The sequence below is a fragment of the Sus scrofa genome, chromosome 6 (assembly GCF_000003025.6).
Source record: "Sus scrofa isolate TJ Tabasco breed Duroc chromosome 6, Sscrofa11.1, whole genome shotgun sequence".
Classification (NCBI taxonomy): Eukaryota; Metazoa; Chordata; class Mammalia; order Artiodactyla; family Suidae; genus Sus; species Sus scrofa.
Genome location: NC_010448.4, coordinates 40,786,542 through 40,858,630, shown reverse-complemented (window position 1 = coordinate 40,858,630; position 72,089 = coordinate 40,786,542).

The window sequence follows — 72,089 nt, the reverse complement described above, 5'->3', positions numbered from 1 at the left end:
CTAAAAAAAATCATTAAAATCCTTCAAGGTCATGTCTGCGCCTCGTGACATTTACAAGACCAGCAATGACCTTGTGCAACATGTGTGCTCAGTTGCATGGAGCTCCTCCCTTCACCAAAATGACATAGATACTGACCTGCCCACCCCCGTCTCTTTGGAGCAGTATTCCAGAGCTATCTGTCATGTGGTCTCCCGGGCTCTAGTCCTCATTTTGCCCCCAATAAAACAAAACTCTCAATTTTTAGGTGGTGCATATGTTTAAAATTGACGACAGGATTGTTTCCTTGAGGCGTTATAATTTGAGGGTTTCCCAAGGGGCATGATCTGGCAGGTGGACTGCAATCCAGTTCTTTTTTTTTTTTTTTTTTGTCTTTTTGCCATTTCTAGGACCGCTCCCTTGACATGTGGAGGTTCCCAAGCTAGGGGTCCAATCAGAGCTGTAGCCACCAGTCTACGCCAGAGCCACAGCAACATGGGATCCGAGCCACGTCTGCAACCTACACCACAGCTCAGGGCAATGCCAGATCCTTAACCCACTGAGCAAGGCCAGGGATCGAACCCACAACCTCATGGTTCCTAGTTGGATTCGTTAACCACTGCACCACAACAGGAACTTGCAATCCAGTTCTGACGCCAACCACCTGGAGTGGGCAGAGAACCCACAGGTTAAAGGCACCATTCCCCACAAGACCCCCCTCCCTTTGGACACCAGCCACAGGTGGAGGGGCCCCCAGGTCACTCGTATGTCTGACCAACTGGCCACAAGTTCTGGGGAGTCTCATGAGCCCCCTCAGGTTTGATAATTCACTAGAACAACTCCTAAAACTCAGGAAAGCGCTCTATCTAGGATTGCGATTGTGTTATGAACCCAGAGCTTTTGTGCCTTCTCCCTGCGGACTTAGGCACGTCTCCCCCACAGCATATGATGTGTTCGCCAACCAGGAAATCCACTCAGCTGTAATGTGCAGATTTTCTACTGGGATCTCAGTCCATAGACCAAACGGATTGAGTCATGGACCAGGTGACTGAACTCAGTACTTTATTTTTCATTTGTTTTTTGTTTGTTTGTTTTGTCTTTTTGCCATTTCTTGGGCTGCTCCCGTGGCATATGGAGGTTCCCAGGCTAGGGGTCGAATCAGAGCTATAGCCACCAGCCTACGCCACAGCCACAGCAACACAGGATCCGAGCTGCATCTGCAACCTACACCACAGCTCACGGCAACACTGGATCCTTAACCCAGTGAGCAAGGCCAGGAATCGAACCTGCATCCTCCTGAATACTAGTCTGTTTGTTACCACTGAGCCACAATGGGAACTCTGGGTCAGGCTGGCTTAAAGACCGGGTTTGGTCTTTCTGGTGACCAGCCCCCATCCTGGGCCACCTCATTAGCATAAACTCAGAGACACTCATTATGTGGGAAATTCGAAGGATTTATAGCCTCTCTCCCAGGAACCAAGGACAAAGACCAGTCATGTTTCTTATTACATAATAATATCAAACCATAGACCCCCCCGGGGGGTGTTCTTGTCCCTTGGAGATCAGGTCAACCTTAACTTAAATCTCTCCACCCCACTTCAAGGGCTCCCAAAGTCCAAAACACACCCCAGGACTTGAGAGCTTATGGGGGGTGGCGGGTGCTTATGCTCTGGAAGATCCTGCCTCTGGCCCTGGTTCCTGCTCTGGTTTCCCACTGAGTCAAGTTTAAGTTGGGGCCTGACTTTATCCATGGCTTCCACCTCCAGTCCCCTCACCCCAGGCATTTGGTGCATTTCTTCATCTTTGCTGAGGCCCTGGGGTCATGGAGGGAGAGGGGTCATTTCAAGCAGGACCTCACCTTGACCAGCCCATCCTGATCCATCCTCTGCCTTTGCTCTCAGGACCACAACACCCCATTTCCCTCATCTCAGAGCAGCCTCGGCCGTATTTGCTTCTCAGCAGGCCCTTGCGTCTGCCCTTATGGTCATACCGCCAATCAATGTTTTCCCTTTAATTACTAAAGAGCGCTCCCTGCGGGAAGAATCTCATGACCCCCTTCTCCCATATTTCTCAAGACAGTCCCAGCACCACCCTGTGAAAATGCCCCTTTGGGGGCCAGGGATGGGAACAGGTGTATTGCCTGAGCAAGTATGTCACCCATTCAAATGTCCTGCCATTGCACCTGCGTGAGCTGGGATGGGAGAGACGCTGGCTTAGCCTTGGGGGAGCCCCATTGCCACCCTAGACTCCTCGGGCAGCTATTGGAGCAGCTGATGTGGAGGCAGCTCGCAGGCAGCCCTTCTCCAGGGAGAAGCCCTGCGGATGAGGGGAGGCTGCCAGGGAGGCCACATTCGAGTTCAATGCTGGTCTGGGGAGCTGGGCCCGGCGAGCTCTCCCACAGGCTTTCTGGGCACCTTTAATGTCACAGCTCTCCAAGCAGGCCTGGAAAACGCTGACACATCCTCTCTCTTTCGTCTTGCTTTTCTCCCCCAAGGGGGCCCTCACCAGGCACACAGCTCCCCAGGCTCTCCAGGGGGCAGGGCAGGGCAGGACCTCCCCTCCCGGGGCCCAGGCTCCCATCCCAGAGGGCCTCCAGCTTGCTCTCTGGCTCCCAGGGGACACCCCAGAGGAGGGTGACCTCCAGAGACTCAGCCAACCTACATCAGGGAAAAAAAAAAACCACACACAGCCTGACACATTAAAGAATGTACTCCCGAGCGCCAGATTTTTAATTTCGTATTCCTATGTCTGTCATTGCAATAGGTTTTGAGCTGTGGGTCTGGAACGAGTCGCTTGAGCAAAGGTCACTCATTGATAACAGTGGTAACAGGGGCTCCTAATTTGGCACCTGAGGCTCAGAGAGGGCCAGGCCTTCTCCGCAGGCCAGAGCCGGGTGAGGCAAAGGCAGGCTCCAAAGGCCTGGGGGTTTCTGTTTGACCTCCTGGACCAGTCCCCGACGGGGAGAGGCTGCAGCAAGGCTCCTGGTGGAGCTGCCCTCAGCGGCAGGAAGCAACATCCTCTGTCAGTGGCACTGAATCACGGAAGAGGGCTAATTCCTTTCTCAGATGAGTAGCCGCCCAGGCCGGTGCCAAGCCCTCAAGGAACAAGTTCATCCCAGGACAGCTCCCATCTCCTGGGCCATCCAGACCAAGCTTTGCCCACAGAAAACGTGTGCAGGGAGGAAAGACCTTAGCCAGCCAGAGCGAGGAGGATTTTGTATTTCCCAGTAGCCGGCTTTATTGAATGGGATCACTCCTGGCTCTAAGGCAGAGGGAGAGTTTCACTTTTTCTATCTTGCTATCTTTCTTTTTTTTTTTTTTTTTTAATTTTTAGGGCTGAAAGTGCCGCTTATGGAAGTTCCCAGGCTAGGGGTTGAATAGGAACTGCAGCTGCCAGCCTAGGCCACAGCCCCAGCAATGCCAGATCTGAGTCATGTCTGCGACCTACACCACAGCTCACAGCGATGCTGGATCCTTAACCCACTGAGCAAGGCCAGGGATCGAACTCATGTCCTCGTGGATACTCGTCGAGTATGTTACTGCTGAGCCACAATGGGAACTCCCCACATTTTTCTTTCAAAGGTCTTCATTAGACAGGAGAGAAGCAGCTCCCTACAGATCCCCCAACACAATTCCCCTGAACATTAGAGGTGGGGGACCTTGGCACAGAAAACCCTGGCACCCAGAAGGAAAGACACGGACTGTCCTCTAGTGGCCCCCAGGGGGTAGATAGCACGGTCAGCGAAGGCTGGAGGCTCCGGGGCCATTCTCCCCTTCCTCCTGGGTCCCCAGGGGTGAGACTTAGCCTGTGGGTGCTTCTTGAGGAATCCCTGCACCGTCCAAAGGGGATCAAGGGTCTGGAAAAAGTGATGCATGGGAGCTCCCACACGGATATAAGGTTTACACAAGCACGAATGATCTCAGCCACCAGGGAGCCTACAATCCAGTAGAGAAGACAGGGACCCACCTCAGCCCAGCCCATATGCAAACATTAAATAAACCAGCTTTCAATTGTGATACATGCTCTAGAGGCAATCTCCCCCTCTCCAAGTTGAGGGAAAGAGGCTACAACTGGATTTGTGAAAACAGGCAGGAGCCAGGCCACGGAGAATTTTTGAAGGATGCAGTGAGAAGCTTGGATGCTCTTTGATGTGCAGCAGAAAGCCACGGAGGGAGTTTAACCAGGGGCCGGCGGGGTCTCCTTGATGCTTTCAGAAGTGTGTTCTGGCCAAAGTGCAGGAGAGGACTGGTGGGTGTGTGGAGAGCGTGAAAGCCGGTTGTAGTCCCGCTGTGAAGGGTCATGGGGCCAGGAGCAAGGTAGGAGAAGCAAAGTGGGGAGTGGGGGAGGTTCAAGATGTATGATTTTTGCTTTTTAAGGCTGTACCTTCAGTATTGGAGGTTCCCAGGCTAGGGGTCGAATGGAGCTGCGGCTGCCAACCTACGCCACAGCCGCAGCAATGCTCAGATCTGAGTCTCGTCTGTAACCTACGCAGCAGCTCTCGCAACGCCAAATCCTTAACCCACTGAGCAGGGCCAGGGGTCACACTTGCATCCTCATGAACACTATGTCAAGTTCTTAACCCACTGAGCCCCAGTGGGAACTCCTTAAGACATATTTTAAAGGTAGAAGAAGGACGTTTCAGAGTTCCCATCATGGCTCAGTGGTTAACAACTCCAACTAGGAACAATGAGGTTGCGGGTTCGGTTCCTGGCCTTGCTCAGAGGGTTAAGAATCCGGCATTGCCGTGAGCTGGGGTGTAGGTTGCAGACGTGGCTCGGATCCTGTGTTGCTGTGGCTGTGGTGTAGGCCGCAGCTACAGCTCTGATTGGACCCCTAGCCTGGGAACTCCATGTGCCGCAGGTGCGGCCCTAGAAAAGGCAAAAGACAAAGAAAAAAAAAGGACGGATGTTTCACTAATGTCTTAGATGTGGGCGTAAGGGAATAAGGACTTGAGGATTTCTAGTTTAAGCCAATCAATGGTCAGGCGATGGTGATGTCTAGTGAGCTGGAAAGACTTAGGAAGAGGGTGTCCCCTTGGATCACAGACTTTCTGGCTTAAAGCAACACAGTTATTAACTCGCAGTTTCTCTAGGTCAGTCATCGGCGCAAGGAGCTGACTTCTCAGCACGGGGTCTCCTGGCGCTTTAATCAAGAAGAAGCTGAGCTTGTTTTTCATGCTCGCCTGGAGCTCAGGTTCTTTGCAAGCGCTTGTGGGTGCAGGACGAAAGTCCAGAACTGATTGCTGCTCACAGCCAGAGGGCGCTCTCAGCTGCTCTGGGCAGAGCTCAGCTCTCAGGTCTTTGCCCTGTGGCCCCGTCCACCTCCAAGCCAACCACAGAGATCCTGCTCCAAGTGGAATCTCTCTGAACCCCTCTCCTGCCACCCACCAGAGAGATCAATCTGCTTTTATAGGGCTCAGGCGATAAGTTAGTCCCACCTGAAAAATGTCCCTTTCCTAAGGGCCATATTAGGGCCATATTAGCATAACCTAATCATGACTAATCCATTGTTTTCACAATCCCAAGGACTGCACCAGAAGGGTAGGAAATTCTGGGCAGTATCTTTGAATTCTGCCCATCACATGGGCTAGTTGGGGCTGGGTTAAGAATTCAGGTTTGGGGGGCGTTCCCGTCGTGGCACAGTGGTTAAGGAATCTGACTAGGAACCATGAGGTTGCGGGATCGATCCCTGGCCTTGCTCAGTGGGTTAAGGATCTGACGTTGCCGTGAGCTGTGGGTAGGTTGCAGAACGGCTTGGATCCCGCATTGCTGTGGTTCTGGTGTAGGCTGGTGGCTACAGTCCGATTGGACCCCTAGCCTGGGAACCTCCATGTGCCACAGGAGCGGCCCAAGAAATGGCCAAAAGAAAAAAAAAAGAAAAAAAGAATTCAGATTTGGATGCAGTCATTTTGACGTAACTGGGAGCAGCAGAGGTGAGATGTGTGAAGCCAAGTTTGGGGGCATGAGTGGGTCTGGGCTATAAAGCTATGCCTTTGGGAGCCACTGTGACATTCAAACTGTGAGACCACTTTGCTGTAAGCCTGAAGCTAATACAACATCGTAAATCAACTAAACCCCAATAAAAGTATGAAGAAAAAAGAAAGAAAAGATGAAGTCAGTGTTCCTCAGAAACCAACCAACCAACAAAAAACCTGTGAGGCTGATAGGATCCCCCGAGCATGAACGTGGGTAGAGAAGACGTCCAGTGATGGAGTCTTTAGGACCCAGTCCTTCGGGAAAGAGGTTGGGGCAGGGGGCAGGTGTTCTGAACACACAGGGCTAAGAAGGAGGGATGGACTGAGCTGGGCGGAAAATCAGAGGCACAGAAGCTGGGAGAGAGAGTATTTTGTTTTTCTTTTCTTTTTTTGTTGCTGTCGTCTTTTAGGGCCACACTGTCGACGTAAAAGTTCCCAGGCTGGGGGTTGAATCAGAGCTACAGATGCCATCCTACACCACAGCCACAGCACGTGGGATCCGAGCCGCATCTGCGACCTACCCCACAGCTCACAGCAACGCCAGAACCTTAACCCACTGAGCGAGGCCAGGGATGGAACCCGTGTCCTCATGGATACTAGTCAGATGGGTTTCTGCTGCACCCCAATGGGAACTTCCGAGGATGTGTTTTAATGTGGGAGCAGACATCTCCAGCTAAAGCTGCTGAGCCTTCTAGTAAGACCACAAATGAGAAACATCCACTGCATTTGTATTTTTTAATTTTTTTTCTTTCTATAGCCATACCTGTACGGAAGTTCCCAGGCCAGGGGTGGCATTGGAATTGCCGCTGCCAGCCTACACCAAGCCCCAGCAACACCAGATCCTTAACCCACAGAGTGAGGCCAGGGATCAAACCTGCATCCTCATGGACATTACATTGGGTGCTTTACCCACGGATCCACGATGGGAACTCCCATTCATTGCCTTTAGCTACCTCATGGAGGTCACTGGTGACTTGGACAAAATAAATTTCAACAGTGTGGAGGTGGAAACTGGATTAGAGTGGGTTGAAGGGTGAAAGATTTTCTAGGAGGGTAAGAAGTTTCCAAGAGGGAGGCAAATATCAGCAACACAAGGCAAGAGAGGAGTGATGAGGCCATGACCTTGAGACAGTGAGAAGGGGTGGGATCCAGGGCACACGGAAGGGGGGATTGGCCTTTGATGGGAAGAAGGATGCTTCCTCCACAGGGAAAGGGGTCACATCAGACATCAGGGATGTGGAGGTGGCCTTCGTCATTTGGGGGTGGGAAGAAAAATAGGGATCCCTGTGATGTCTTTGCTTGTCCCAGTTGCATGCAAGAGATGCTCATCTGCTGTGCAAGGGGAAGGGAATGAATGGGGAGGGGGAGAGGGAGGGTAGGGGAGGGGAGGGGAAGGGGATGAGAGGGGAGGGGAGGGGAGGGGAGGGGAGGGAGGGGAGGGGAGGGCAGGGGAAGGGAGGGGAGGGAACTAGGGATGTGGGGACTGGGGAAGAAGGTCTCCCCAGGAACAGGCATCTGAAGCAGGCTGATGACCTCTTTGAGGAAGCCTTCCTGACCTCGGCCACGATGGGCCAGATGCTGCAGGAAGGCCTCCCCCAACACCCAGCCCTACACTGCATGGCTGAGCCTCCCACACACGGGGGTAAAGGCAGGTGTCTTTCTCATCTCCTCACATGACTGGGTCCTCCTCGAACATGGAACTGTGGGTCTTTCACCCTGGGCCGAGCAGCAGCTTTGGGCCATGGGAGCTGCTCAGTGTTTTCTGACCTGAACTGAGGAGGACTCGAGGGCAGAGCAGACCCTGAGAGCCATAGTCGGATCTGGAGCTGCTGATAACAAACGTGGCCCCTTGAGGCTTGGCTTTGGCCAGGGTAGGACCCTAGGTGCTGGCTCCTTCCAAGGGAACCCCACGGAGGCTGGACTGGCATCCTAAGTTTTACTTTTTATGTTTGTGTTTTTACTTTTGTTGTGTTGGGGTATAACTGACTTACCATGTTGTATTAGCATCAGGTTTACAGCAAAGTGAGTCGGTTATACATATTCATATATCCATCCTCCTTTTTTTTTTTGCTTTTTTGCTTTTTAGGGGCCACACCCACAGCATATGGAAGTTCCCAGGCTAGGGGTTGAATCGGAGCTGTAGCCGCCAGCCTACGCCACTGCCACAGCCACATGGGATCCAAGCCACATCTGTGACCTACACCACAGTTCACAGCAATGCTGGATCCTGAACCCACGGAGCAAGGCCAGGGGTCAAACTTTCTACTAGTCAGATTCTTAACCCATTGAGCCACAGAGGGAACTCTCATCATTCTAATTTTTAAATCTCCACATCTGTTTAGATCCTGTTTTTTTTTTTTTTTTTTTTTTTTTTTAGGGCCACACCCATGCATATGGAGGTTTCCAGGCTAGTGGTCCAATCGGAGCTACAGCTGCTGGCCTACACCACAGCCACGGCAACGCCAGATCTGAGCCCCATCTGCAATCTACACCACAGCTCTGGGCAATGCAGGATCCTTAACCCACTGAGCGATCCTAACCTGCAACCTCATAGTTATTAGTCGGATTCCTTTCCACTGAGCCCCAACGGGAACTCCTGGATTCCTGCTTGTATACTTAGCCCAGATGAGCAGAAATACCTGGGGCAGGGGGATTATCTAAGATATGAGCTTGTTATTAAGAGTAAATATACCCATGCAAACCCCAGCCTCCTCTAAGGCCCACAAAGTCCCCAGTAGAGCAGCCCCGCACAGCTCTAAATAAAGGGATCAATTTGTTTTGGTCAGAGGAGAGAGCGGGAGAAGGAAGCCTGGGGAGATGCATGGACAGAGGTAACACAGACAGACAGCAAGATAGCAGAGGACCAAGCAGCAGACGAGGGCTCAGACAAGGAGGGGGAGGGCCCCGTTCTCCCCCAGCTCCACCCTCTCGTGCAGCAAAAGCAAGTCACCAAGTCGCCTCTGCCCTCTGACCTTGGCTTACCCGGCCAGAGAGTCAGGGGTAAGACTAGGCACAAGTTCAGGCTCCTCCCGGCTCCATCCGCTTATCAATCTGAGCGGAGGGAGGCAGTGGCACAAGAGCATGAATAAAGAGGGCACTTCTCACAGTGATGGCCCTGCCATGCCCTGCTTACCGGGACCCTGTGCTGAGGAACCAATCAGAGCAATTCAAGCATCAAGTCAGAGGAAACCAAGTCTGACAGGCCTAGAGAATACTTGTATCAGGTATGATGAGAAGTCCAGATACGGCAAGAATCCTGGAGGTGGGGAGTTCTCTTGAGGTGCAGCGGGTTAAGGATCCGGCATTGGCACAGCAGCGGCACCGGGCATTGCTGTGCAGATTCAGTCCCTGGCCCGGGACCGTTCAAATATCTTGGGCACAGCCAAAAAAAAAAAATCCTGGAGTTGGTGCCTTCTGGATACAAACCATCTTGGACTCAAGATGCCCAAAATAGGGAGTTCCCGTTGTGGTTCAGGGGGGATGACCCAGACTAGTATCGTATGAGCATGTGGGTTTGATCCCTGGCCTCACTCAGTGGGTTAAGGATCCAGTGTCACTGTGAGCGGTGGTGTAGGTCGCAGACGCAGCTCGATCTGGTGTGGCTGTGGCTGTGGCTGTGGTGTAGGCCGGTGGCTACAGCTCTGATTCAACCCCCAGTCTGGGAATCTCCATATGCTGCAGGTGCGGCCCTAAAAAGCCAGAAAGTAAATAAATAAAGGAATAAAAAATAAATAAATAAAAGGTAATACATATAGGATGGGAAGGAAACAATCCACAAACTTCCAAATAATAGGACTCCAGTTGCTCCAAAACTTACCCCCAGGGGGCAGTATGTTCAGGCACAAAGTCGCACTCAGAACCTACCCTTTCAACAAGCAACTGCCAAAGTACCTTTGATCCCGGCCTGCCTGTATCGTGGGGGACAAGCACGAGGGGGCTGCCTGAACAATCCTGTGAGTTCCTTGGGGGCCAGCCCCTCCACGAAGGACTGAAGCCAAGGCTGGCAACCTCCATATTTTCTGAAATTCTCCTATGCGACGTCTCTCAAACAGGAGATTTAGACCTAGTCAGAGATGAAAATCTCCCTAGCAGCATGGAGAAATGACAAATGCAGAGGACCATGCGGGACAGTAAGTTCATTCCTGGGATTTTGTCAGTCCCACCCCAACACATCCCCCGGTGCACTGAGCCAGGCTTCCTCTGCCCTGCCCCGGGCACCTCCCCACCCCAACCCTGCCAGTGGGAATGAGACATAAGCTCATGAAGTGAGGGGGGAGAGGGCATGGAGCCCCCCCCCCAGAGGAGCCAGCCTCCCTCTCCCCCTGACTCTTGACGAAGCCTCCCTTTGGCTGCCGATGGACCCCTGGGGCCAGGACAAAGTCTGGCAAAGTGGCAGTGTGCGTGGGGGCTGGGTGTGGATGGGGAGGACACAGAACGCTTTGTAAGCACATCTGGGCTGCTCTGCAAGGAGAAGCTGCTGACAGTCTGTTTGCCAATAAAGAAAGTCGCACAGCCTAATAACAGTCAGATGGCTCTCCAGCCCAGCTCCGTCCTGGCTGGGCTTTGCAGGATGTCCCTAGTCGGATCCAGACAACGCTTCTCCTAGAGATGCAGTGCAGTGGAGTCTTGGGGCTCCTTCCATCCGCCCAAAGCCAAGAAGGCTCTGATCCCTTCTTGAGGGGAGAGAGGTCATTTGGAAACACCACCTCCAAAGTTCTGGCCCATAGGGAGCTCCCTCCAACTGGCTTCTCTCAAGCCAACCCTTGATGAGGACATCGAGGCACGGGGTCGCCTCTCTGATCCCAGAGCCTGCCAGCTCCGTTTCTCGCATTACCTTTCCAAAGGGACTCCTGGGGAGAGGTTTTGTCTTCTCAACAAAAACGTTTGAAGCTTCCTGGAGTCAGGGTGCCCATGCTGTGTTTTCCCCCCTGCCTGGAGGCAGGGCTGAGCACACAAGAAGTATCCAAACATGTGGCTTCCTCTACACCCCAGAGACCTGAGAGTGGGCACAGAAGCCCATAACATAAAGAGGAGAGAGGAAGCCAAGAACCAGGCCACTGACTCACTGGACCAGTTCCAAAAGGGGACTGGTGGGAGAGGGATGGGAGGCCACTCGAAATCCGTGACTCTCAAACTTTAACTCCAGAAACCTTTTAGAAAGTCAAAATCTTCCCTGAAGGCTCAGAGGAGAAGGGGTTGCCCTGGACAGGGGAAGGGGTCTGGGATATCAGTGAGTTCCCTCTTTCCCTCCACGTCTCCGTTCTTTCTCCCAAGAAATGTCCAGGAAAAACACTGGGGATTCTTAACCCTTCTCTGGGCACAATGCAAAACTCCCTCCATTTAGCTCCTTTGCCAGCCTTCTGGAGACCTGCCTTGTAGCAATTCCGGATGAATAGACACCCCTCCTAGGTGTCTCTGAAATTAGGAAATAGGGGCGCATCCTTTATGGTAGAGACATCACTGCACCTCGATTCAGAAATCCCGGACCGCAGTTCTAACCCAAGCTCCTCCTAGCAACGTCAACTTGGACGTGACATTGCCGAAGCTCAAGGCCCTTATTTTAAAGCCAGGGTGCAGCTGCCCACCTTGTGAAGAAGTAGCTCTTGCTGTGATCCCCAGGATAGACAGATGGGGGACAAAACAGGCACTGGTTTGGTGACACTTGACAGGACTGATTTTGTGAATCTGATTATGCCCTGGCAACCCTTTACCTTTGCAGAGACAGAAGGACAGAGGGTCCCTGTTGGATCAAACCTCGAGTAGGGGACCAGGGAGGCCCTGGAGCAGGGGTAGGGAGAGTAGCGCTGGGGTATTATTCTCTGGACACATTTGTGAGGCTGCTGCAAGACATCCTGTACATGCTATTATTAGGAAAGGAACCCAGCCCGGGACACAATCATCACCAACCTCAAACTGCTGTTTACAAATGCAGGGAGTTTGGTGAGACCTAAAATGCTCTTCCCCAAATGCGTTCTCCCCCGCCTCCTTGGTTTTTAAACCCATGTGGATTCCAAGGGAAATTGAATCCATATGTTTCTGGTTCATTTACACTGAACTCATCAAAATGTAATTTTGCAACATCTAGTTGACGTCCAGGATGTCTTTAGAAGCCTCATTTTTATGCCTTTTTATAAGCCCCTCTCCCTTGGAGACAGGAAGTTCTGCTTTGCCAAGAGTGGATGGAATTCCAGGCAAGCAGGAGTTCTGCTGAGAAGACCCAAGGGGCTGAAAGGGCCTCTTATCTCCGTCTTGGGGACCTTTACCCAGGGCTCTGTTTGCATTCTCGGAGGAGGAGCTGCAAGACATACCCAAGAGCAGGCAGCCCAGGATGGAGTGGGGTCTAGGCTAGTCTAGGCACTTCATCTCTGCATCTTCACATCTCCCTGATGTTCAAAGAGACTTAAAAAAAAAAAAACAACAACACAACACACACGCTCATCCCACGTTGATGGTGGGGACTCTGAGGTCGGGGGCGGCGGAGTGGGGTGGGGACGGTGGCAAAGTGACTTGTCCAAGTCAGCAGCATCACGGGCATGAGCAAGCAAGATTTTTAAACAAGTCTTTCTAGGCTGCAGAGTCCAGGGGTGAGGATGTCCACAGGATAATGGAGAGAAATAGATGTGGTCTCTGACCTGGTTCGCTCCAGGGCCCGACAGGATCCCGCGGTATTACATTATCAGTGCGCTCCTGGTTTCGGAGTAGGTTAATGGTCCATTTAAAAGTAAAATTGTGACCAGCTAATAAGGCTTCGGTCACAGGCTGCAGTTTACACACAAATCCGAATGCAGGGAAGGAGACGGGTGCTTCGGGGTCGCGTGGTGGAAGCGGATAAGTGGGGCATTTGGATTCGGGTCCTGAGTCCAGCACGCGGTGGCATCCTCAGATACCTGCTCTAATTAATGAGAACATCTCCTCTGGTTCCCTTCTCAACAATTACACAGGCAGAGAAAAATAACATGTCTTCCAAGGGTTTGCAAAGGTCCCACTTACTTTGCACTGGTCACCTGGAGGCGACTGACTGCCAGCCAGCCAGCCGTCTGCAGAGCCAGGCCTGAATGCAAGATGTGGGCTGGAGCGCCACCCCACACAGAAAGAGGCGGTGTCTCAGCCCCTTTTAGCTGATGTTTGCAGGAAGATGGGGGCCGGCCCCCAGAGGAGGGAGACTGGGAGGGACACAGTCAGACCCAGTTTGGGTCATCTCGGCCCCCAGCCCAGTAAAAGCATAATTAGTAGGTCATGGAATCCGGGCATGCCCTAAGGCCAGATGATCCACAGTACCTGCTTAGGGGATCCGCAGCCTTTGCCAGGAAGGGCCTGTGTGGGTCTGCAGCCCTTTGGCCCCGAGTTTCTCCCAGGCTACCTGACATCCACTCCCGTCCTCCCTGAAAAGTCTAAGACTGGGTCTGGCATGCAGTGGGTTGTTACACGGAATAATGCCCTGAGCCTGCCACAACCGCACTGCTCTGTAAAAAACTCAGCCAACACATGGGCCGTCCCCAGCAACCTTAGCCGGGTGAGAGAAATTTGCCAGTCTTTCCCAGACAAACAGAAAAGTTGCAGTTGACAGTGCCCTTTGATTTTTCCTGCTTTGAACATAGATACGATGCCTGATGCTTTAGCAACCATCCCTCCAGGATGAGCCACCACCACCCACAAGCCAGGGAGGATGGGGTAGAAAAACAGAGGACAATGACATGGTTCAGACACTGAAGCATCTATATCAAAAATAATGGCTACCTAAGAAAAATAAGCCCCCTGTGTCTCTGCACCCATTGCTGAGCTTTGTTCCTTGCAGCCTGAAGCATCCGTAACTATCGGGGACACCGTCTCCATGTTGTAAGGGGTTGTGGGACTGGTTAGTGAAACTAAAGACCCAAGTCAAAGCCCCGGGAAAGGCAACTCCGAAGTCCCATATTGGAGGCAAACAGGGAAGCTGTGAGTCAGCCCGGGAGACTGGTCTGCACAGAGTGAGGAGGCCAGAGCAGCCCCTGCAGGAGCAGTGGACGTGCTGATCCATGTGGTCCAGGCACTGGGAGCAGGGAGGAGGGAGCAAGAATTGGCGCCCAGCCCCAGAGACTCGAGCTGCCTCCTATAGAGGGGCGCCTCGTCACTTCTGCACACATCACAACATGATGCGGGGGACTAGTGACTTCGGAAGTCCAGACACACTCCTGGTGGGAAAGGTGAACTTCACTGATGATGTCCCCTCAGGTTACAGGGTACAGCAAGGAGCATCAGGAAGCAGGGTCCCCAGCCTGGGAGCTGTTCCCTGAGATCTGACCACACCGCAGGGACTGGTGCAGCTTCTCCCTGGGTCCTACCTACCCTGTCAGGTGTGACATCTGATAGAAGCTGGCTGGAGATGACAGGTGTCCAGTGGGCACAGCATCCCCTGAGGTGGGAGGGGGACAGGGCCAAGGCCACATGGACTGTGTGGGAGCAAAACAAGGCAGCCACAGAGATGCCACAGACATGGGAGGGAGTGGGGCCATCCACAGAGGGCAGGTGGCACAATGAGAGAGGACCATTTTCCATCTGGCATGAGCAGCCTTCATTTCTACCCAAAGTCCGGTGACATCTGGGGATATCTGGATAGCGGAAGTCCCTGGGGACTAAAAGTCAGCCCTCAGGAGTTCCCGTCATGGCGCAGTGGTTAACGAATCCGACTAGGAACCATGAGGTTTCAGGTTCAATCCCTGGCCTTGCTCAGTGGGTTAAGGACCGGCGTTGCCGTGAGCTGTGGTATAGTCCGCAGACACGGCTCAGATCCCACGTTGCTGTGGCTCTGGCGTAGGCCAGTGGCTAAAGCTCCAATTCACCCCTAGCCTGGGAACCTCCACATTCTTTGGGAGTGGCCCTAGAAAAGGCAAAAAGACCAAAAAAAAAAAAAAAAAAAAAAAGTCAGCCCTCGGCACAACAGGGGATCTAGACCTATTTGTCATTTGGGTCTGCCCAGGTACCTTGCCACCTTGCCTAAGCCTTATTTTCTCTTCCTTCTCCTTTCCCTAGAGACCTAACATGTCCTGGAGTTGACTGGGGGTGGGGGCCTGCATAGACCAAGAGGGTCCTTGCCTCCACCTCACCAGAACCTCTGGTTCCCTCTGGGCTCTGCCCTGTAAATCTCAGCCCCAATCTAGCAATCAAATAATGGGACACTCCACGCCCTTCCCTCTGATCCCGAAGGTGGTCACTAAATGTGGTCCTCATGAGCTGTGGGGATGCGAAGCGCATCCAGGGCATCTCAGAGCCTCCCCATCCTGCAAAGCTCCCCTGCTGAGCCGCTCACAGCTGGGCCAAGGCAGACAGGCACTCAGAAGATGCACATGGAGCAGCCTCGCATGCTCCTCTACGGGGGCAGCAGCCCCGGAGCACGCTTTTCCCTGGAAGGACCTGCGTCCTAGAGAACTCAGATCACTGGTCCCCTGGGCAACTTGACCCTCGCTACCCTGGAGGCCAAAAGCCCTGGTGCCCCTCTCGCTCCTCCTCCACCCAAGCATATCCTTGACTTAACACCCATGTCCACTGTCTAGATATTTGGTCCATAAAGAGAACCAAAGTAGCTCTATTGTCGATTCTCCAGACACAATGGGCCGGCAAGGTGACTGGCTTTCCTGCCCACAAGAGAGGTAAGAGGAACAGAGCAGAGGCCAACGTTATTTTGAATTATCGACTAATGGATAGGATTTCTACAGCTATTTTTGAATACCTGTACAATTTGATGAAAATCAGACACAAGAGGAACTCAATTTTGTTTTTCATTAATATTCACTTTGCTAACAGGAACAGATGATTTCTGGGAGCTCTCGTGGCCTTTTAATTTGTCTCCCTCGCATGCAGCGGAGAGAGCCTCCATTATGAAACTGATTAGCAAGTGGCGTGAATCGTTTCTTGTAGATTTCTTCATCATGACTTATGCAGGGCAATGTGTTTGGATATTGTGAACCAGAAAGCAGGGGATAGGAGGGATAAGGAGTCGGGGGGAGAAGCTGGGCTTTTGAAAATCCAAAAAAGTACTAAAAAAAAAAAAAAAAAAGCAACAGCAAACCTGTCATGAGAAAACACACTTTTAAGTCTTTAATGTGAGGGCATCGCACAGATGACAAATAGGAATACACATTCTTTTTTCTAATGTTTTTATTAAAGTATTGTTGATTTACAGCATAGCACCAATTTCTGCTGCACAGCACAGTGACCCAGTCACACACAGATATCAATTCTTTTTTTCATATTATCTTCCATCATGTTCTACTCCAAGAGATTGGATAGAGTTCCCTGTGCTGTACTCCAGGACCTCATTATTTATTCATTCTAAATGTAATAGCTTGCATCTACCAACCCCAAACTCCCAGTCCATCCCTCTCCCGCACCCTCCCCCTAGCAACCACAAGTCTGTTCTCTATGTCAATGGATAGGTTCATGAGGGCCACATGTTAGGTTTCACATACAATTGACATCATATGGTATTTGTCTTTCTCTCTCCGAGTTACTTCACTCAGTATGAGAAGCTCTAGTTGCATCCATGTGGCTGCAAATGGCATTATTTTGTCTTTTATTATGGCTGAGTGGTATTCATTGCATATATGTACCACATCTTCTCAATCCATTCATCTGCCAATGTACATTTAGCTTGTTTCCATGTCTTGGCTGTTGTGGATAGTGCTGCTATGAATATTAAGGGTGCATGTATCTTTTGAATTGTAGTTTTGTCCAGATATATGCCCAGGAGGGGCATTGCTGGATCATATGGTATTTCTAGATTTTTTTTTTTTTCTGAGGAACCTGCAGACTGTTTTCTATAGTGGTTGTACCAATTTACATTCCCACCAACAGTGGGAAATACTCATTCTTGAAGGATTGAGAGAGTGGGCAGATCTGACCATAGTATCCAAAACAGGGCAGGTCCTGAGCTGCTTTCTACAGAGGAAAGAAATGGCACTCTCCATGGCCCCTGTTACAGGTATTTATTTAGAGGCTTGAACCCTCCTTGAGATGGAGAGCTCACTACTTTATAGGGTAGCCATGACCTCATCCAATTTATGATCTCCTATTGCCTAATCCTAGATGTATTTGAATTGAAGTCACCTTCCTCACCAAGGGGTCCCAGAGCAGAGTTCTTTGGAAGCAGGAAGCTTTATCTTCCCATGAAGCGCTTGGAGACCAAGTCTGCAATGTGGCAGGGGCTCAGGAAAGGGGAATAGAAGCATCCTAAGAAACTCTCAAGAAACCTTCCCTTGAATTGACCTAACTCACCTTATTCCCAAAGCCCGTTCCTGGACAGCCCATCCTGGAACAGCCAAAGGATCATGTCAGCTAAATAGGGCAGGCACTAAAATGTAAATAAACAAACAAATGAAAAAACCCTCAAGATCTCTGAGGAAACTAATAAAGCCAAGAAGCTAAATGACTTGTCCTAAGATTGCCACAGCTAGTAAGGGGAGGCATGGCAGGGGCTAGAGCCTGGGTTCTCACACTCCACAAGTTTTAAATGGAGATGCTGTCTTTTCCAGGGTGCTGGAGAAGAATGCACTGGCATAAGATTTGGCCACTTGGAGTTCCCGTCTTGGCGCAGAGGAAACGAATCCAACCAGGAACCATGAGATTGTGGGTTTGATCCCTGGCCTCGCTCTGTGGGTGAAGGATCCGGCGTTGCCCTGAGCTGTGGTGTAGGTCACAGACGTGGCTCAAATCTGGCATGGCTATGGCTCTGATGTAGGCCAGCAGCAACGTGGGAACCTCCCTATGCTGCAGGTGCAGCCCTCAAAAGACAAAAGACAAAAAAAAAAAAAAAAATTGGCCACTTAGTGCACTATTACAGCAGAGTCAGAGGGGAACCCAAAGCTTACTCAGTCCTTACTTTAGGGGGGTCTCTGCTCCATTCTCTGCCCAGGGCTTGATGCCAGCTCAATGGGCATCCTTCGAAAATCTGACGCTGCATCAGCCCTGTTGAGGTGTCTCCTCATTCTCCCTTGTCCTAGGAAAAAAAATCAAATGGCATGGCATGGCAGAACAAAGAGTCCCAGATCTCACCAAAATCTTCTCTTAAGCCGTCTTCATTTCTCATTACTCCTGCAAAATCACCTCTGCTGTAAGGATCTCAGTGTCTCCTCCACAGTCCCCCACATTTCCAGGTTCTTTTCATCTTCTTCCCATTGCTATATTGCTGTACATTCCTCTCAGCCACTCTGGTACCAGTCTGGGTTGCTGAAAGAAATTCAATTCATGCTGCTCTAAGCTCAAAGAGACTTTTTTTGTTGTATGGAAATGAAAATATGAAGAGTAGTTGACTTCTATCATGGCTAAATCTAGTCTCAAACAATATCTTTTTTTTTTTTTTTGTCTTTTGTCTTTTGCCTTTTTAGGGCCCCACCCACGGCATAAGGAGGTTCCCAGACTAGGGGTCCAACCATAGCTGTTGCTGCCGGACTACACCACAGCCACAGCAACGTGGGATCCAAGCTGAGTCTGCAACCTACACCACAGCTCATGGCAATGCCGAATTCTTAACCACTGAGCGAGGCCAGGGATGGAACCTGCCACCTCATGGTTCCTAGTCAGATTCGTTTCCACTGCGCCATGATGGGAGGTCCCTCAAACAATGTCTCTCCCCATCTGGCTCCGGGCCCTACTGCCCTGGTTGCATCCTCCAGAAGCTCTTCCCTCCTTAAGGCAAAGGGGACTATGGAGAACATTAGCTGTTTATGTAATAAATGCTGAAGAAAAATAAAGCTCCTCTTTCATAACAGTTCCAGAATAAAAGCTATGATTCGTCGGCTTAAGTCATGTGGCTGTCCTTACACCAATCCCTATGACAGAGAGGCTGAACTGTGCCAACTTTCCAGTGAGTCTCATGTCCATCCCCCAGCCAGAGGAGGACACGCCTCATAGAAATACAAGAATAGTATGTATGGGTGGGATGGTTGACTCTGATGTAACCAGAAGGAAAAAGGAGCGCCAGAAGCCGCAAAAACAGGAGTTGTCTAACACAGCCTTACTCCTTCCCTATGTTAAAACCCTTGCTTCATCACCAGGCAGGACAGAACTTGAGTCCCATTCATCTTACACAAGAATAATACTTTCATTTTTTTTTTTTAATTTTTTTTTTTTTTTGGTCTTTTTGCTTTTTCTAGGGCTGCTCCCGCAGCACATGGAGATTCCCAGGCTAGGGATCTAATCGGAGCTGTAGCCGCCGGCCTACGCCAGAGCCACAGCAATGTGGGATCCAAGCCGCGTCGGCAACCTGCATCACAGCTCACGGTGAGCGGATCCCTACCCACTGAGCGAGGCCAGGGATCGAACCCGACCTCGTGGTTCCTAGTCGGATTCGTTAACCACTGAGCCACGACGGGACCTCCAAGCATAATACTTTTAGGTCCCAGTCTCCTAAGGTCTTTCCCTTTCCTGAGTTTCTAGAAGACCTCTTCTGCCATAGAATGGAAGAATGTCAGTGCAGGAAGGTTCGTTCGAGATACTTTCAGTGTGTAGATATCTGTACAGCATCTTCAGCGATGCCAGTTCCTTTAACCCACTGCACCAGGCCAGGGATCGGGTTGCACCTCCGCAGTGACCTGAGCCACTGCAGTTGGATTCTTAACACACTATGCCACAGTGATAACTCCAATCGAGTCTTTTTAAAGAAATTTTGAGATCAAAGGATCAAAGCCAAATAAAATAGAATATAGACTTTCTGGACTTCCAATCAAGAGATTTTGATAACGTAATTCATCTAGGAATGAGCCAAAGCAGCTCAAGACATCTGTACTTTGGTCTCTGTCTCACCTCTCCAGACTGGATAGAGACTGCTTGAACTGGCAGTGGGTGGGCAGATTAGGAACTAAGGAAATAAGACGATAAGGCGAATACCCTAGTTCTGTTATTTAGTACTATTGTTCTACTCCAGAGAGAAACAAAAGAAAAGAAAACAAAGTAAGATTACTTTTGGAAGATCAATTTTCTCAAACATAAAATGGGGATAAGAAAAATGACTTGGGGAGTTCCCGTCGTGGCGCAGTGGTTAATGGATCTGACTAGGAACCATGAGGTTATGGGATCGATCCCAGCCTCGCTCAGTGGGTTGAGAATCCGGCATGCCATGAGCTGTGGTGTAGGTCGCAGGTGCAGCTCGGATCTGGCGTTGCTATGGCAGTGGTGGAGGCCAGTGGCTACAGCTCTGATTCGAACCCTAGCCTGGGAACCTCCATATGCTGCAGGTACGGCCCTAGAAAAGACAAAAAAAAAAAAAAAAATACTACTTGGGTTCTAGTTCTACTTAATGTGGAATAAACCTATTCCACTCTTGTTTTTCTCACTGACGACAACTAAGACCCTGCACAGAATAGATAAAAAAGTGATCTCAGGGTTTTGAAAAGGCAATGGTAGCAGGCAAATTGGATAAGGAAAAAAATATCAAAATGCCACCCAAGTAGTACCAATACTATTAATAGTATTAATAGTTTTAATATCTTTAATTTCCCTCCCTACTTTGGTTTCTCCAGCCTGAACTCAAAGGCAGTCTAAACTTAGACCACTGCACCAGCAACAGTCAAAAAAGGTCCAAGCTAAGTCCTGCATTTCTGATTAGAAAAGCATAAAAACGGATCCTACAATCAAAGCCAGTGGAGAAATTCTCCAACTTTTCTTTCTTTGTGGTGTTTCATTCTTTTCTGCTTCAGCCTCAAGGCAATCCTACAGTGACACAGCAGAAACAGTGGCTTTAGGGCATAAAACTAAGAAGGAAGGAAAACCTTCCCTGACCAAAAGCATGAGAAGAATCCATATTCCATTTTCCCCTCCATCACCCTGCCAGTAGCCTCTAATGGTAGATGCAGTTGTAGGAAAGGAATAGCAGAGCAAGAAACTAGTAGGAAGACCAGGATAGAAAGTCCCTGGGAGCAGGTAAGCGTTGAGATTGTAAAAGAAGAAAGTCTAAGCATGTGATCCTACCAAGTTGTGTGAATTTCTCGGCTTGCACCAAGCTGCACTTGCCTGGGTCTGACCTTAAGCAGCGTACCAAAGGCTTTTAGGATGACACTGCAGCATAGACCACTTCCCAGGTCCCAGACGGACACTGGGTGACACATGTGGGAACAGATCTGAATAGGCCTATAAAAGCCTCAAAAAGAGAATTTAAGTTGGAACCAGAATCTGCTTTCAGTCTGAAGTTACCTGGCTTGACTGCCTTCTGAAACAAAACAAACCAGAACAGAAATAAACATTCCTCAAAAGATTTAAACAAGATCCAGAGTCTAGAATAATATTTAAAATGACCAAGATACATTCCAAAATTAATCGAACATGAAGACTCAGGAAAATTTCTCTATCACTCAAGTAAAAAGACAATTAGTAGACACCAAACCTGAGGTTTCATAGTGTTGGAACTATCACCAAAAAAAAAGATTTTAAAGCAGCTATTATAACTATGTTCCATGAGATAAGGAGAAACACTCTTAGGAGTTCCCAGGTAGTAGCAGGTTCAGGGCCAATGTCACTGATGTGGCTCAAGTCACTGCTGTGGAACAAGTTCCCTGACCTAGGAACTTCAGCACACCATGGGCATGGGCAAAAAGAAAAAAAAAAAAAAAAAAAAAAAAAAAAAAAAAAGAAACACTTTTGAAATGAATGGAAATCTAGAAAATCTCAGAACAGAAAAAGAAGATATATTAAAAATAAAATGAAATTTATTTTTACAACTAAAAAATATAAAAATAAATCTTTTTAAATTCTTTGAGATGATGGAGGAAAGAGTCACTGAACTGAAAGTAGATCAACAAAAATTATCACTGTGGACAACAGAGAAAAAAATAATTGAAAAAAAGAGACAAAGGGAAAGTGGGAAAATACAAAAGATCTAATTTTTTTTTTTTTTTTTTTTTTTTTTTTTTTTTTTTAAGGTCTGGGCCTGCAGCATATGGAAGCTCCCAGGCTAGGGATCAAACTGGAGCTATAGCTGCTGGCCACAGGCACAGCCACAGCAACGCCAGATCCGAGCCAAGTTGTGCCCTACACCACAGCTCATGGCAATGCCAGATCCTTAACCCACAAGCAAGGCCAGGGATCGAACCCACATCCTCATGGATACTAGTCAGGTTCATAACCAGCTGAGCCACAATGGGAACTCCAAGATCTAGCAATCTTATTATTAAAGGCCCACAAGAAGAAAAAGAAGGTAGAAAATACTTAAGTAAATATAATAGGCTATTTTTCTCCTCTCAAGTTCCTTTTAATATACATAGGTTGAAAGCAGAATGTACAGCATCAGTGGCCTTTCTGATGTAAATGTAATAACATATGAAAATGATATAAATGAAGGAAGGTTAAAGCTTCCATTTTCCACTTCAAGTAATGAAATATTATTTAACTAATTAATTAATGTTGATTAGATAGATAGATAGATAGAGAAATCATGGCAGAAAATTTCACAAATTTGATGAAATACATAAAGGTACAGATTTAAGAAGCTCATGAAACCCAAAAGGACAGACTCAAGGAAGCCCTTGCCCAGATACATCATTAAACTGTTGAAAAAAGAAAACAAAGAAAAACATGTTGAAGGTGCCCAAGAAAGAATATACATTTTTATAGAGAAATATTTATTGGCATGACTATGGAGTTCTAAAAGAACAAAATAATCAAAAAAAACACGGCGACCGGAGGAAAGTAGCACCATGTTTTTAAGGAGCTGAAAAAGATGGCTCTCAACTTACCATCCTATCTGGCGAAAATAATCCTTCAGGCATAAAGTAAAAGCAAAATCTAAACATTCTCAGATTAAAGAAATCTAAGAGAATTACAGCCACTAAACTGATATAAGAGAAATGCTAAAGCAAGCATTTCAGGAAGAAGGGAAATGATATCAGGGGACATTTGGAACATCGTAAATAAAGGACAAGTAATAGCGATGAAAATACTTAAATAAATATCATAGGCTATTTTTCTCCTCTCAAGTTCCTTTTAATATACATAGGTTGAAAGCAGAATGTATAGCATCATGGCCTTTCTGATGTAAATGTAATAACATATGAAAACAACATAAACGAGGGAAGGTTAAAGCTTCCATTTCCCACTTCAAGTAACGAAATATTATTTAATTATATTATTTAACTATAAGAAGTGTGTGTGTATATGTATACATATGTATCCTAGAGCAATCAGTAAACAAACTGTACAATACAATCAAAGCTAAAGAATTATGTTATTTCTCTTTTTGTTGTTGAAGTGCCTGAGTTCATTATATATTCTGTGTACTGGACACTTGCTCGACCAAGACATACAGTTTGAAAAGATTTTTTCCTTCTGTAAGTTTATTTTTTTTTATTTTTTTTTTTTTTGCTTTTTAGGGCCACACTTTGGCTTATGGAAGTTCCCAGGCTAGGGTTGGAATTGGAGCTACAGCTGCTGGCCTACACCACAGCCACAGCAACACGGGATCCTAGTTGCCTCTGTGACCTCTGACCCACTGAGGGAGGCCAGGGATCAAACAGGCGTCTGGAACCCCCACAGTCGTGGTGCAGCGGAAACGAATCCGACTAGGAACTATGAGGTCGCGGGTTCGATCCCTGCCTTGCTCAGTGGGTTAAGGATCCGGCGTTGCCGTGAGCTGTGGTGTAGGCTGCAGATGTGGCTCGGATCCTGCGTTGCTGTGGCTCTGGTGTAGGCCAGTGGCTACAGCTCCGATTAGACTCCTAGCCTGGGAACCTCCATATGCCACCGGAGCGGCCCTAGAAAATGGCAAAAAGACCAAAAAATAAAATAAAATAAAATAAAATAAAATAAAAAATAAAAAATAAAAAGACAGGCGTCTTCACAGATACTAGTCGGATTTGTTTCCACTGCGCCACAAGAGGAACTCCTCTATGATTTTTTAAAATTTCATATTTTCCTGATGCCTTAGTATTATTATCACAAACAGGTCTTCAGCACCCATCCAAGAAACCTAGATGCACCAGCATGGGAATGCTGGCCCCACCACAATTTCCCCCTCTTGCCCTCCCCTGACTGCGGTCCAGTGACATTCAAACACACTGCTGGAATACTCTCATGCTTTTTGCTTGTCTATTCCATCCTGACCCCAATAAAGGCACTTACACATAGGTCTTCATGCTCTCTCCCCTGACTCCCCAGCTGCTTGGCTGAGTCTGCTCTTTCACTCTTGTATGCCTCTCTGCAGTGTTATGCTATGTCCACACCTGACTGATCACCAAAAAAAAAAAAAAAGGTAAGTAATATAATGACTCCTTACAACACACTTGGATACACAACAGTTTTTAACTTTGATGGAGTCCAATGTACCCTATTTTTTCTTTTGCTGTGCATGCTTTTAGTATCATACCTAAGAATCCACTGCCAAATCCAAGGTCATGAAGATTTCCCCCTATGTGTACTTCTAAAGAGATTTATGGTTTTAGTTCTTATGTTTAGATCATTGATCAATTTTGAATTAGCTTTTATTTATTTATTTAATCTTTTGCCTTTTTTAGGGCCGCACTTGCAGCATATGGAGGCTCCCAGGCTAGGGGTCGAATCGAAGCTACAGCCACCAGCCTACACCACAGCCACAGCAACGCAGGATCCAAGCCATGTTACGACCTACACCACAGCTCACGGCAACGCCGGATCCTTAACCCACTGAGCAACACCGGGGATCAAATACACAACTTCATGGCTCCTAGTTTGATTTTTTTCCACTGGCCACAACGGGAACTCCCTGAATTAGCTTTTATACATGACATGAGCTACAGATCCAGTTTAATTCTGTGTGGATGTCAGTTGTCCCAGCATCATTAGTTCGAGACCATTTTTTTAAATAATTTCGAAATAAAGTAGCAAGTCCTTTATTTACATTTCTCAAGGACACACAGCCCTAACAACGCTTTTGAGTTATTTTTTTCCTTCTTCCAATTCTGCCCTCACCTAATAGTTTTGTTGCCAAGCTACACTCCTCAAAACGTCTCTAATGCCCACAGCAAAACAAACCCTCTTTTAGCAGTTTCTTTCTAACTTCCTTTTCTTCTGACTCTTCATTACAAAACTCTCAAAAACTGATCTGTCAAATTAGATCTACCTCAGAAAGCTTAGGAAGGGAAGCTATGTTGAGCAGGCCAGGCCATAGGATGCTTTTCCAAGGGCCTGGGGAGGAGAAATTCAGGGAGTTGACATGGAGTAACGCAGGCAGCATGGAGCTAGAGCTCCCTGACTCTGAGTCTTCAAATAAGTTTTCACTAACTCAAGAACCATTACATGAACAATATATTTTTAAGAACAAAAAGGAAATACAGTTTCTCCCATGAATAGTCATTCAACAGAAAGAACTTTATCATCAAGTATTTCATGCCAATGAGCCTGAATCATCTTGTTTTGCTATAGGATGTATGATGGTATTCTTTCATCTTCTTTGATACTTGGCACCAAGATTTACTTGATATGATTCATAAATGGATAAAGGCTGAAGGACAGGAATGTATGCCTAGTGTAGAAATGACAATGTTTGATAATTTTGGAACAAAGAAAATGTTGTGAGCAAAGGGTTTTGTTTTTTGTTTTTTTCTTTTTTCTTTTTAGGGTTGCACCCACAGCATATGGAGGTTCCCAGGCTAGGGGTTAAATTGGAGGTATAGCCATTGGCCTACGCCACAGCGCAGCAACACAGGATCTGAGCTGCTTTTGTGACCTACACCACAGCAAAAGGCAACGCTGGATCCTTAACCCACTGATGGAGGCCAGGGATCAAACCTGCAACCTCATGGTTACTAGTCGGATTCACTTCTGCTGCACCACATTAGGAATTCCTCAAAGCAAAGGGTTTTGATGAAGCAAGTGCAAGAAGTGGAGGTAAAGATGAGACAACATCTATTAGAGATGGATTTGAAATCAGGAAGCAGTATTTACAAGATAGATATATGTTCCTAGGAGTAGAACTAACAGCTGATGAAGAATTAGTTACATTAAAAAAATTGTCTATTTCAGGTCTATATACCTTCAAATGGAAGAAAAATTGGGTTTTACTATGTTTAAAATCAATAGGAGTTCCCGTCGTGGCGCAGTGGTTAACGAATCCGACTAGGAACCATGAGGTTGCGGGTTCGGTCCCTGCCCTTGCTCAGTGGGTTAACGATCCGGCGTTGCCGTGAGCTGTGGTGTAGGTTGCAGACGCGGCTCGGATCCCGCGTTGCTGTGGCTCTGGCGTAGGCCGGTGGCTACAGCTCCGATTGGACACCTAGCCTGGGAACCTCCATATGCCGCGGGAGTGGCCCAAGAAATAGCAACAACAATAACAACAACAACAACAACAACAAAAAGACAAAAAGACAAAAAAAAAAAAATCAATAAAAATGTTTAATATCCATTGTTCCTTTATTTTTACTTCTGTAAATTATTCATAAAATGACTTAAAAGAAGAGTGGCAGTCCATGTTGACGGCTCTTTTTCTTGGTGTACTGATGGTTTAAACATGAACTAAAGTTTTGAGAGACCATTTTTTTTTCCACTAAGTAATCTTGGTACCTTTGCTAAAAACTAATTGGCCATAAAAATATAGGTTTATTTCTGGGCTCTCAGTGTTATTCCACTTGTCTATATGTCTATATGCCAGTAACATTCTATTTTGATTCTTGCAGCCAAATGTTAATTTTATGTTATATAAACTTCATTTCAATTTTTAATGCAAGAAAAAGTAAAGTGAAATAACAATATATATTCAAATATCCAAAATAAGGCAGAGAAGGGGAAAGAGAAGAATGAAAAAAACTTAGGAAACATCAATCTTTCTCAAGCTTTTCCAAAAAATTGTAGAGTGGGGGCCTCTTGCTAGCTCATTCTATGTGGTCAGTATTGTTCCAATAGTAAAGCTAAAGGTACAGAGCAATTTTCTTTAAAGATATTGATATAAAATTCTTCAACAAAATATCAGCAAATTCAATTTAGTAGCATGTTAAAGGGAATATACATGAGGACTAAGTGGGATTTATTCCCAGAATGCAAGGATGGTTCAACATACATAAATCAATCAATATATAGACCATAGAAATAGAAATAAAAGAAAATAATACACATTATCTCAATTGATACAGAAAAAGCATTTGACAAAATTCAAAATCATTTCATGATAAAAAATTTAACAAATAAGTAATAGACGAAAAATTATTCAGTATGATAAAGGCCATATATGGAAAAGCCACAACTAACATGGTGAAAGGCTAAAAACTTTTTCCCATACATCAGAAACAAGATAAAGATGTCAGCTCCCACCATTTTTATTCAACATTTTACTATAAATCAATAACCAGAGCATTTAAGCAAGAAAAATAAATAAAAGGCATTCAAATTTGAAAGGAAGAATTAAAGTCAACTGTATCATGACATAACATGATATTACATATAGAAAACCTAAATGTTACACAAATAAACTTGTTAGACCTAAAAAATGAATTCAGCAAAGTTGCAAGATAGAAAATCAAAGCCCAAAGACAGTTGTATTTCTCTATGCTAATAATGAACAATCCATAAAGGAAATTAAGGCATTTTTACTTATAATAGACTCAAAAAATAAGTAAAATACAGTTGGTCTTTGAATAACATAGGTTTGAACTGTGCAGGTTCACATATATGTGGATTTTTTTTCAATAAATTCTTCAGCAATATTATATAATCTATGGTTGGTCGAATCCATGGATATGGAACTTTGGTTATGGAGGGCCAATTATAAATTTAAACATAGATTTTCATCTGTGTGGAGGCCAGTGTCCTTAACCCCCATGTTTTTCAAGGGTCAACTGTTCTCAGGAATATATTTAACCAAAGAGACAAAAGACATATACTAAAAACAATCAAACATTTCTGAGGGAAATTGAAGGAGAAATAAATAAATGGAAAGATATCTTGTGTTCATAAATTGGAAGACTTAATATTAAGACAGTCGATGTAATCCCCCTCAAAATCCAATGGCGTGTTTTTTTTTTTTTTTGCAGAAATATTAACTCATCTTAAAATTAATTTGGAATCTCAAGGGACCCCAAAATGGCCAAAATAATCTTGAAAAACTAGAACAGGAAGAACTCACACTTCCTGATTATAAAATTTAATTTAAAATTGCTGTAATCAATGCAATGTGATACTGGAATAAAGACAGGCAAATAGACCAATGAAACTGAATAGCGAGCCCAGAAATGAACCCTTAGATATGATAGCAAATGATGTATGACAAGGTTACAAATACCATTCAATGGGAAAAGAACAATCTTTTCAAAAAAATGTGCTGGGAAAACTGGATGGATATCAACAAGCCAAAGAACGAAGCTGTGGCCTTATTTTATTCTATATATAAAAATGGACTCAGAATAAACCAAAGACCTAAACAAAAGGGCAACAGCTATATAACTCTTGGGGAAAAAAAATGACATCGCATTTGACAATGATTTCTTAGATATGTCATCAAGTGTATATATTGCTGCTAATAGGCAAAATAAAAATAGATAATTTGGACTTCATCAAAATTAAAATTTTTCTGCATCAAAAACATTATTTAGTGATTGAAAAGACAACCTACAGAATGAGAGAAAATATTTTCAAATTGTATATCTAATAAGAGTAATATCCAGAACATATAAAGAACTCCTACTACTCAACATCAACAAAAACAAACAACTCAATTTAAAAATGGACAAAGAGAAGTTCCTGGCATGGTTCAGTGGTTAACGAATCCGATTAGGAATCATGAGGTTGCGGATTCGGTCCCTGGCCTTGCTCAGTGGGTTAAGGATCCGGCGTTGCTGTGAGCTGTGGTGTAGGTTGCAGACATGGCTCGGATCCTGCGTTGCTGTGGCCCTGGCGTAGGCCAGTGGCTACAGCTCCGATTCGACCCCTAGCCTGGGAACCTCCATATGCCAAGGGAGCAGCCCTAGAAATGGCAAAAAGAAAAAAAAAATGGGCAAAGGACTTGAATAGATATTTCTTCAAAGAAGGTATAAAAATGACCAATAAATACTGAAAATATGATCAATATCATTGTTACTGTGAAAAGTAAATCAAAACCACAATGAGATATCATCTCGCATTCATCAGAACACAAAAATTAACAAGCATTGACAAGGACGTAGAGAAATTGGAACACTTGTGCATTGTTGTTAAAATGTAAATCAGTGCACTTCAGTGGAAAACATTTTGGCATTTCCTCAAAAAGTTAACCATAATAGAATTACCATATCATTCATCATCTAGGTATATACCCCCAAAGAACTGAAAGCAGGGACTCAAACAGGTATACCAAGTTTCATAGCAGCATTATTCATAGCAACCAAAATGTGAAACAAATGTTCATCAACAAAATAATGAATTTTTAAATTGTAGTCTATACATACAAAGGAATATTATTCAACCACAAAGAGGAATGGAATTCTGATACATGCTACGACATGGTTGAACCTTAAACGTCTTATGCTGAGTGAAATAAGCCAGCATCAAAATAAGGAATATTGTATGACTTCGCTTATATGAGGTATTTAATACTATGTAAATTCATAGAGACAAAAAGTACAATCGTGGTTACCAGCGGCTGAGAGTAGGGAGAAATGAGGTGTTATTATTTAATGGGTGCGGAATTTCTTTTGGATGGTGAAGAAGTAAGGAAAATAGATAGTGGTGATAGTTATTCAACACTGTGAATATAATCAATACCAACATCATGAATAGTAGATTTAAAGTGGTTGATACATTTTTGTTATGTATTTTACCACAATACAAATAATACACACACATATGCATGTATAAGTGCATATGATTTTTTTTTAAACTTACAAAAGTGGTAGGCATGTATCCAAACCTACCAATAATACATTAAATACAAATGTTTTAAAGACATTGATTAAAAGACAGAGACTGTCCAAATGAATTTTTAAATGACCCAAGTATATGGTATCAACAAAAACCCATTGTAAATATAGTAATATTGGAAGACTGGAGTGAAGGAACGTAAAATAGTGTATCATGGAAACACTAATCAAAGAAACCTAGATTGCTCATATTAGTATTGGATAAAGTTTAAAAAAAAAAAAAAAGAGCCAGAAAGATTGTCAGAAACGAAAAAGGGACAATACAAATGGTTGAAAGACCTATTCACTAATAAGTCATTACAATCTTACATGTATATGTACCACACTATATAGCTTCAAAATACATGAAGCAAAAAAAAAAAAAAAAATGATAGACCTGGAGAAAAGAATATAGACTAATTTATAATTAGTTGCATACCTCGACATATCTCCCCCAGTTAAAGATACAACAAATAGAAGATCATCAAAGAGACAGAAGAACCAGACACCATCGACTAACTGAATCTAATTAACATTTATAGAACACTTATCACAACAACAGCAGACTGCATATTCTTTGCAAGTTTACGTGGGACAATCACCAACATAGACCATACCCTAGATCAAAAAACAAATCTAAAAGCTAAATCATACAAGCATGTTCTCTGACCATACTTTCGCAATTACTTTTGCCCAAGACATCCTGTTCAGCTTTCAACCAAGATTTACAATCATTCTAAAAAGCAAGAAACACAGTCTAAAGAGACAAAGCAAACACCATAATCAGACTTAGATTTGGCAGGAATTTTGGAATTATAACATTGAGAATTTAAAATAACTATGATCACTATGATAAAGACCCCAATGTGGGGGAAAAGACACCATGAAATAACAGATGGATAATGTAAATACAAAGACAGAAATTCAGGAAAAAAATCACAAGGAAATTATAGAAAACCAAAGCAGGATAACAAAAGGAAAATGCTTTGATGGGCTTATGAGCAGACTAAACAGAACCAAGGAAAGAACAGTAAACTTGAAAATGCATTAATAGAAACTTGCAAGATTGAAGTGCAAAGATTTTTTTTTTTCTTTTTAGGGCTGTGCTTACAGCATGTGGAGGTTCTTGGGCTAGATGTCTAATCGGAGCTACAGCTGCCGGCTTGTGCCACAGCTGCAGCAATGCTAGATCCGAGCCGCGTCTGCAACCTACACCACAGTTCAGAGCAACACTGGATCCTTAACCCAGTGAGCAAGGCCAGGGATCAAACCCATAACCTCATGGTTCCTAATCAGATTCATTTCTGCTGCACCATGATGGGAACTCCTGAAGTGCAAAGATTTTTTTAAAAATAATGAAAAATATGAAATGGGATATTCAAGAACTCTGGGACCATTACAAAAGATATTACATAAATACAGTGGAGATACCACTGTACAGAAGAAACAGAAAAAGAGAAAAGTAAATGTTTGAAATAGTAATGACTGAAGATTTTCCAAAATTAATGCAGACACCAAATTGCTGATCCAGGAAGTTCAAATAACACCAAGTATGTTAAATACAAAAAACTACATCAAGGAATCTCATATTCAAACTGCATAAAATCAATGACAAGGAAAAAATCTTGGAAAACACTTACCCACAGAGGGAAAAAGATAAGCATTACATCAGACTTCTTTTTAGAAACCATGCAAGGAAAGGAGCATGAAGTTAAATATCAAAAGAGTTGAAAGAAAATAGCCACCAACCTAGATTCCGTATCCAATGATATTATCCTTCAAAAGGGATGATGAGATAAACACTTTCTTTGACAAACAAAAACAGAGAAAATCTTCACATGAATGCTTAAGGTGGATTTAGTTATAATTGACAAAATTGGAAGGAACTAAGATATTGTTCAATATGTGAATGAATAAACAAATACTGGTACATCCATACAATGAAATATTATTCACTGATACAGAGAAATGATCTCCTTGGAGTTCCTGCTGTGACTCAGCAGTAAGGAAACCAAATAGTATCCGTGAAGACGCAGGTTTGATCCCTGGCCTCGCTCAGTGGGTTAAGATCTAGTATTGCCATGAGCTGTGATGTAGGTTGCAGATGTGGCTTGGATGCCGTGCTGCTGTGCTGTGGTGTAAGCCTGCATCTACAGCTCCAGTTCGATCTCTAGCCTGGAAACTTCCATATGCCGCAGGTGCAGCCCTAAAAAGGAAGGAAGGAAGGAAGAAAGAAAGAAAGAAAAAAGAAAGAAAGAAAGAAAGAAAGAAAGAAAGAAAAAAAAAAAAAAAAAAAAAAAAAAAAAAAAAAAAAAAAAAAAAAAAAAAAAGAAAGAAAGAAAGAAAGAAAGAAAGAAAGAAAGAAAGAAAGAAAGAAAGAAAGAAAGAAAGAAAGAAAGAAAGAAAGAAAGGAAGGAAGGAAGAAAGGAGGAGGGAGGGAGGGAAGGGTCTCCCAAACCATGAAAGAACATAAAGGCATATTAAATCCATATTTCTAGGTGAAAGAAGCCAGTCTGAAAAGAGTACACGTTGTATGATTCTAACTCTATGACACTTGGGAAAAGACAAACCTATAGAGACAGTAAAAGATGAGCAGTTGTCAGGGTTGGCGGGTGAGATGCTGAAAGGGGAACTTTTGTATAACGTGATGGTTGTACAAAACCTGGTGCCCTTAGCCAAACCTGAACACCACAGAGTGCCCCTTAGTATAAACTATGGACTTTAGCTAATCATCATGTGTCAGTTGGTTCAGCAATTGTTAACACCAATGCACAATATTAATAAGAGGGGAAATTATAGGAAGGGAGGGAGAAGTTTTGGGAAATCTCTGTCTTTTCTGCTCAATTTTTCTGTAAACCTAAAACTGCTCTTAAAAATATTGTGCATTGGTGTTAACAATTGCTGAACCAACTGACACATGATGATTAAAGTCCTATAAAATTGGACTGTGATGACCATTGTACAACTAGAAATGTAATAAATTCATTGAGTAATAAAAAATAAAACTGAAAAAAATTTTTAAAAAGAAATGAGCTATCCAGCCATGAAAAAAAAAATATATGGATCAGGGAGGACATTTAGAAAATATTTTGAACTGGAAGAAAATGGTATTCAAAATTTTGGGTATGCACTTAAACCAGTGTCTAGGGAAATTTGGGAAGATTCAAGTTTACATTAGAAGGAAGAAAGGTCTCAAATCAGCAATCTAAGCTACTAGATTAACACTAGAAATAGGACAAAATAAAACCAAAGCAAACAGAAGGAAGGAAATAATAAAGAGAAATAAAAGAAAATTAAAAATCAGGGAGTTCCCATTGTGGCTCAGCAGGTTAAGAATCCGACTAGTATCCATGAAGATGCAGGTTCAATCCCTGGTTTTGCTCAGTGGGTTAAGGATCTGGCATTGCTATGAGCTGTGGTATAGATCACAGATGAGGCTCAGATCTGGCATTGCTGTGACTGTGGAGGCCGGTAGCTGCAGCTCTAATTCAACCCCTAGCCTGGGAAATGTCATATGCCGCGAGTGCAGCCCTAAAAAAAAAGAGAAAAAAAATCAATAGAGAAAAAGCAATGAAGAAATAGCTGACACTCTAAAACAAAAAAAATGAAATAAAAGATAAACCTTTAGGCAGACTGACAAGGAGAAAAAAAGAGAAGGCATAAATTTGTAAACAGCAGAAATGACAAGAGGGAAGGTCCAAGAAGACCCCCAAGATATGAAAAGGTTTATAAGGGAATACTAGGGGAAACCTTTTGTTTGTTTGTTTTTTCTTTTTAGGGCTACACCTGTGGCATATAGAAGTTCCTGGGCTAGGGGTCAAATTGGAGTTGCAGCTGCCAGCCTACACCACAGCTACAGCAACGCCAGGTGTGAGCCACATCTGTGACCTACACAGCTCGCAAACCCGCAACCTCATGGACACTGGTCAGATTCTTACGGGAAACTCCCTATGGGAAAATTTATGCACCTAAATTCAACAACCTAGGATAAATGAACAAATTCCTTGAAAACCAAAAAACAACCAAAATGCATTCAAGAAGAAACAGCTAACCTGAATGGTCTTATAATTACTAAAGATATTGAATTGGTAGTTTAACAAGAAAAACTTCTGAAAAAAGTAAACTACAGGATCAGAACTGACGAGTCCTAACAAATAGTTAAGGAAGAAACAGCACCAACTCTATGCAATAATCTGTTACCGCTGCCCTGATACCGAAACCAGATCAAGCAGAATAAGGAAGGCAAACTTCGGGAGTTCCTGCTGTGGTGCAGTGGGTTAAGAATCCAACTGCAGTGGGATTGCTGTGGAGGCACAGGTTCGTTCCCCAGCCCAGCACAGTGTGTTAAGGATTCTGCTTTGCCACAGCTGAGGCAGGGGTCGCAGATTCAATATCTGGCCTGGGAACTTAGGCTGTAGGCATGGCCAATAAAAGAAAAAAAAAAAGACATTGTGTTATTGGTAAGGGGATAAAGGATCAATGGAACTGCAGTTTCTAGAAATAGACGCGCACCAAACGGTCAAGGTACAAAGGCAAGTCAGCAGAGAAAAGAGGACCTGCCAAGGGTGGGGTATCAGAGGGGAGGCGTCTGGACACACCACAGGCATCCAGGGATCACTTGTAACCATGGTTACCATAAACTGAGCTCAGAGAAGTTAAGTGAGCCATCTGCATTCTGATAGCCAGGAAGTGATCCAGTCCCCATTCCAGTCAGATCACTCAGCTCCCAAGTTCATACTAGTTATTGAGCCCTCCCATCATCACGTTCTACATCCCAGAAAATGGGAACAATACCTACCTTCAAGGTACTTTAGGGATTCTATGACTTCAAGTGCGCATCAAAGAGGGCAGCAGGAGCACAGTCAATGGAGGCCATAGTCATATCTCTCTATCCTCATAAGAATAGAATTGTTGGAGTTTCCGACGTGGCTCAGTGGTTAACGAATCCGACTAGGAACCATGAGGTTGTGGGTTCGATCCCTGGCCTTGCTCAGTGGGTTAAGGATCCGGAGTTTCTGTGGCTGTGGTGTAGGCTGGCGGCTACAGCTCTGATTCGACCCCTAGCTGGGAACCTCCATATGCCGCGGAAATGGCAAAGAAATGGCAAAAAAAAAAAAAAAAAAATAGAATAGAATTGTTCTTGGAGTTCCCGTCATGGCTCAGCAGTTAAGATCCTTGAGGACCTGGGTTTGATCCCTGGCCTTGCTCAGTGGGTTGAGGATCTGGCATTGCCTTGAGCTCTGGTGCAGGTCACAGACGTGGCTCAGAACCCTCATTGCTCTAGTTGTGGTGTAGGCTGGTAGCTAGAGCTCTGATTCAACACCCATCCTGGGAATCTCCGTATACCGAGGGTGGCCCCAAAAAGAAAAAAAAAAAAAAAAAGAATCTGACTGCAGTGGTGCAGTGGCCTGGGTGGCTGCAGAGATACAGGTTTGATCCCTGGCCCAAGAACTTCCGTATGTTGCAGGTGTGGCCAAAACAGGAAAAAAAAAAAGAATAGTATTATTCTTATTAGAAATATGAACCTTTCAGTTGGAATATGAGGATTATCAGACACAACTTAGAATAGATTTACAAGGAGATCCTGCTGAGTAGCATGAGAGCTTTGTCTAGGTACTCATGCTGCAACAGAACAAAGGGAGGGGAAAAAAATGTAAAATGTAATGTATACATGTAAGGATAACTTGATCTCCTTGCTGTACAGTGGGAAAATAAAATAAAATAAAATTAAATTAAATTAATTTAAAAAGTTACATTGTCAAAACTACCCTTAAAAACACTTGAAATTAGGTGTTTCCATTTTGGCCCAGTGGTAATGAACCCGACTAGTATCCATGAGGATGTGGGTTCAATCCCTGGCCTTGCTCAGTAGGTGGAAGATCTGGAGTTGCTGTGGCTGTGGCATAGGCCGGCAGCTGCAGCTCCAACTTGACCCCTAGCCTGGGAACTTCCATATGCTACAGGTGCGGCCCTAAAAAGCACCCATAAAAAAGAAAAACTTTGAAATCACCTGTAAATTAGTCTACCTGATTGTGTATATTCAATTTTATACATAATCTATAGACTATATAAATATATATAATAGAGGCTGTCTTGTACAGGGGATAAGGAAGAACCCCTCCAGTAAATGAAGATTACAGTTCACTATAAAATGAGGTAAGGCCATTCGCTATGCTGGGACTGATGGCACATCTTTCAGCCCCAGAACTTTCTGCTCCAAATTTTTTTTTTTTTTTTTAGCCTTCCCCGCAGCATGTGGAAGTTCCTAGGCCTGGGATCAAACCCGAGCCATGGCAGTGACAATGGCGGTTTCTGCTCTAGGATTTTAGCAAGACTTCTTTAAAACCGTGATGTGTAAAGAGAGGGACCCACATCCAACAGGATGAGCTGGCAGAGGCAGAGAGGGAGGACTTTCCTCCGCGTGGAGACCCCTGCCCTCTCCCCATCCAAGCTGCTAAATCCTCCATGGGCATCCCTGGACTCCCACTTCCCCGGAGCAGGACCCTACTCTGTGGGGCCTGACGCCAGGACTCTGCAAGGCAGCGTGGGTGGCTGAGCTCCCCTGCCCGGGGACAGTGTGACAGCTGTCCACAGCTGCTCTCCCCAGCACAGGAGACCCAGACACCAGCTCTAGGATTGGCCTGCCTGCCTCATCTGCTTCGTGTTCCTCCTCGCTTTCTCTCAGGCAAGTGTGTTCTCAGGAGTGGAGGAAGGGGCTGGGAAGTCTGGGAAGTGCACCCTGGGGAGGCAGAAAGAGGCTGAGCCCCACAGACTGTCAGGCACTCCGCTCAGCCTCCGGCTCTATTCCCTTCGGCAAACTACTTGGCCTCTCGGATACCTGACTTCTGACTTAAACATACAAAACAAAACAAAACAAAAAACTCTCTTGCAGGGCAACTGTAACAATTTAAAAGGCTGGAGATCCTATCATGGCTCAGCGGTAAAGGACCCAGCTATTTTCCATGAGGACTCGGGTTCGATCCCTGGCCGCACTCAGTGGGTTAAGGATTCAGTGTTGCCATGAGCTGTGGTGCAGGTCGCAGACATGGCTCCGATCCCATATCCCATATTGCTGTGGCTGTGGTGTAGGTTGATAGCTGCAGTTCTTTTTTTTTCTTCTTCTTCTTCTTAGGGCTGCACACTCGGCCTATGGAAGTTTCCAGGAGAGAGGTCAAATCGAAGCTATAGCCATCAGCCTACACCACAGCCACAGCAACTCAGGATCTGTGCCATGTCTGCGACCTACCCCACAACTCACAGCAATGCTGGATCCTTAACCACTGAGCAATGCCAGGGATCAAACCCGGAACCTCATGGTTCCTAGTCAGATTCGTTTCTGCTGTGCCGTGATAGGAACTCTAAGAGCTGCAGTTCTGATTTGACCCCTGGCCTGGGAACTTCCATATACCTCAGGTATGGCCATTAAAAAAAAAAAAAAAAAAAAAAAAAAAAAAAAAAGTTTAAAAGCCTGCTCTTAAGAGCATTGCTTTGGAGAGAAAATCCCAGGAACGGGCCAGTTTCCCTTCCAACCAAGCCTGAATAATCATGCAGGAAGTGAATTAAAAAGTGATAGGTTTTTTTAAAAAAATCATGCACAGAGTTCCCATTATGGCTCAGTGGGTTAAGAACCAGACATAATGTCCATGAGGATGCAGATTGGATCCCTGGAACCCACTCAGTGGGTTAAGAATCTGGCATTGCCACAAGCTATAGCATAGGTTGTAGATGCGGCTCGGATTCAACCCCTAGCCTGGGAATTTCCATATGCCACAGGTGCAATCTTAAAAAAAAATAATAATAATTAAAAAAAACATGCAGAAGGAGGCCCAAATAGGATGTGTGAGGGTATGATCACTATTGGGTGGCCGCAGAGCCCCAGCCAGCCCGAGAAAGAGACAGGGTCCAGAGCCCAGACGCCAGGGGCAGGCAGCCCCCCAGAAGGAAGTTTCTGCAGGGTCTGCTCTGAACCTCAGGACAGCATTTCCATCACCTTCACTCTTTCTCACTTACAAGATAAATAATTTAAAGAGGTAACTAAAATTCTTTTACAATCTTTTAATCACGAGAAACTGTGTAGAATTATTTTACCTCCACTCCCGTGCCAAGAACTGCTGTGAATTACCTGGCTTCTCAAAGTGAAGAAAGAAAATGCTTCAATTTTGCATTAATTAAAGAATTCTTTTCTTCCCATTCCTGCCCATTAGCCGCCACCATGCTATGGCTATGAATGGTCATTACTACAGACAGAAATAGGAACATAAATTTCCGGCTAATGAAAATGTCAGGGGGAGACGCCGTCTATCAGAGAAGGTTCTGATGTGAAGAGGGCTTTTTTCTGCCTTGCACCTTCCTCCAGGGTCTAGGAGACCTGCATGGAAGGCCGAGCATCTTTTATTTATAGATACCTGGAAAGCATCCCTTGCAATAGATTGAGGACTACACTCAGATCCTAGTAAATATTCCATTGATTTTTAAAATTGCTCCCTTTCTTATCAGACCTCACAGGGTCTCGGCCCGGGAAACCTCACTGACCCTCTCGCCTTCTGATGAGGCCACTTTTCTTGAGCTGGGAGGCAGCGCACACATCCCCCGCCTGCAGCTCCCTCACCATTTACGAGGCGAACGTGACATCAGTCAGCTGTGCTCTGTCCCCACCTGTCTCATCCCACTCAGGGCGGGGAGCTCCAGCTCTCAGTTTTGAGAGCTTATTCAGAAAGGCACTCATTCTGCCTCAAGCCGAAGAATGGATTTAGTGCTGGCTGGTGGCCGGCTCTGGCCGTGGCCTGCAGCTCTCTGGCTTCGCAGGGGCCCAAGTGCAGATCTGAGTGCTGGGTCCTCGGACCCACATGGCCCCAGAGGCACCATCCCAGGTGCCAGGGTTTTGTCCCACTGGGGGAAAGCCATCTCCCTGCCTGGTTTGCAACCCAATTGGAAACTCCTAAAAGCAATGCTGTTTTACCCAACAAAACTAAAGGCTTCAACGCCCGCTCTGGAAACCAGAGATTACTCATGGAGAAAAAATGGAGTCAGGAGGTATTTTTAAAAATCAAGGAGTTCCTGATGTGGCTCAGTGGGTTAAGAATCTGACTAGTGGAGTTCCCGTCATGGCTCAGTGGTTAACGAATCCGACTAGGCACCATGAGGTTTCGGGTTCGATCCCTGGCCTTGCTCAGTGGGTTAAAGGATCCATCATTGCCGTGAGCTGTGGTGTAGGTTGCAGACGTGGCTCGGATTCCGCGTTGCTGCGGCTTTGGTGTAGGCTGGTGGCTCTAGCTCCGATTCAATCCCTAGCCTGGGAACCTCCATATGCTGCGGGAGCGGCCCAAGAAATGGCAAAGAGAAAAAAAAAAAAAAAAGGAATCTGACTAGTAAGAGGATGCAGGTTTGATCTCTGGCCCTGTTCAGTGGGTTAAGGGTGGGCGTTGCTGCAGGCTGCTGTATAGGTCGAAGATGCAGCTTGGATCTGGCATGGCTGTGGCGATGGTTTCATAGGCAGCAGCTATGGTTTCAATTTGACCCCTAGCCTGGGAACTTCCGCATGCTGTGGGTGTGGCCTAAAAAGAGACAGACAGACAAACAAACAAACAAACAAAACCCATAAAAAAACAAGCACCTTTGAAAACCTGAAGTGCATCCATTTCTACTTGGGTCTGTGTTTGCCCTGAAATACTTTTGGCCTAGTGTGGTTGCTGGGAGGGCTCTGATCATGCACTAGCCAACATCTCTTCACACGAGACAGCCTGGCACACCCAGAGCCCTGGTACAGGTATCATGGTCAACAGGACTTGTCCACTACAAAATCACTCACTCAATAAAGCTTGTTCGCAAAAGGAGGGGCTAAAAGACCAAGTGACAACTCATTAGTCATTCTCTACACAATTGTGCTGGCCTGGCTGTCAAAAGGATTCCAAAAATATCTCCTCTCCAGAAAACTTCCAGACAGGTTGTGTTGAATGACTATTTTAGAAATAATATTTCAACATGTTCAAATGACTATTACAAGCCACCATTTGGCTCTGGTTCAACTAAAGATGAATGGATGAAATCAATTTCCTGGATCAGAAGGTCTTTGGCTCCAGTGACCACGAGCATACTGGCTTGCCTCAATTTCTTATATAGCACAAGAAATAGAGAAGGTCAAAAGATTGAACCACGGGAGTTCCCATCGTGGCTCAGCAGGTAACGAACCCGACTAGCATCCATGAGAAGGCGGGTTCGATCCCTGGCCTCACTCAGTGGGTGAAGGATCCGGTGTTGCCGTGAGCTGTGGTGTAGGTGACAGACACAGCTCAGATCCTGCGTTGCTGTGGCTCTGGTGTAGGCTGGCAGCTACAGCTATGGTTGGACCCCTAGCCTGGGAACCTCCATACAGCACAGGTGTGGCCCTAAAAAGACAAAAAAAAAAAAAAAAAAGAGAGAGAGAGATTGAGCCACAGAGTTCTGCAGGACCACTCCCCTTATCCAGCCCACATTTAATGAGTATTTGCTACAGGTGCCAAGACCTTCCCTTCATGTCTCTGGGAGACACATCTTTGGCTGTGCTCGCTGGGCTGTCTTCGCGAAGAAGGAACCTGAGGTCACTAAGTAGCACCATGATTTAAGCAGGTGCTAAAATCATCAGACAAGGACCCAGGCTCAGCCAGGGTGGAGATGCTGGAACCAGGGATGGAGGACTGGGTCAGGCAGGCTGAGCAAAACATGGGCCACTGGCTCTGGCAGGGATGCTCATGAAGGTTCTAGTATTAGGTCAAGGCCATGATGATTGATATCTTACCTTTTTCTCAGCCGAAGGAACCTGTGATCCTTGTGCTCATCACCAGGTGCTTAAAATAACAACAGTCACAACACTAATAAGATGTGGGATATTCCACTTGAGTAGCCCAGGCTGGTTCCTGCCACGGAAAAAAAGTAACCTAAAACCAATAGCAACAACAACAAAAAGCACATTCAGAGTCTCTTAGGGAATACAATTCCTCAGCAGAATTTGTCTAAACTCAGGAGGGAGGCCCATAGCAGCTTTAATGTCAGTTAGGGTTGGATTCTTCTCCACAGAGCATTGCAATAGCTTCTAAAAAGCCCTTTCCCCAAGTTCCCATTGTAGCTTAGCTATAATGAATCTGACTGGTATCCATGAGGACTCAGGTTCAATCCCTGGCCTTGCTCAGTGGGTTAAGGATTCAGCATTGCCATGAGCTGTGGTATAGGTTGCAGGTGCAGCTTGGATCCTGCATTGCTGTGGCTGTGGCATAGGCAGGCAGATACAGCTCAGATCTGACCCTTAGCCTGGGAATTTCTGTATGCCCAGAAACAGCCCTAAAAAGACACCACACACACACACACACACACACACACACACACACACACACACACACACCCCAAGGCCCTTTCCCAAGGTCACTTCTTTCTTAAAATACTTCCATCATCCCAGGGTGCAGAAAGCACCACTATCCAATAGGAACCACACCATCCAGCCAACTTGCAGCCTTAAGACACCCAACCAACCACATGGAAAGAAGCCAATGGAGCAACCAACCAATGGAGCAAGAGGAAATCCCCCTAAGGCCAATTTCCTCTCATGTCCTAATATGGTAGCCCAACGGATGCTAGTCACTGAAAGATATGAAAGATACAATATGCCCCCTTAGAGCGCTCACAGACGAATCAGAAAATAAAGCAGCCCAATAATCATAGCACCAAACAAGGATACGATGCCCGAAGTGCTTTGCAAGATTTAGAGCCAAGAAAGTCTTTCTACTGCTAAGCTAGGAGTAAGGCTTTTCATTCTTAGAACATCTATGGAAGCTAACGGATCAGCCTGAGGGATGAAGGAAAGTTCAACAAGAACATGAGGTTTCCAGAGTTCCCGTGTGGCTCAGTGGTAATGAACCTGACTAGTATCCATGAGAAGGCAGGTTCGATTCCTGGCCTCAGTCAGTGGGTGAAGGATCTGGTGTTGCCATGAGCTGCAATGTAGGTTGCAGAGGCAGCTCAGATCTCGCATTGCTGTGGCTGTGATGCACGCTGGCTGCTTCAGCTCTGATTCCATCCCTAGTCTGGGAACTTCCATAGGCTGTGGGTGTGGCCCAGGGGAAAAAAAAAAAAAAGCTAAGAACATGAGGTTTCCCCCAAATTTCAAGGAGTTTTTGTTTTTTTGTTTTGTTTTGTTTTGTTTTTTTGAGATTTCCTGCAATCGCAATCCTCCCTCAAGGAGGTAAGCACACTGATGCCTGGGTTTATCTACCTGGGTTTATCTCCCCAGACTCGGGAGAGGCTGGCTTTCCATTCAAAGGGCTAGAAACACTGGTGCCACCAGGACGCCCCCCACTGCACCTTCCCCGGAGGCCAACGTTTAGCCTTCCAGGTAAGAGCCGAGCAATTATAATAAATAATACAGCTAACGTTTATGGACTGTTCTGTGCCAAGTACAGTGCTCAGGGTTTTACGTGCGACACATCACGTCACCCTCATAACAACCTCTGTGACATTTATTACGCATCTTGGAGCAACGAAGCCTGAGAGAAGTAACTCACCAAGGTCACAGGGCTGGCAAGGGGAGGAGCCGGGTGCCAGCTGGCCTCTGACTCCAGACGGCTGTCCCCCTAAACCCAGCCTCCGCTCTCAGGAAGAGCATTGTTGCTTAACGGAGACCCCTGGCCTCTGTGCCAAACTTTTGTCGATATTGTTATTTAAAGGGACACATCCCAATTTATTCCGGTATCAATTCTCTATATCATTTACCTCAGCACTGATTGTATCTCTCACAAATTAGCATTAGGCAGCAATTTCTGGTTCCATATAAAACTATTTAGCGATCTCGCCCAGAAAATGAAAGATGTAAAGCAAGAGCCTTGGTGCTTGAACCTAATTCTCTTTCTTATCTTCTCGTTACATATTGACGTATTCGAGGCCATTCAGAAGCATCCAACTTGTCTTGCCTGAGTGCAAATCAGATTATTGACAATGAAAGCCATTTAATAGGTTATTTAAATGTCGGGGTCCTATCTCTGTGGGATCTGCTTCTTCTACCGCAGATTGGTCAACTTTGGTTTGTAGGGAACAGAGATGTCTCCCCTTCCTGTGGCCCAAAGGTGGGTAGATGTCTCTCCTGATCACCCCCACATCAGTGTTCTAACCCCGGCCACCCCCGATGCCAGCCTGCATCCCCGGGAGCCTGCTACGGCTGCCTTGCTGAGAAGGGACAAGCGGAACTGTAGGCACAGGGCTGCCTGACTTAGCAACCACTGAGGTCTCTGTTGGACCACAGTTCGTGAGCCCCAGCTAAGGCACTGCACCGAGCCAGTTTCTTAAAAGGATGCTCCAGACATAATCCGCCTGGTTTCATTTATCTCACAATATTCACTGCTGAGCCTCTGCTATACGCTGGGTGTTGTATGAAGTTCTGAGAGAGGGAAATAATCATACCAATAAAAGCAACTAAACTTTTTTTTGTGGGGGACACTGTGATGTGTCCAGATGTCCCACTGATAACGTCTATGTGTCCTAGATGCCAGTCAAAGGATGGCTTTGCTCTGTCAGCAGCTACTTCTGGAATTGCCTCCCCCAAGGTCATGCTCCTTCCCAGGCATTCAATGCCTGATGACCACAGAGGTAGGAAGCCCCAGCCATCCTGGTTCAACTCTTAAGGGCTCTTCAAGCTCTGATGTTCCCCATGGACTGCTGTTGGGCCGGCCTGCAGCCTGACTTCTCCCGCTGCTCCATCATGCTTCGCCTCCCTCCCTCCTACAGGTGCCGAGACCAGATGCACACTTTCATAAACATCAGACGCACGGACCTCCACTGCAGTGTCTGCTTCCCAGAAAACCGAACCCGTGACAACCAGAAACACGAGTAGTCCCAGAGAAAGCACGTGCTGAGAGGGGGACCACGCAATCTCCACTCCATTGGCAATAAAGACCCCATCACTCCGGGAAGGTGTTGGGCCAACTGTGACAACTTTTGTAGCTGCTGAGGGGGATGGTATCCTTATGTAAGGAAGTACATTGGCTGGTGCCGTGTACCCGCTAGTTGAAAAATAGGAAGGAAATAACTCAAAGGATGATGGAATCCAGCTAAACTAGATCGTCATCTGTAAAGAGAATGAAAAGATAAGACTCATCCATTACCACTCAAAAGCTGCTGTGAAGCACGTGGACCTCTTTGGAAATATACATGAGGGCCCACCTCTCTTGCAGCAGCAGGTAGAGGAGCTGAGGACCAGGCATCAGGTGGAGTCATTAGGATAGCTGAGCACCATCGAAGGTTAGACTCCCAGTTCCCAATCTGGCAGGTCTGCTAGGCCAAGATGAGAGCCCAGTTGGCAAAAATTAGACCCTGACCCTGGGATGGAGACATCAGAAGAAGGCCTTGGAAAAGCGTACATCTCCAGATTCCCCTCAGCACCTGCAGGAGCGGCCCCTCTGTCCCCACCAAGAGCCAACCCCTCCCCTTCCTTGCAGGCAATGCAAAATCCTCTGCCAGATCAGGAGACACCTGCCCTTCCACATTGACCACTACTTCCTCAACTCCTACCCTAGGATTAAATCACCACAAAACCTACCTGGCTTCATGCTGAGTCTCATACGAGGAAAAAGGTTGTACCTTAAAGGCACTAGCAAGATCTATGGAGCCTGTACCTGCTGGAGCCAGAAGATTACATATAAGTTTGGACACTGATGGAGCTTGAGCAAGGGAACCAAAACAAGAGGCTGAATTAGACACACTTTGTCCATTTGAGAGCACTCTTTCAGAACACGAGATTTCAAATGTTGGCAAGAACCTGGAAGATGGAGAGATGTGCTCCTTAGAGGTCTCCTAAGAGCATGAAGGAAGCAAAGACCCACACTCAGGGCCGGCAGTGCCATGGCAGATAGTGGAAGAAGGAATTTAAAGTAGGCATGCAAGAATAGATATACTCTGTAAGGCCAAGAACCCAGATGCTTATGCTCCACAGGAAAGTTTAGAGACCATATCATTCACAAAAGGCACGGGAGAGAGGGGCACCAGCATCTCTGTGAAGTTCAATGAGAACTCCCACCCGCCACCCCCCCACCCCCCCCCCCCACCGTAGACCACAGCTGGTGATCTGAGGAGGCTGTTACAGAACCGGGAATGGGGACCGTGGAAGGAACACTGAAACAATAGGGGACGCATGATAATGTGGCACTTAATTGCCCAGAAGCCAGGAGGATGTAATTAGTGTAGTAAGTGGCAAGGTCAGAGGGCCACTGATCCACAGAGAGTCACCAAGATGGTAATAGAATACAGCATCCCTGGAGGCAAAAGAGAAGAGCAACCAACAAGGATACCACTCAATGTGTACCCTTAAAAAAAAAAATCAAAGACGAATGATAAAGAGGCTGAGGGCAGATGTCCCAGTAAAAAGTCATAGTTACTTGTCCACTTTTTGGACCTGGAATCCACGGAATGGGAAGAATGCTAAGTTCCCACAGGGGAGGATCCTGTAACATCACAGCAACAATGACCAGTAATAATTCTGAGCCCTGGGGAGAGGGAAACACCCACACATTTTGAAGACTGTTGGACACAGGGTTTGAGTTGACATTGATACTTGGAGATCCAAAGAGTTATCACAGTCCCCTGGTAGGAGATGTAGGGGAAACATGTAATCAGTGGAGTGGTGGCCAAAGTCTGCCTCTCCGTGGGTGGCTTCACTGGTTGGGATGCCAGTATAGATAATCCTGGGAAATTGACACATTGAGTCCTAGCCTGTGGAGTAAGAGCTCTCCTAATGGGATGGCATCCAAAGTGGGAAGCCTCTGTAACTGCCCCCTCAAATCAAGATAGAAAATAAACAATAATATTGACTCCCAGGAAGACAGGATCTTCTGCTCCTTTTAAAGATCTAAGAGATGCGAGAGTGGGAGTTCCCATCCCATCTCCCTTTAATCCACCAGTGTAGCCCCTGCACAAAATCAATGGATTCTGGAAAATGACAACGAACTCCTCAAACTCAGCCAAGCCATTGCCCCAATTGCAGCTTCATATCAGACGTAGCATCAGATGTGGTAGCTTCACATCAGGTGAGGTATCTTCACTAGAGTCGACCAACGTGGCCTCAAGAACATGGTTTCAGCCATTGATTTCGTGGATGGGTTCTTTTCGATCACAATCAGAAAAAGGATCAGAAAGCATTCTGGGATGAATAACAGCATACATTTACAAGTTCTCCCCACAGCTCTTCTAACACCCCCACCCTTGGTCATGAGATAGACAAGGTGATCTGAACCATCAGGAGATCCCACAGGACATCCTACTGATCCTCTGTATTAATGGCATCGTGCGAATCATATCCAACAGGGCTTTGGAGGCCACGTGGGTTTCAGAGGGTGGGAGGAAAATTCCCTCAAAGACTCATAGTCCTTCTCTAGTGGTAACATTTTTAGGAACTGAGCAGTAAAGGGCATGACAGGACATCCCTTCCATTGCAACGGATAAATGTTGACGCTCACCAACAAGAAGGAAGCACAATGCCTTGTTCTAGATTCTTTGCATTTTCCACATCTGGAAATACTGGTCTTTCCTATATACCAAGGAACATGAAAATCTGCCAGCTATTAATGGCATCTAGAAGAGAAAAGGGCTCTGCAACACGTCTAGGCTGGGATGAAAGCAGCCCTGTTACTTGGCCCCCATAACCTGGCAGACACTAAAGTTTAAGTTCTCGATAAAGGGAAATGATGCTATGTGGGCTTTATGGTAAATCCCAAAGGAAGAATCACGATGTAGATCCTTTGGGGTTTGGAATTGAGGCTTTACCATCTGCTGTAGGGAGTGTGTGTCTTTGGGAAAACATGCCCAGTGCAACTACTGAGCCCTGATAAAGACAGCATGGGCCTCAACTGACGGAGTTCTGCCCTGTCTCACCACATCACAACAACAGGGGGCCCCAAAATAATCCATGGCAAGTGGAAATGGCTCCTCCAGAACCAAGCCCAGCAGGGCCAGAGGACACAGAAGCAAGTTGTGTGAGCTTGACCTCCACATCATCCACCATTCTTATACTCCCCCTGAGCTCACCCTGTGACTTGGGGTGAGGGGATCCCTTATGGCCATCTGACGGAGGAAGCAAAAGCCCAGGCTTGGTTCACAGATGGTTCAGCTCAGTGTGTGGATTAAAGGTGAAAATGGACAGCAGCTGCAGTGTAGCCCTACTCAGGAGTAGAAGTAGAGACCTTGAAAGAGGGAGGAGTGATTTTGAAAGACAATGGTAAGGGAAATCCTTTCAATGGATAGAGTTTATGCAGTGTAGCTGGGCATCTACTTTATATGAACAAAGAAGTTGCCCAAGATCAGAATATATATGGACTCATGGGCAGTAACCAGCAGCCAGGATAAATGGCCAGAGAGTCATATATATATATTTCTTTATTTTATGATGTTTTGACATCATGAAAGGAGAGCATTGCTCTTGCTGCCCTGGCCCTCACCAGGCTGGCTAATTCCTACAAAGAGCAAACAATTGCCTTTGAGCATCCTTTTCAAATGCAAATCAGCCAATCATAAACCCTACCCCCAGCCCCACCTTTATTGGGCTCTCACTTGTCTCTGACCCTCTGGAACCAATAGTCCCGTACCCTAGTCATGCCCAAGGGCCATGAACACGACAGAGTACAGGCAGCCTGGAGCCTACTGAAATTATTCAAATCAGCCAATCGTAAACATGTTCCCCCTGCTTTCTCTGCCTTGCAGGTTACATCCCATGGAAATTGTGATAAAGATTCTCACCTACACTTGCCCCTCACTCTCTGCCTCGGACTGCTCCCAGTGCTTCCTCATAGAGCCCTGCATGGTGAGGCATGCCCCCTTCTCTTGGGAACTATGAGTTACAAACTAGCTTTTCAATGACAGTCATCTGTTCTGTTGGCCCCACCATACCTGATAAATAATAAAACCTACATTTAAAAACACTTAAAAGGGGTTCCCATTGTGGCTCAGTGGAAATGAGTCCAACTAGGGTCCATGAGGATGTAGATTCGATCCCTGGCCTCACTCAGTGTGTCGGGGATCCAGTGTTGCCATGAGCTGCACTGTAGGTTGCAGACATGGCTCGGATCTTGCATGGCTGTAGTGTAGGGCAACAGCTGCAGCTCTGATCCAAGCCCTAGCTTGGGAACCTCCATATGCCAAGGGTTCAGCCCTAAAGAGAAGGGGAAAAAAACACTTAGAAGACCAAGGATAGAGGTTTGGGGTAGAGGCACATGGATTCACATGTGGAGTGAGCATGAAGACCTTCCTATCATTATTATTCCCACCAGAGAGCTTCCACCATAGAAGGTCCATCAAAACCAAGTAGACAAAAATGCATGGCCAACTGGCATCAGCCAGCCTCTCATTGGCCACCCACGCTGTGCAAGTTGCAATGTGAACAGCATAGGCACCATGGCAGAGAGGGAGGCTATGAAAAATCTTCCCTTTACCAAAGCTACTGCCACTGCCAAACATTCAACCTGACCAACAGCAATAGAAACAAACACTGACCCAGATATAGCACCAAGCTCTGAGGAAACCAACAAGCTAGATGGTAGCAAGTTGACTAGTTAGTCTCCTTCTACCCTGGAAAGTCTGGCAATTTCTCCTGACAGCAATGAACATGCATCTTGGGTTTAGATTTGCCTTTTCTGCCCACACTAAGCCTCAGCCACATCACTACAGAGGGTTTGAGCTCTGGATGGAATCCACATAACAGTTCATCAAACCAGAGGGCCAATTTTATAACAAAGGAGAAGTGGTGGTGGCCTCAGGACCATGGGATCCTCTGATTGTATCACCCAGTGTATCATCTGGAAGCTACCAGTGTGACAGAAGGCAGGAACAAGCCTGCTGAGGGCACTGATGAAGTGACAACTTAAAGTCAATATTTACAAGGTTGAAGAGCCATCCTATGTGACGCAATACACACTTTGATTCAACGACTTTGATACAAAGCTGTGTACCCAACATGAAAGATACATGGGTCCAGAGATCCAGGAGGTGGAGGAAAATGGTCCTACTTGCCATGATGCCCATTGGAGAATCTGTGCTTCCTGAACAATGTGACTCCAAGAATCTGCAGGTTCCCAAAGGAAGACACTCCCACCAGAAGACACAGGGAGTGTCTTTGTTCCTCTGGGAAACTTAGAGGAGGAAGATTAGGGAGATAAACCATAGACCCCATTTATTTATTTATTTTTAATTGTATATATATATATTTTTTTTTTTTTGGTCTTTTTGCCTTTTCTAGGGCTTCACCCACGGCATATGGAGGTCCCCAGGCTAGGGGTGAAATCAGAGCTGTCGCCACCAGCCTACTCCATAGCCACAGCAACGCAGGATCCGAGCCACGTCTGCAACCTACACCACAGCTCATGGCAACGCCGGATCCTTAACCCACTGAGCAAGGCCAGGGACTGAACACGCAACCTCATGGTTCCTAGTCAGATTTGTTAACTACTGCGCCACGACGGGAACTCCTAGCCCCCAGTTAATCACAAGCTGTAATTGTTCTCTTCAGACCCTTGTGCCACAGAACCAGCAGGTAACAAGAGCATTTTTGCAGCGTGATTGACTCTGATCATCAGGAGGAGGTTGAGCTGCTCTTACACAGGAGGGAAGAGGGGACTGTGGTGGGCAGCCAAGTCACCTGTTTGGGCACTTGTGGCACAGAATCACCTCCCCCTCCACAAGGATGGAGGTCTAGGCAATGGCTGCAAGTAAGCCTTTTGGACCAGCACAGGTGCTAGCTGAGGCTGAGGGCAATCCAGGATGGATAGTGGAGGAGGTAGATGATGGGTACCAGTTGGGACCCTGAGACCAGGTACGGCAACAATTCATCTCACTAACCTTCCTCTGCTAAGCTTCCCTTGGGAAGAAAGACCCACGGGAGCCCTGTGTGAGCTGCTCCCTGCGTGTATGTGAAGAAGATGATCCGAAGAGCCTGAAGGGTGGAGGGTGGTGGACCGATGCCACCCTGCCCAGATCCTCATCAAGAAAAGTTTTGTTGCTCCAGCTTCTGGAAATTCAACCAATAGCCTCAAGCTGTTGGTTCCTTCCAGAGTGGTCGCAACTGCAGAGAAGCACCTCAGCCAGGTTCACGACAGATCCAGGGACTGCTGACCAAGGAGCATTAAGGCCCCACCCTCACAGCCCAACCCCGGGCAATTCTGAACAGCCAGTCTGGCTCCAGAGCTCCCTTAGCATGGCTGGGATATCATTGGGCCACTTGGTGGTTTGACTCTCCTTCTGCCCCATCGTCTTCCCTCCCCTTCCCTTCCTGGGTGTGTTGGTTTGCAGAGCCCTCCCCAATCTTCCTCCTGCACCTGAACCTCCAGCTCAGGGCCAGCTTCCTGGGGACCCTGCCTGCAACATTAGACAGCAGGGCACTCTTCTGGGTGCACTACAAAGCCATATTCATTTACTTCTTTAAGCAACCCCCACCCCATGACTCGGATGCCTACAGAGGCTAAGGACTTGCCCAAATCACAGAGTCAGTGGAGGAGGGACCTCATGGATGAGCAGAACCAGCCCGGCTCCTAGCCTCCTGGTCCCCAGCTTGGGAGCTCAGAGTCCAGCAGGAGAGAAACAGATGCAGCTGCATGGCCCCTTTTAAGCAGGAGAGGATACAACTGAGCTGGCCAGAAGAGACATGTTCCTGTGCTCTGGCAGTGGAGGCCTGACAGCCAGGCTGTGGGTCTTGGATCCCACATTTTCTAGAAAGTGGGCAACGAATGCACTCAGTGCAGGGTGTGGAGGTCCCCCTGACAAGGGAGAGGATAGCCTTCAGCTAACCTGAATAGATAATCCTTTCTGGACATGCTTGCACGGGGCCTTCTGGAAGGTTCTGACACTAAATGGGTAATTTCCCTCTGGGTCCCGATCAGTCCTCCTCATGAAGGGTGATTGCATTCCTCACTCAGCTCACATGCAAAATCTGCCCTGCCCCTGCTCCTGGCACAGGGCTGTGTGGGGACCTCCTTGCCCCACCGTGGAATTGGAACCTGGCTGAAAGCGATGCCTCCTCCGCCAGGCCGACCTCCACTCACACATCAGGGCAAGATTTCCTCGGGACCACCTGTGTAGAAGAGGTGCCATCCCACGTCTCCCACTGACTCCTAGCTGGGTGTGGCTTGGACTCCTTACCAACTGCAGGCAGGTCCCCTCAGGCAACCTGACACATCACAGCTTTTAAGATTTTCAAGTTTCCTCTTATACTCCTTAGTGATGAGCCTTAGCGCACCTCTATTTTTTTCTTTTTATCTTTATTAAAGTATAGTTGAGTTACAATGTTGTGCCAGTTTCTGCTGTACAGCAAAGTGACCCAGTCTTACATATGCATATATTCCCTTTCTTATATTATCTTCCCTCATGGTCTCATCCAAGAAACTGGATATAGTTCCCTGTGCTGTATATTAGGGCCTCATTGCTTGTCCATTCTAAATATTTTGATTGATAACTTATTCATTCATTCACTTTTTTTTTTTTTTTTGCTTCCTTTCTTCATTAAGCAAGTATTCAACAAGAGACGGCTCCCTCCATCCCAGCGTAAAGCCCTATATTGGAGAAGTTTCTTTTTTTTTTTCTTTTTGTCTTTTTGCCATTTCTTGGACTGCTCCCACAGCATACGGAGGTTCCCAGGCTAGGGGTCCAATTGGAGCTGTACCACCAGCCTACACCACAGCCACAGCAATGCAGGATCTGAGCCACATCTGCGACCTACACCACAGCTCACCAAAATGCCGGATCCCTAACCCACTGAGCAAGGACAGGGATCGAACCCACAACCTCATGGTTCCTAGTTGGATTCGTTAACCACTGCACCATTATGGGAACTCCCTGGAAAAGTTTCTAAAGTTGTAAATAACATGATAAAAAAATAACTGTATAGTGTTGCTGTTCTCCTCTGAAATGCATGAGCCCACATTTTAGACCATGGGATTCTTCAGTTTTCTGTGTCACCTTTCTTTTCCCATCCCTGTTCAGTAGAGCTCTCCAGTTGTCACTGGATTTTGTTTGTTTGCTTGCTTGCTTTTTAGGGCCGCACCCACCATATGGAGGTTCCCAGGGTAGGGGTCAAATCAGAGCTGCAGCTGCTGGCTTATGCCACGGCCACAGCCACGCCAGATCCAAGCTATGTCTGTGACCAACACCACAGCTCACAGCAACACCAGATCCTGAACCCACTGAGCAAGGCCAGGGATTGAACCCACATCCTCGTGGATCCTAGTTGGGTTCATCACAGTTGAGCCACGACAGGAACGCCCATGCTGTTTCCTTTATCATCATAGTCTTGTTCCTACAGGGACCTCCTACTTGCCATCCCCCTGATCTCAGCACCACCCCACCCTCTCAACATGACATCCGTTCCCCCCCAGCTCCAGGACCTCAGAGACTGCCCTCCAGCCCTGGGTGCAGCTATGGGACGTGGCCTGCCTTACTCAGCCTGCCACTCTCCCTTGGGGCACCTGCTCCAGCCCTGGCTGTTCCGCAGCCTGAGCCCCACTCCAGGCCTCCAGCTCTGGCTTCCACAGGACTCTAAAACAGGAGAAGAGAGCAAAGGCAAGCTCCGTCCTGCCCCACCAACTCCTTCCCCAGCATAATTCTAACGTGGTCACGGCTCTCCATATAACGCACTAGGTCAACCCATTCCAGCTGTCTCTTGGGGGTTTTGTTGTTTGTTTATTTTTCCTGTTTGTCCTTCGTGTCCTGCAAGGAATGGGGAACTACAGAGAGGGAAAGGAACAAGAAAGAGAAAGAGAGGCTGAGATGGTCTACCTAGTTGGCAGTATCCAAAAATAAGTATTAAAAAAAAAAAAAAAAAAAGAAAGAAACAAAACAACAAAACTGGAAGGCAGGAGAGTTTGCTGAGCTGGATCACCTGAGAAACACCCAGACTTCTTCCCTCTTCTCTCCCAATCTCCTTGTTTATTTACCTCAGTCTACACCCCTTTTCCCGCAAAACCCCTTGGTGGCAGTTTCCGCTGTAGAGCAATGGGATCGGGATTGGGTTCAGCAGCATCTCATCTCTGAAGCGCCAGGATGCAGATTTGATCCCCAGCCTGGCACAGTGGGTTAAAGCATCCATGTTGCCACAGCTGCGGCGTAGGTCGCAACGGTAGCTGGGATCTGATCCCTGGCATATGCCATGGGGTGCCAAAAAAGAAAAAACAAAACAAAACAAAACACCTCTGGAACTTTCCAGGGCCTGCAGGTGCTCCCAGCCACTGCTGACCACTTGGCCTTGGGCCTGAACTCACAGGCCCTCCACCTGACTATCATCTTATCCCCAGGGCCCGAAAACCACAAGTGAGCTTCCCAGGGCTCCCACTTACCGCCTGGATCTGACACCGAGCTGTCGCCTCTCTATCACCCTCGTCTTTGCTGGATTCCTGGCAGCCACCATCTGTCTCGTCAATCTCATTACTGCAGAATCCATCAAACTCTCTTCCAAGCCAAAAGTGATAGCTAAGGACATTGTATTAAAGTGTTCGCCCCACCCCAGCTTTTCCCCAAAGGCCTTCCCTCTCCATTAATTCATTCTTTTATTCTCTCGTTTAAGAACGAGGTAGGAAAAATTCGTTCCGTGTCAGGCACTGTTTGGGACACAAGGGATTCAGAGACCAAGGTGGATGTGGTCCCTGCCATCCTGGAGTCCATTACTAAAATCGTCCAATAAGTCATTGTATGGGGAGTTCCCGTCATGGCTCAGCAGTTAACGAATCTGACTAGGAACCATGAGGTCGCAGGTTCAATCCCCAGCCTTGCTCAGTAGGTTAAGAATCCGGCATTGCCGTGAACTGTGGTGTAGGTCACAGATGCAGCTTGGATCTGGTGTTGCTGTGGCTGTGGCATAGGCCAGGGGCCATAGCTTCGATTAGACCCCAAGCCTGGAAACCTCCCTATGCCGCGGGTGCAGCCCTAGAAAAAGACAAAAGACAAAAAAAAAAAAAAAAAAAAAAAAAAGTCATTGTAGATAAGTGAAGAGTTCATCCAGGGCAAAAATAGGGTTCCTGAAAACTCAGTCTCTCTGCTTAAGAAAACAAGCCCCCAGCATTCTCCAGCTCCGGGTGTCTGCATCCACCCACCCATGACGCCAGTGTGGCCGCGACTAAGGGAAGCCACCTCTTGGAGCAGAAAGGATTCTGAGCTCACAGGGAGAAGGCAATTGAGAATGAGCACCGGGTGCAGAAGCAGCCAGGGAGAGACACCCCCGTGAGTGCGCTCCAGCACAGAGGAAGCTGCAGCCAGCCTGGGGATGGCTTTCTGCTCCCACTCAAAGTCTCAAACCAATTTAGTGGCTTGGTGAAAAGGATGTCACCTTATTTGAGGGAAGGGCTGGGGGGCGCATGCTCAGGAGGGAAGTTCTTTATTCCTCATTCCGGCACCCCCTTGAGATTCAATCTAATCATGGCAATTCTCTGGGAAAAAAAAAAAAAAAAAAAACCAAAAAGCAAAAAACAACTTTTTTAGTCCTTGGCTGAATCCCACGAGGTCCTGGGAGAACGTGGGCTCCAAGCCGAGTTGCTCTTCTCACCCACACCCATAACGGGCCTCTCTGGAGCCCAGGGTGCACCCTCCTCCAACAATGCAATAAAAAGCAAGGGAGAGCACAGTTAGTTTCCTTTCAAATTAAGAAATACAAATATTTCCGGCCTGAAGAAAACCCGAGCAGCGACTCAGAATGCACGCAGCTAAGTCCCTCTTATCAATTTACCATATAAAAACATCTCATGCATATAAAAGCGAATTTGGGTAGCAGCGGACTCACAACCATTCCTGGGTGTTTTTCCGCACCCAGGTTAGTACATATTTACACGTCGAATGCACACAGGATGATGCCGGGGCCAAATACTGAAAGAAAACATGCGGTAAATGGTTGCTTTAATAAGTCCTGTTCCATGGAAAGGAAATAAAACCTGAGTATTAATGAGATATAATTATATATTTAAAATCTTTTCCCTTGTGCAGTATATAGGATTAATGCCAGTAAACTCACAAACTGCAACATTCTACTCCATTACATCTGCAATGATTAGAGATAGTTTGAACATCTGGCATATAATCTGTGATAGAAAACAGCATTCTGCCTTTTAATGGACGTCTGGAGGCTACACATATCTGATTTTATTTCTTTCTGTTAACTCTTTCGTGGGAGGGCAGGACTTGCCTGCCAGGACGCCGCTCCTCCTCCCCCCCGGCAAGTGGCCCCGACGATTCCCCAGGTCTCCGGGGGCCCCTGTTCTTCGCTCTTTCGACCATGGCCACCGGATCTGCCAAAAGGCATTGACACTCCGCACGATTCCACAGGCTTCACAGTCGGAGTTTAAAACCTTTAAGAACGCCCACCAATGAAAACGGGGACCATTTCCTCGTTATGGGTGAAATCAAACACATTAAAATGAAGCCGCATCCACGCGGCCGTCGATATTTCAAAGGCAACGCCGCACGCTCGCTCTTAATTTGGTTCCCTTTCATGACTGTCTACATGGTAACTTGCCTGTCGAGGCTGAGGATTCCAATATTTGTACATTTTTGATGCCTCTAAGTGCGAGGCGCGAAGAATGGCTTTGACTGGCACGGGCTTTCATTGAAAAAATTAGATGATTTTTCTGCTTCGTGTAGGGTGTGTTTAGCCCCGAGCTAAACAAGGAAGGTTTTAGCCCTACTGCGTTTCTATAGGGAAAAGAAAACTCCTTTGGTGAAATGGGATGCGAGTGACAGCACTTGCTTTTGCTTTATGTATTGAAATATTAGCGAAGGCCGACACCCAAGGAAATCGAGAAAGTGGACTCAGTGAGGAGTCCCGAAGAATGATTGGCAGGCAGCCTCAGTGCACTGGGGGGGGGCCGAGGGGGGGAGGCCACAGCACAGAGACCCCTGTGGTTGAAGGGCCCCTCGGTGGAGTGCTCCTGAGGCTGAGTTTGGTAAGAGAACACACGAGGAGATGTGCCCAGTGGTAAGTGGGGTTGGGGGTGAAACCATCATTTTCATGCCTTGAACTTAATGGCTGGAGCTGAATGTTGCAATAAAGGCCATAGTTACTGCTCATAACTACAGGTGTAATAAGGCGAGATCCTGGGCCTCCAGACCCTTCCAGCAATAACTCATGTGGGAATTAAGAAGCCTTAATGAGTCGAATGTGTCACCTGGGACCTCAGAAATATAGTCCTTAGGAACGAGGAAAGCAGAAAGGACTGGCTGGAACTGGAATCCTGAAAAGAGTTATTACAGATCGTGCATGCAGGCGCCACTCTCTCCAGGGTCCTCTGCCCACTTGACCTCTGTGCCTGGAACCTGGCTGGCCTGTCACTGCAGATTTTAAGCCCTCTGAGGGCAGATGCTTGCGAGTGGCCTCTGCTAGATCGATGATTCTCAAGCATGGGGCACGCTTGTGTCCCCCCCACCCCGCGCCCCCAAGGGATGCTTGGCAATGTCTGGAGACATTTTTGGTTGTCACTGTAGGAGGGTGGCATCTAACGGCCGTGGCTGCTGACACAACACACTCAGCAGCCCCAGGACAAAGAGGAAATCAAGCCTGTGGCGGCGACAGCGTCCCTGCCAAGAAGCCCTGTGTACACGCTCCTACGGAATAATCCTTCCAGTGCTCAAGGACGTCCCTTCCAAAGGCACACTCGGTCTCTGGACTCCACGGGGGACAGCAGAAAGGACAGCCAGCCTGAAGGTACTCAGCCGAAGCCCATCCCCAACCCTGACCCACAATGAATCGACCGCCTCAATTTGGGGGCTGCAGATCTCCGGATCCAGGGGCTTCACTCCTGGGTTCCTAATTAGTGGGGAGTAAGTGGAAATTCAGATCAGGGAATGGCAGAGTGTACCTCGCGCTCTCTGTGCGCAGAGGATTTGCTGAGCACCGGCTCTGTGCGCAGACCCCGTGGGGCATCATTTTTAGAACCTTTTAAGACAAGCAGCTTTCAAGCGTCTCAGCCCCACCAGGGGAGGCCAGCCCTCCCCGTGCTAGTCACAAATGGTCCTCGGTCCTTCAGGAAAGCGGTTCAGCAGGACACCCACTTGTCCATACTTTTTTAGCCATTAGCGCCAGTTGCTGAACAGACTCAGATTTAATGAAAGGTTCAGTGGAAAACAATCCTGGAATTCCGATTTTTTTTTTTTTTCTCTCCTTGAAAATCTGACTAGTGTTCAAATTTTAAAACCTTTACGGTATTATGTTAGTACCGTATAGCCAAAGAAAAAGGTTCTCCATCCCTAGTCCTCAACCTTAATGTAATCCAGATGCCATGTCAACAGCAGCCCCAACCCCAACCCCGGGACCTGGGGCGAGTCCAGAATCTTTCCCCAGAGTCCCAGGGCCGAGGACTCCAACTTCCGGCTTCAGCCCAATTCAGGAGCTTCTGGTGTCTTTCTCTCCACCCCGCTTCTACTGTCAGCCAAACCCTCTCTTTTCTCTTGAACTCCCTCTCACCTCTTCCCATCTAAAATATCACTTCCTGGAGGAAGCTTGGTTAGAGCTTTACCAATGATGCAGGAGTTAGCAGTATAGTTGAGAGGGGCTGGGGCCCCGCATAGCAGAGAATTTAAAACTAAATAATAGGAGTCCTTGTCGTAGCACAGCAGAAATGAATCCGACTAGGAATCATGAGGTTGCGGGTTCGATCCCTGGCCTCACTCAGTGGGTTAAGGATCCAGTGTTGCCGTGAGCTGTGGTGTAGGTCACAGACACGGTTCAGATCTGGCGTTGCTGTAGCTGTGGTGTAGGCCAGCAGCTGTAGCTCCAATTGGACCTCTAGCCTGGGAACTGCCATGTGCTGCAGGTGCAGCCCTAAAAAGCAAAAAAAAAAAAAAAAAAAAAAAAAACCCTAAATAATAGTTTTCTCATTCAGGGTTCCCACTGTGGCTCAGTGGGTTAAGAACCCACTAGTATCCATGAGGAAGAGGGTTAGATCCCTGTCCTCACTTTCACTCAGTGGGTTAAGGATCTGGCATGACCACAAACTATAGCGCCGGGCACAGATGCAGTTCGGATTCGGCGTGGCTGTTGATGCGATGTAGGCTGGCAGCTGCAGCTCTGCTTCGCCCCCTAGACTGGGAACTTCCATATGCTGCAGGTGCAACTCTAAAAAGAAAAAAAAAGAAAAAGGCCCTCATCCTTTCCACGAACTTGGATTTCACCTGTTTCCTTATGATCGGGACATTGCTTGCTCCCTATCTCACTGACGCTCCAGCGATTCAAATAAAGAAATTCATAAAGAAATCCTAGAACTTCATTACACGAAGCAAGCTGGCCCCTCTCCCGCTGCCCCCAGCCACAGAGCCAGGTCCCCCTGCTTGCCATCGGCATAGGCACCTATTCTTAAGTTCAGGGGCTACACCACTAGTTAAGCCTGTGTCTCCAAGTTTTAGCCCCTAGGAGTTTCTGCTGTGGCTCAGTGGTAATGAACCCGACTAGCATCCATGAGAATGCAGGCCTTGCTCAGTGGGTGAAGGATCTGGCACTGCCTTGAGCAGTGGTGCAGGTCACAGATGAGGCTAGGATCTGGCATTGCTGTGGCTGTGGCATAGGCCTACCATTGCAGCCCCGATTTGACCCCTAGCCTGGGAACTTCCATATGCCACGAGTGCAGACTTAAAAAAAAAAAACTTAGCCCCAGAAAAAAGTAAGAGTTATTTCCTTGCTGATGTGAGTTGCGCCCCCTTACCCCTTACAAAGGCACATGCTCAGAAGGCAGAAGTGCATTCGTCGCTGTCACATAGTTTTCCTCTATTGTATTGAAAGGTGGTTGGTCAGGCTTCCTCTGAGCTCTGTCTTCCCCAAACCTGGAGCAAGTGATGATCTGTTACTGTTCTTCTCAACTCAGGGCCTTTTCTGTCCTTTCTAGCAACTGTCACCTTTTACTGGTGATGAGCGAGTGTCTGATCATCGGATGGGTATGTGTCTCTCCCACTAGGATGTAAGCTCCATGCGGGCAAGGACAGGGCTGCTTTTTTGCTGATCCCTTGGCACATGTCTGACCATAGCCAAAGCTGGGGCCTGCAGCTTATTTCCTCCACGTACTCATTCAAAATCAAAAGACTTATTGAGCCCCCAACCTGTGCCAGGCCTTAGGCTGTAGGAACAACACAGAGGAAGCCAGCTCAGGTATTGGGTCCCCTGAAAGACAGGAGCACATACCCAGCCACATTACTCAAAGGATACTCAGGAGTTCCCATTGTGGCACGGCAGAAATGAATCCAACTAGGAACCACGAGGTTGCGGGTTCCATCCCTGGCCTCCCTCAATGGGTTAAGGATGTGGCGTCGCCGTGAGCTGGGGTGTAGTTCACAGACATGGCTCGGATCTGGCGTTGCTGTAGCTGTGGCGTAGGCTGGTGGCAACAGCTCCGATTAGACCCCTAGCCTGGGAACCTCCGTATGCTGAGGGGGTGGCCCTAAAAAGACGACTGAAAAAAAAGGATAACCAATGTCCAAGGAGGAAGCACCAGAGAAACTAGAGTACATTCGGGCTGGGGATTCGGAACAGCTGCCTATAGGAGACGGCCCTGCTGTTGGCCCCAAAGATCCTGTAGGATTGAAGGCAGAAGATAGACAAAGAAGCACGTCAGGCAAAGAGAAGCAGCTTAATCAGTTAATCAGACCTGTCACACCTTGACTTTGAGATTTAGCCAGGTGATAAAGATCTTTCTACAGTCTGTTCTTTGTTTCCAAAGTTCTCTTTCATTCCACTGTTCAGTGTTGATCTTGAGCCAGGGAAGACCTGATTCTTCCAAGGGTCTAGGAAGTGGTGGAAGTAGGAGCGCTGCCCAGGAAAAGAGGTGGACAAGGTCAGGGTCAGAGTGAGGGTGTTTTTGCGGGGCTGAGGCTGTGGTATGGATGGAGGGCAGGTCAGAACTGAACGTGGAGGTTGGACTCCCCTGCGGAACATGCCCGAAGCCTGCTGTATGCACACATGCACCTTCTCCTCCATCACAGGACAAACTTCAGGCTCTGGAAGCATCACTATTTCAGAGAGGCTCCAGGTCCAGAGAGGAGCAAAGAGGCTCCTTCATGTTGATCATAAGGGCTCGACATCTATGGAAAAACTTGGCTCTGTTGGCTTTTATTGTATACCCACCCTATTCCCAAAGGGATTGAGGCAGCGTCTCATAAACACTGGTATTTCTATCGACACAGGCTGGTTAAAAAACACAGATATGTTTTAAAGCTAGAAGCCAGATAAGGAGTGAGAAGGCTTATGGCCCAGTGAGCCCACATCCACCTCCTCCTCCACTTCCCCGCCCTCCTGGGGTTTGGCGCTCGTGACGGTCCCCAGACCTCAGCTCGGGTAGATGCTGTATGTAGATGATCTGGGTAGGTCATGCCATCACTATTTTTTTTCTTTCTTTTCTTTCTTTCTTTCTTTTTTTTTTTTTTTGTGTGTGTGTGTTTTTAGGGTCACACCCGAGGCATATGGAAGTTCCCAGGCTAGGGGTCCAATCGGAGCTGCAACTGCCAGCCTGTGCCCCAGCCACAGGAACGCAGGGTCTGAGCTGCATCTTCGATCTGCACCACAGCTCATGGCAATGCCAGATCCTTAACCCACCGAGTGAGGCTGGGGATCGAACCTGTGTCCTCATGGATACTGATCGGGTTCCTTAACCACGGAGCCACGACTAGAACTCCACCATCGTATTTTCTGAGCTATTAAAGGACGCTCTTGAGGAGCTCCTACTCTGGCGCAGCAGGTTAAGGATCTGGCATTGTCTCTGCAGCACTGGAGTCACTGCTAAGGTACGAGTTCGATCCTCAGCTCAGGAACTTCCATATGACATGGGTGAGGCCAAAGAAACAAATAAATAAATGATAAAGCATGTTCTCGAGGCCCGGTTAGGAGCAGATCCGGGCCAGTGCCCAGAACACGGATTCTCTTTGTTCTTCCTACTTTCTTCCAAGAGTGTTTGTCAATTGACACAGCAGGGTCTGTGGCCTCCAAGCTTCTTAGGCCTCCCTGCGCAGATATTAAAAAATGACTACACTTAATTTGGAGCAAGTCTGCCTATGAGGAAATGGACTTTTGCATCTGCCCTGTAAGGGCTGTTGGAGTCCTTGATTTAATTCCTGAGGACATACTTTTCTGCACCTTAGAAATGTAGCCAGCTGAGGTGTGGCACATCCGCACAGGCACTGCCCTGGGGCATGGCTGGCCTTTAAGAGCCAACCTCTTCCTGCTGATCTGGGTTGCAGATTAACCAGGGGGATGCAGCTCTCTCTTCCACATTATCTGTTCATCTTCCCTGGGCTTCTCTGCAATGGTCACTGGAAGTCCCACCTCCGGCCTCCGGCTGCAATCTGTTAGGAGAATAACTGAGAATTCAGTGTGAAAAATGTACCTTCCTCTCCCCTGGGTGTGGCAGGGGGCGAGCACAGTGTAGGAACGGCAGTGCTGGTTGCCTTTTTTTTTTGGCGATTTTAGATTTTAGGGCCGCACCCGTGGCTTGTGGAAGTTCCTAGGCTAGGGACTGAATTAGAGCTGTAGCCGCCGGCCACAGCCACAGCCACAACAACGCAGGATCTGAGTCGCGTCTGCGACCTACTCCACAGCTCACAGCAACGCCAGATCCTTAACCCCCTGAGCGAGGCCAAGGATTGAACCCGATCCTCATGGATACTAGCTGCACCACAACAGATTGCCTTTTGGGTGTAGTTCAGCTCTCACTCTCTCCACAGGACAGAGAGACAAGCCCCGGTCTGTATCAGGGCCTCTCAGACCGAGAACAACCCCCCGGCTTTAAGTCTTTCCACATCATTGGTGAACCATCCCATGAAGACTTTGGTCCATCAGCCTGGTGACCCGTCGGCTGGGGTCCTAGGCACAGCTGAGGAGCAGGACACGCTTTCAGGGCCGCGTGGATTCAGTGCCCACTTATCTTCGGAAGAATCCCAGAAGAAACAGAAATGAACATTTGTGCATCTTTTTCATGTACTGAAATTATCTTTTTTTTTTTTTTTTTCTTCTAGAGAAACAGCACTCCCACACCTTAAGGGAGGGAGCCGAGACGGAGTGCTATCCAATGCAAATCCATTCTAAGAAGGTTGTGGGGGCCACCTGGTGTCCGATGCAGACAGGGTCTGCTGCTAGATGAATGGGAGAACACGAGGCGGGGGTGGGGGGGGTGGTAAGGGGTGAGAGTTGGACTCCTTCTTCTCCATGTCAAAAAACAGCCCATCGGGAGGATAAGAAGGGAGGCGGGGGCATCACCTTATGCTGCGGGAAGCAGATCAAAGCCGAAAAGATAATGTCTGCCCAAGAAAAGGGTGAACAGAAAGTGCCGTTGAGGAAGAAAGCCTGGCAGAGGTACAGAGCAGCCACTGGAAGCCAGGCTAGACTTCACGACAGTCTGGGTGGGCGCCTTCAAAGAGAGAACAAAACCGCTTATTTGGGCTTCAGACACACATAGATATGAACACATCCTGGGCGTTATCCCTCTGGGCTTTATGCTTCCTGCAAAATGTAGTCCCCCTCGCTGGCTTTCTCTGCAGAGCTGAAATAATTCATCAAATATTTGGAAGGTGTCATTAAATATCTAATGCCAATTAGCAAATTACTAATGAAATAATCAGGGGCTTTTATGGTTTATAGGTCGGCTCGAATTTTAATTCTAAGTGGTTATTGATTCTAAATAGAGTCGAGTCTGAGTTGCAAAACATTAGGTATATGGATATGAGAGGAGCAAGCAAAAGAAGGATGGGGGGCTGCTGGGGTGGTGCAGGCTGATGGGCACGAATCATCAGGATGTTCTGGCAGCATGTGTGGGAAGGGAGGGAACCCGACAGGATGCCCTCTGTCCACTGGTCCATCGTCAATAGTGGAATCGGGGAAGGGACCCAGAGGTTCCCTACAGCACATGCTTTGGCTATTGTGTTACAAGACATCACTGTATGATTACAGACCAGTGACTGCACGACACTTCACCATGCTCCCTAAAGGCTTTGCCAGGGAGCAGAGGCCAGGGAAGACCACAGGTGGCTGCAATGTGGAGGCTCTGAGGCGGACTCGCTCTGAGGCTGGAAGGTGACAGCTGCAGGGGTACCCTGTCCCCTACAGCGCATGGGGATACATAGTTACCTGTGATGTGTGGAGGTGCCTGGTTATGTATAGAGTCTGCGGTGCATGGTTAGCTATGAGGAGTGGGGGTATTTGGTTATCTATAGATACAGGAGGGTAGAAAGTTAGCAATGGCACAGAGCAGGATAAGGTTGCCTCTGGGGCATAGAGGGACATGGTCACTCTGAGGAGGAGCAAGGCACAAATGAATATTTCTAGCAAGGCTGTTGAGAGGAGTGTAAGCCACTATGACAACAACATTTTTCAAATGCCTCTCTCCTTTTGTATGGAAAAGAAAGTGCTAGTCACACACTGATTTTAAGTATTGAAGCAGGTTCCTTAAGATATCTTCTTGACAGATTATTAGAGAGGCTGAAGTCACCAGAAGGTATGAAACATAATGCAATTCCGTTTTTCTAAGGAATATTTTTCCATCCATCTCTTTTCTCCCCTTCTGTATTTAATAAGAGGTTACAAAGACTAATCATTCCCGTGGCTCTTAATTATTTACTCTGGGCGTGTCCTCTTCCAGAAACGTCATCAGGCAGGCTAGGTCACATAATTTTCACAAACAACCCTTTGGGATACACATTAGTATTCGTAACAATATCAATATGAGCATTAGGTATAAGGATTCTTATTTGTCTCTATTTCACAGACAAGAACATCGAGGCTTAGAGGCTTTCCACAACTTGACTAAGTCTATGCAGCTAATTAGTGCTGAGGTCAGGTCTCGGGCCCAGGCATGTCTGTACCAACCCTGACTTTCCCCACGCCGCCACCCGCCACAGCAGATGGTCATTCAAAACAAGCCAAACAACAGCGTAGGGATAGCCTGGCCCGGGACTCACCCAGCCTTGTTCCTGGGCGGTTTTTCAGTCCATACAAAAGACATCCAGTTGAGAGGTCACATCGCAGGGTGCTTTGGAAGACAGAAATCCCAAAGGAAGTGGGATGAAGCAGAAGGTGAGCTCCAAGGCAGCCTGGACCTGTGATCCCTGGCTGGTCCTCCATGGCTGATGATGTAGGGGGGACTTGCCTCCCGGCTGTACCCGCTCCTGCTCCTCCTCGGGCCAGGCCAGAGAGGAAAATCTGCTGCCTGCCCCAGTCCTCTGCTGCATCTGGGAGCAGGAGGCAAGAGGCGCCCCGTTCAGCTCAGGAGTGATTTAAACACTCCTCCAGCTCAAAGGGGAATCTTGGATTTCATTAATTAATACATCAATAGAAGCCAATGGAGAAAAACATGTCTTGTTATCTGGCTTCTCAGATCCTAGACATGGGCTCATTAGCCTTAAGCATATCAGCCCGATAACACTATTTATTCCATACAGAATAATGATCTGCTTTAGAGGATACTGCAGTGAACCGATAGCCCGAGTCCATCCACTCTGCATCGCCGCATCCTCCATGAGAATGGCTGGCACGCAGCGCACGACTCCTCAGCACAGCGCTGCAGAGGTCAGGGCCAGTCACCTGGCCAAGGTCACACAGTGATCACGAGGCAGAGCTGGGATTCGAATCTGGGTCAGACGGAGGAAAGAATCTGAGTTGTTTCCAGCATTCCACGCAGATACCTACAGAGCAAGACTCAGCGCTACCTCCTTCCGGGTAGAGAAAGGACACCAATAATAGTAAAGGGAAAGGCAGGCGACCAATCACGTGGACTTGTCACCGACCATTGTCCAATAAGGGTAAGCGAGTTAACAGATGGTGCCATTGTTGCTATTTCTGTTTTAGATGACATACTCTGTTTCATGACAGTGTCCTCTGAAGGGGCCATTAAAATTACAATGCAGTCCTAACCAGTCAGCCTTGCTAGCCAATATGCAGAAATACACATAATGCACATTATTTGCTCGGCCTCACACAAGGCGATATGAGATGCTAAGGGCCCCTGGTAGAGGAAAGCAGCCATCAGTTAAATGATGACCCTATTACTGGGCAAGCGGGATTTCTAATTTATGCTGATTGGTGAGCAGGATTTACTGCCTCTTGTCACTGAGTCTGCAATTCTGGGATCATAAGTGTGGGACTCCACAAACGCAGGGCAGGAGACATACAGGAAGACCTGTTTTGGAGTTCCTGTTGTGGCTCAGTGGTTAACAAATCCGACTAGGACCCATGAGATTGCGGGTTCGATCCCTGGCCTTGCTCAGTGGGTTAAGGATCTGGCATTGCCGTGAGCTGTGGTGTAGGTCACAGCTGTGGTGTAGGTCACAGATGCAGCTCGGATCCTGAGTTGCTGTGGCCCTGGCATAGGCCAGCGGCTACAGTTCCAATTTGACGCCTAGCCTGGGAACCTCCATATGCCGTGGGTGCAGCCCTAGAAAAGACAAACGAACAAACAAACAAAAAGGTATGTTTTTCCCATTGCCTGAAGCCTCATCCCTCTCCTGCCCTTTCTGATCTTGGACACTCCAAAAGAGCTCCCAATTCACCCAGTACCACAGACCGTGGGGCCAGACAGCCAGCCATCTCTTGATCAATTGGTCACCTCCTCGGCAAGCATTTATCAATCCCTCCTCCCATGCTGGGTACCAAGGATGCACAGGAAGAGTGAGTCAAGAGCCGGTCCCTAGGGCTCTTTCAGTGCGGGGAGGCTGGTTAGAACCTGGGCCAACTGTCATCATGTGCTGAGCCAGCTACACCGCTGGATCAGAAGTAACTTAGGAGCTCAGAGGAGCAGAGCCCACTCTGCTTCCCACAGGAGCCAAGGAGGGCTTCCCGGAGAAGGGAAGGGTGTAAACCAATCTTGAAGGGCTGCGGGGAGAAGACAGTACAGACAAGAAAGAGCGTCTTGGGGTGGCTGGTTTTGAGGACACTGATTTGGGAGCATGCAAAGAAATAAAGCAGGTGAGCCAGGGGTTGCAGGTAATGGGGGCTGAGTCATCACGCCTTGGATGGCAAAGCGCCATCCCTACAGCAGGAATGGGAACATCCACCACAACCACACACACCAGCCACAGCTGAAATGGCCTCCTTAACAACGAGGAGGGAAAAGACATTCTAAGGAGAGGTTTATGCCCACCTTGGTAACAGGCCATCAGTGGCTCTGGCCAGTGGTCAGTTCTGCACAGGCCACCAGAAGTTGTTTGCGTGTCATTGACAGCGCTGTGATGACTCCCCAAAGGCGCAAAAGTTGCGTTCCGAGGAAAGTGCCATGACGTGTAACTGCGACACTCTGTAGCCCGTGCTGCCCAGAGGGCACACGTCTCAGTTCTCCTCTGGACAGTAAGTGCAGCACAAAAACTCTTCCCTGGGGTGCAACCAGGGCGGCGGGGGGAGGGAGCATAGGCTATGAGAGTCATTAAAAATAATTTTTTTTCAAATTAATAACATGCAACAGTCCACACTCAAGACCAACCGCTTGTAAAATTGGATTTCTAAAAGATATAGGGGAGAGGAGGCCAACGTGGCCAGAAGCAGCAGCACAGAATTCAGGAAGGAGAGGAGACAAGACGATCGAGCCCCGGAGGTAGTCACAGTGGTGCCTAGAGGGCTGATACCAACGCGGTCACTCTGTTTGGGGATGACAGTCCCTAAATCTCACCAACCAGGAGGCAGGAGTGGAATGAGGGAAATGAGGGTCCCCCACTGCCCTCACCCATTGGGCACTGATGTTGGAGGTGATGGGCGGAGCCTGAGGCCCTATGTCAGGGGAATCACAGCAAAATTACTGCAATTAGTTCCAGCCTTTGAGATGGGACTCCTTAAACATGATGCTTTATTTCTCCATCTCTTCCGAGAGTCTGAGCTTCCATGTAGGAAGAAGCCCTGGATAAATACCTGTTACAGATACTCCCTCGCCTTACCTCCATCCCCAGGAGCCCTGGACACGGGGCACGGGGGCTCCTCAGCACATCCCCGCCCCATGGGACTCAGGGCTGGCGGTGCTCCGTCCAGCAAGCACATGTGGCCTGCTCTGGCATGCACGGTGGCCCCTGCAGTGCTCCCCGGGCACAGCTAAGGCTCCCCTCCTGAGGGACCAGTAAGCCTGGCCCATAGGGAGGCTCTCCATCCCTGGCTGAATGCCGGCATCAGTTACCACCCTCTACAAACTCACTCCCTTAGCTCCTGTCCTGCTCAAACCACAGGATTGGATTAAAGGAGCAACTCGGATGAGCATTCAGTTTCTCAGTGTCATGAATAGGTTACGGGGTTCCTGAGAGGGTAAAGATGAGCTTCGTGTTTGCTAAGTGTCACCTGGCGAGCGGCTGTGTAACTCCGGGTGCTTCTGGATGGACAGTATTAGTGAGGCAGATGAACCTGCAAACTGCACGCAGCCGGCCAGCCTGACCTCAGTCTTTACTGAACCCCAATATCCATGCCTTGCACTGCCAAATTTCTCAAAGGAACTCAGCTGCTTCCTACATCAGCCTTCCTCTCCCTCTTCTGACCGACTCACTCTAGCCCAGCTTGTGCAGCTCTGTGGCCTGTTCCTCCACCCCAGCCAGCTGCCCTTGAAGTTGACGGCTGGCTTCACAGCACTGCCCAGCAGTCTCCTGGGCAGCTCTGCTGCTCCAAGCAGAGGACACGCCCCACTCTCTCACCCCAGCATCTCCCAGTCCTGTTTCTCCTGCCACCCCACTGAATCCACAGAGGCCATGTCCCTAAGGTGACTCCCTGCAGTTTCTTCCCCTGCCACTTCTAATCCCTGTCCAGCCCCATGGCCTCGTCTCTCCAGAAAGACTCCAAATCCGTGGGGTTGGGGGGGGGGGGGTCCTCTCCCTCACTTGTGTCTGTCCTCGCTGGGCACAGAGGATGCACACAATAGACGCCCAGGGCATACATCAGGACTGGAATCCCAGGGGCTGCAAAGTGACCAAACTGCCCCAAGAAGAGAAGGCCATTTTCTGCTACAAATGATGAACCACGTGCCCTGGAGAATGACGCTCTGGCCGCAGCTACCGAGGGAGAGGTGCCCTGAGCCGCCGCAGCGCAGCCGGTGGAGGCAGAGTGGAGCTCTGCTTGCAAGAGTTTCCAGGGTTCCCAAGCCTCTCGAGCAGAGACACGGGCCCGGCCGGCTCTATTCTTAGCCGTGCTCACAGCCGGTACCCAGAGAAGCCTGGTTGCTCCGCAGCGTCTGGCTTTCTCTGTCCAATCTTCGGTGGCGCCTTCTGCTTCCGCCTTCAGGTACACGATGCGATGCCTTCCTGTCCTCGTATCAGGAGGGTGGGGGTGGGAAGGCGCCATCTGGGAGAGGTGCCGGATCCTCAACTCGCTGGGTCCGCTCCTCCATCCAGCACCCTCCCGTACCCTCACCCCACTCCACCCCACCCCAGCCCATCCCCATCCCTCCACCACCCAGTGATCGGGGCTTTTGTGTTATTTTTACAAGACTTGGCTGCTGACAAATCTCCACCGTCTTCTGTGGCTGGGAGCGCAGCTTTCCCTCACCCACGTGACCACCTTCAGCATCCTGGCTGGAGTCCGTCCCTTTAGGCTCCAGGTGGGGTGGACCAGAGATCAGCCACAGCGGAAGCACTTTCTGAAAGCCACGCTTGGAGCTGGTGGAACTAGGGTGCACCTGCTGGACACAGAGTCTTCTTGGCACCCATGGCAGTGCAGGGACAAGCCCACTGTGACAGTCCTCTCTACCTGAGTCTGTACTTCAGGAAGGACCTACACAGCTTCCCTTCTGTCAGCTCGGTCTTAGCCCAGCCCAGGAAGGGGGTAGAAGGTGCACTTCGCTCCTGGATTCCTCCATCTCTCCATCATGTCACTTACTCGCTCATTTAGAGTCCTTCCTTCATCCAACATTCATTCATTTACTTCTTTAGCTCCTGCCTTGGTTTGGGTTTCATCTCAAAAGCAGACTCTTGGTAAGGCATGCCCATGGGTGTGGGTAGTTCGTTAAGAGGATCCCAGGCACCACATATGAGGAGTAGGGACAGGAGACAGTGAAGGGAGGAAAGCCAGGACCCATGCAGTGTCGGGCCAGTGATGAGCAGGTTGCTACTGCAGGCACCTGGGGCTCAGTCCCCAAGGGCCTTCTGAACCTGTGCCGATGTTTATCTCTGACTCCCTTCTCCCATTGAAGGAGGGTTGTTCCTTGGAGGCATTAAGTCCCCAGCACTTTCAGGCATCCCTGCAGCTGGGCACACTACTATGGTTCTTTATGCAGGAAGCTATCAGAGCCTGGGAACTGTCCCTTGCACTGTGATTCACAGGGGGTTTCGGTGCAAGCCAGGGAGCATGAGCAGGGTAATAACAACCTGAACCTGAGCCATGGCAGACCTTGATTGGATGCACACGGGTGCCAGGCCCTTGTGCTAAGGCTCTGAGGGATACAATCTGGCCTTGAACAAGCTTTGTTACAGAATTGGTCAACGAGGGGCTAGTCTAGGCAGACGCCCCCTGTCTTGGCCAGGGATGTTCTTTATCTGATCGGATTCGTGCAGCCAATAGCGAAACTGATGCTGACACTGGAACGGCACAAGCTTTATTCAATGGCCAAAGAATGGAGAAGCAGAAACCTAGTCTACAAATCAACGTCTCTATACCACTGGGCAGAGACACTAAATATATAGGGAGAGTCGGGCTAAAAAGGAGGGGATTAGAAAGAGTGGGAGGAATATTCATGTCTTCTCTGAGAACAGGGCTGTGGTCTGGACCCAGAACTGATGGAGCTCTCCTTTTCAGTCCGTGTATGGGCTTTTCCAGTTGTTGTCATGGCAATCGTCAACTGTCATGGCGCTGGTGGGTGTGTCATTAACATGTAATGTATTACCAGGAGTGTAGGGCAAAGCTCAGGTCTACTGGAAGTGGAATCTTCCACCATCTTGGGCTTAGTGGTTCAGACTGGTTCTTGTTTTTTTTTTTCTCTTTGCAGCTCCTTCCTGAAATTTAGAGTAATTGGTTTCTATTCAAGGGAGCGGCAGGACTATGATTCTGGGGATAGCAGCTTGCCATTGAAAGCCAACTACATTTTTGATGGTTTGAGCGGTTCCTTTCCAGAAATTTAAAACAGAAGAAGGTGTGGTTAAATTCAGGAATTCTGGATTTTAAATCTAGGGGGTTTTTTTGTTTTTTGTTTTTTTGAGTTTTTTTCTTTTTAGGGCTGCACCTGCAGCATATGAAAGTCCTCCGGCCACGGGTCAATCAGACCTACTGCTGCTGGCCTACACCTCAGCCACAACAACGCAGATCCAAGCTACAACTTCGACCTACGCCACAGCTCACGGCAAAGCCCCCCTTAACCCACTGAGTAAGGCCAGAGATCGAACCCAAATCCTCATGGATACTAGTTGGGTTCCTAACCCACTGAGCCACAAGGGGAACTTCCAAACCTAGGTCATTTGCATAATGGCACTAGGAAGTATGGACTTCAAGGCTTCTCCAAGGAAATAAAACTCAAAAATCCTTTGGTCAAGATAAGAATTGCCAGACCTTTATCAGCCCACAGGTCTCACTGTAATTGTTACAATGTTCCTAAGGACTCCCCACCCAGCAACCTGGCCTACTCCCTCCTGCCCCTAGAAAAGGTTCGTGGTCCACTCCTCACCCCACCCCTAGAGGAGCAACATATGCTCCCAACCAACCAGCAAGTGTGTCAGAAGACCCCATTCTTCCCCAACCAATCAGCAAGTGTATCCGAAGGCCCCATTCTTTCCCAGCCAATCAGCAGGTCAGCAGGTATATGGCAAGACCACTCCTCAAACTCCTTTGTCTTTGGGCTATAAACACAGTCACAACCATGCACCCAGAGTCAGCTCTCCCTGATCATCAGGAAGTCAGCCCACTGTGTTAACAGTGTCTCTTGGTAGTTCCCATTGTGGTGCAGCGGAAACAAATCCAACTAGTATCCATGAGGATGCAGGTTCAATCCCTGGCCTTGATCAGTGGGTTAGGGATTTGGCATTGCCATGGGCTGCGGTGTAGGTGGCAGACATGTTGCTGTGGCTGTGGTGTAGGTGACAGCTACAGCTCTGATTCCACCCCTGCCTGGGAACTTCCATATGCTGTGGGTGTGGCCCTAAAAAGCAAAAAACAACCAAACAAACAAAAAAACCAGTGTCTCTTGCCTCTATAAACTTGTCTTTTCTACACCTTGGTTTAAATCCATAAAATTCTTTTTCCACCCATGTGCAGAGACCACAACAGGATGTAAAGGTGAAGCTTCCATCATAGGTCACCACAGATCCTGGAATGAACCAGCCTTGGCCACTGCCCTCAGGCATCTGAGCCCAGTGTAGGTGAAAACCAATAGAACCTGCCCGAACATTGTCCAGAGCCATGGGCTTTGGGGGCACAGAGAGATAACTGTCCAGAGTTGGATAGAGATGGCTTCATGGGTGACATACTCAGTTTTTGCCATGGGTGGACAATAATCAGAAGCTATCTGGGCTACAATTTAATTGTTAGGTATAAGTCCTCTTGGGGTGTAGCATGACTTATTTCCTTCCCAGCCAGCCTAACTTCTTCCAGTAACAGACTCTGTCAGTCTTGTCTTGATCTAACATGACAAAGAAGAATGTTAGGAAAACAGTCAGGGCCAGGGCCTCCTACGCACACCTGCCTATAGACACCTCATCCTTTAACCCCCTCATCCTGCTCTTCAGGCTGAGGTCTTCCGGCCCATTTGCTAGTTGCAGAACCCACCAGAAACCTCTGACCTCTGTCTGTTTGGGGCACACCAACCCTTCCTCCTGTAACCTCCTCCCACCCTCTCCCTCAGCCCCGCATATCCAAATCCTATTCCTCATTCAAGGCTCATCACCTCCACTCCTAATGCGTCCCCTGCAAGTCTCTAATTCTCTCTTTCCACTGTTCTTATGCTCCATCACATCAACTTTGCTGTGCATGGCTGAATCACCGAGGGTGGAATTTCGCATGTAGAAGAACAGGCCATCGGGAAGCTATGTGTGGAAAGAGACTTGTTCCAGAGCTTAGCGTGCAGGGCAGGTGTTCCTGCAGCTTTTCTGATTTGGGCACTTTGTAAGGTCATCCAGCACGGGTGAGGTTCCTGAGAGCAGGGTTCCTGTCTGGCTCATAGCAGTACAGCTAATGCCCAGCATGAAACCCAGCAGGACCCTGCGGGCTTCTGGGCACACAAGTCTTTCTGCGTCCCCCACTTCTTGTTTTTAGGGAATAAGCTTCAGCCTGGATGACCTTCCCTGCGTTCCAAAGGGCAGATTCAAACAATGGCTAATCAGGGAAGGGAGGCATGCAGAGACCCGGGAGGAAGCGTCCAGAGAGGATAGTGCAGGGTCCTGGTCCCTCCTCAAGGAATATGTCAGAACGATCTCTTTGAGTTCTTCGGCAGAACCAAAACTCACAACAAAGGAAGAT